This window comes from Psammomys obesus, unplaced genomic scaffold (genome assembly GCF_907164565.1).
Source record: "Psammomys obesus unplaced genomic scaffold, mPsaObe1.curated_primary_1811, whole genome shotgun sequence".
NCBI lineage: Eukaryota > Metazoa > Chordata > Mammalia > Rodentia > Muridae > Psammomys > Psammomys obesus.
In genome coordinates this window covers 11,466,382-11,520,244 of record NW_026596085.1, presented here as the reverse complement: position 1 = coordinate 11,520,244, position 53,863 = coordinate 11,466,382, and the positions used below count along the sequence as shown (strand labels likewise).

At 44.1% G+C, this 53,863-nt stretch overlaps 1 protein-coding gene, 1 long non-coding RNA gene and 1 pseudogene across 5 annotated transcripts; 1 reads left to right on the top strand and 2 right to left on the bottom strand.

Moving 5' to 3' along the window:
- Nucleotides 1-13,855: 13,855 nt before the first annotated feature.
- LOC129691137 (uncharacterized) lies at nt 13,856-19,917 on the bottom strand. 3 transcript variants are annotated; one of them, XR_008722412.1, is made up of 3 exons: nt 18,822-19,917; nt 18,148-18,272; nt 13,856-14,058 (listed from the first exon to the last, which is right to left on the bottom strand). It is a non-coding gene; the product is annotated as an uncharacterized LOC129691137 (long non-coding RNA). The 3 variants fall into 3 exon arrangements; XR_008722413.1 differs by having other exon boundaries at nt 18,148-19,144; nt 19,274-19,917; XR_008722411.1 differs by having other exon boundaries at nt 18,148-19,917.
- Nucleotides 19,918-20,148: 231 nt separating this feature from the next.
- Zbed4 (zinc finger BED-type containing 4) lies at nt 20,149-47,590 on the top strand. 2 transcript variants are annotated; one of them, XM_055627130.1, is made up of 2 exons: nt 20,149-20,230; nt 42,436-47,590. In XM_055627130.1, exon 2 carries the CDS (start codon nt 42,774-42,776, stop codon nt 46,284-46,286), a length of 3,513 nt encoding a protein of 1,170 aa, XP_055483105.1. In that variant the 5' UTR covers nt 20,149-20,230; nt 42,436-42,773; the 3' UTR covers nt 46,287-47,590. The 2 variants fall into 2 exon arrangements, with proteins under 2 accessions (XP_055483105.1, XP_055483107.1); XM_055627132.1 differs by lacking the exon at nt 20,149-20,230 and adding an exon at nt 23,246-23,487.
- On the bottom strand, nt 35,766-36,632 carry LOC129691136 (glyceraldehyde-3-phosphate dehydrogenase-like; annotated as a pseudogene).
- Nucleotides 47,591-53,863: the final 6,273 nt, after the last annotated feature.

Here is a 53,863-nt window from a genome sequence, read left to right as displayed (position 1 = left end):
CTCGGCCGCCGGCTCCGGGCCCGCAGGGCGCCGCGGCTCAGGCGGGGTCGGCGGCGCCGGCACGGCCGGCTAAGGCCGGCTCGGGGCCCGGCCGGGCGGAGGACGCGATCGCGGAGCTGCTCGGACGCCTGCCGAGGCGCTGCTCGCTCCTCAGCGAAGCAAACAATGCGGCGAGCGCTCCGCCCGGCGCGCTGCGTGCGAGACGCGCCCCGCCCGCCGCCGCCATGACGCGCGCCGCGCCAAGCCGGGGTGAGGGGGCGGGGCGGGACGCGAAGGCGACAGTGGGGTGACCAGGAAGGGTGGCTCTCGGGGAGGTAGGGTGGGGATCTCGAGTTAGGGTGAGGAAGGGGAAGAGTGCTGCAAGAGTGGGGTGATTGGGAAGGGTGGTTCTCAGGGGGACAGGGTGGGGCTCCTGAAAGGTGAAGCGTGAAGGACTGCCGCAGGAGTGGGGTAACCAGATGTTTACTTTGGGGTGCACTGAGTAAAGCAAGCATGCTGACCCTGATGGGCCAGGTGGCGTTTCCTGAGAGTGTTTTCCAAGGGGGTGGTTCATGAAGGAATCAAGAGTAGGCATCCTAAGGGAGATAAGTTGGGTTCTAATGATGTCAAGTGACCAGCGTGGTTCATGAAGGGTGAGTTAGGAGGAGATGGAAATAAGGGCCCTGAGGGAGGGTCACCTGACAAGGGTAGAGCCTTCTCCGGGATAAGGATTGGGGGACCCTAAGGTGGCACTAGAAAGGCACTAAAAACGGCAGGAGGGGAGGTCACTGGTTGGGTAGGGCAGGGTATGGAAAGGGATTGATGATGACTTGTGACCTTAATAAGCAATGGAGGTCTCAACAACTATGGGACAGCCAGGTCTAGGGGGCATGCCCCCAACTCATGCCTTTTTTTGGTTAGTTGGTTTTGGGTTTTGGTTTTGGTTGGTGTTTTGATACAGGTTCTCACTCTAATTCTGGCTGTCCTAGAACTCTATGTAGACAGATCTGCTTCCTAAAGGCATGTGGGCCACCACACCTGGCTCAGGCCTTCCTCTTTTAAGCATTGTACTGCTTGAGGTAGTTAAGCATTGATGTCTCTGCCTAGGCCCTGGTAACACTGTAGAGCAGTGGTTCTCAACCTTCCAATGCTGTGACCCTTTAATACAGTTGTGATGACCTCCAGCTGTAAAATTACTCCATTGCTGTTTTGTAACTATAATTTTGCTACTGTTAAGAATGTAAGTGTCTGATATGCAGGATACTGGCATGCAACCCCTATACTGGTTGCTGACCCACAGGTTTAGAAGCACTGCTGAAGAGCCTTGAAGGTTGCAGGATCAGGGCCCTATGGGTAGGTGGTCGGAGACCCCAGTGTTACCCTCCAGCTGGTTACTTCTACTTTAGCCTTTAGTTTGAAACCCTAAAGGTTAGTGGTTTCCTGAGACTTTTCATTGTGAGATTAATTTCTAAATGTTTTGAAATGAGGGCGAAGACCAGGTGGTTCTTCAGCTTCCTTTGAAGGCTTATGATGGGTATGGTGGTAATGAAAGGAGCCACCAGCAGTGTGCCTGTGACATTGGGTAGGTCCCTCAGGTAAACAAACAGGTCTTTCACTCAAGAGAAAATCCCCCATAACTCCTGAGCTGCTGAGACTTTCTTCCATATAGTAGGCAGAGCAGGACCACTGCTCAGGCTATGGCACCAGTTATTGGAATAATGCAGCCTTGCTTGCTGAAGCATCCCAGAGGGGGGCTGGGGCTGGCCAATGCTCAGGCCTCATTGCAGCCAAACTATGGGTTGTCATTGTTTTGTTTTTCAATGTAGAGTCTCTCAGTATAGCCCTGAACTTCCTCGGTAGATCAGGCTCAGAGATTTGCCTGTCTCTGCCTCCAGAGTCCTGGAATTAAAGTCCACTGCCTAACTGGAAAATAAAGTCAAGGATGAGTAAATTCTGGAGCCAAAGTCATCCTGTGGCCACTCCCAAGCAAGGTCCCATGTTTAGCTAGTACTCCATTGCCATGGTTGGAGCAGCCCTGGGAGGCCTGAGCACATTTGCCACAAAGCCTGCAAATTTTGCCTCTACAGATGTCCCATTATCTGAGTCCAAGCATGCCAGGACAGCCAGCAATAAAGAATAAGCAAGATGAGCCCTCAACCTTCTCTCTAGCTTAGGAAAGCTATATGCAGACCAACAACACAGATCTCCCACAACACAGAGCAAGAGTAAGATAGAATCTCATAAAACAAAAGATGAAAAGACATGAAACCTTCACAGAGCAGGAAGGACTGAGGGAGAATGTGACTTCTCAGAGAATGAAAGCAATGCTTAGTAGGCTGGGGGAGTCCCACATTCAAGCATGAAACCAAGACATCCTGCAACTTCAAGGATTAACTGGAAGGACCTTCTTCTTTTTTTTTCTTTCCAAGATAGGGCTTCATCGTAGCTCTGGCTGTCCTGGACCTCACTCTGTTTACTAAGCTAGCCTCAAACTCACAGAGATCCACCTGTCTCTGCCTCCTGAGTTCTGGGATTAAAGTCATGTGCCACCATTGCCCAGCAGAAGAACCTTCTTTTTTTTTTTTTTTAAAGATTTATTTATTATTTATACAACATCCTGCCTGTACACCAACCAGATCTTACTATAGATGGTTATGAGCCACCATGTGTTTGCTGGGAATTGAACTCAGGACCTTTGGAAGAACATTGAGTGCCCTTAACCTCTGAGCCATCTCTCCGGCCCCCAGAAGAACCTTCTTTATGGTGACTCAGATAATGTATATAGGAGGAATTACCAAAATTCTAAATGAATTGAACCTAGAATTCATATACAATAGAAACTGGTGTTCAAATGAGACAGCAAAATAAAAATGAACTCATTGCCCCTATACAGTCAAGTTTACTGAAACAAATCTCTTTGAAAACCACTAAAAGATAGACGTTAGCAAAATTAAAAATGAATTCAGTAACAAAGAGAAGGACACAGGTAAAAAAAACTAAAGCGCCAGGCAGCGTTGGCTCACACTTTCTAGGCCAGCCTGGTCTACAGAGCATGTTCCAGGATAGCCAGGTATAAGAGTAACTTTTATTCACCTGGAGTATTCATCTTGGAGGCTACTGCCTCCATATGTTAACCTAGGCATAGTCCTTGAAGCTTCTAGCCTCCATACAATCTAGAATGCTTTCAGCCTCTGAGACTTACTGCTGAATAAGCTCACCCTTACTAGTTCTTTCTGAACTCTCACTGGCTGGTTCAACTCAGCTGTTCTGGCTCAAACTCCTCTCCAAGCTGACTGATTTAAGGTGGCTTCTCTCTCAGCCTCTGAATTGCTTTGCTTGGCCTGATACTAACCTTGACAATCTGTTCTAATCTTCTGGCTCCTCATTCTCTGGCTCATTCTGTCTTCACCTGTGTCTAGCTTGTTCTCTCTTCAACTACTCCTTGTAAAACTCTCCCAGTAAAAACTGCCTCTGAATTCTACAAACTCAACTCCATTGCACTGTCTCCACTCACTGACCCAAACGATCTGGCTAAACAGCGCTCATAGATCTGCATGCCTCTGTCTCCTAAATTCTGGGATTAAAGGCTTGTACCACCATGTCTGAACCTAAGCTTTTGTGTATCTGGAACTTGCTCTGTACCAGGATAGCCTTGAACTCAGAGATCTGCCTCCATCTGTCTCCTGGGATTAAAGTTATATTTGTATTCTAGCTGGATCACACAGACCTAGAAGGTTTATGGATGTGATCTCTTGCCAGAGCAGCCATGTTCCAAATTAAAGTTCCTCTACAGCTAGGGCTACACAGAGAAACCTTGTCTCAAAGCAAAACAAAACAGCAGCAACAAAAAATCATGGTCAGTAAGGATCATAAAATGAGCTAGGCATTCTGTAATGTGCACATAATCCTAGCACTATGGTGGCTAAAGGAGAAATATTGTGAATTTAGGACCAAACTAGGCTACAAAGTGAATTCCAGGCCAACCTGAGCTACAAAGGTAGCTGGGGGGGAGGGGGGGAGAAGAAGGGAATGACAAGAGATGGCATAAATATTTAAAGAATTATTATTGAATTAGATTCATCTATCAAAAAGAGCTTTTAATCTGGTTGGTTGGTTATTGTCTACTTTTTGGTTTTGAGATAAGGTCTCAATATCTAGCTCAGGCTAGACGAACTGACTGTATAGCACAGGCTGGCCTTGAACTCAAAATCCTGCTGCTTCAGCCTTCAAAGTGTGCAGAGAGATCACAAGCATATGTGATCATGTTCAACTCTTTTGTGCTATCTCCTTTTTAAATTTTTTAATGTTATTTCTTACAACAACTAGTAACTTTTTAATATATTAAATTATATATATATATATATATATATATATATATATATATATATGTATATGGGTTTGTTTTTACATATGAACCCAGTGCCCACAGAGGGCTTTGGATGCCCTAGAGCTGAGATAACAGGTAGTTGTGAGTTATGGGATGTGTGTGCTGGGAACTGTGTTAACCTCCCATCCTAGTCTAGCAGATAGTTTGTTCCATTCCCTCCTCCTTTCTATAACTTACCTGTGAGAAACTTCTATGCATCACTTATCTCAGACCCCTTGTGTGGGCATTCTGGCCTCTCTCAGGCAGAACACATCACTTACATCCGTGTATGCACCATTCAAAAGCTTGGCTTTGGAGGTATCCCTGCTCCCCAGAATGTTATCCCCTGCTAGATGCAGACATAACAAAAAACAAGGAATGGGGCATTCAGTGGATTTTCCCAAGCTCTGTTTTCTGGCACAAATAAAAAAGTCTTTTTTTCTTTCTTTATTCTCTTCCTGCCCCCATCTAGCTAGTCTTTAGTTAGCTGTGTTCCCCCAAAATGAAAGAAATGCCTTAAGTAGTAGTATAGTATTTTTCATTAGAATCTGGGGGAATATTTGTTAGAGTATCGCATTAGTTTCTTTTCTTGTTGCTGTGACAAAAGCAACTTAAGGATGACAGCATTTACTCAGGCTCACTTGCTGCTTAAAGGTACAGAGCATCATGTTAGGAAAGCAGGAGCTGCGGAAGGCTGCTCATCTTACATCCACAGTCAAGAAGTATAGATGAACGGCATGGTTATCTGAATTCTCCATGTTGTTCAGTCCCTCAGCCAATGGAGGGTGCCACCTACAGGTGGGGGTCGGTCTGCCCACCTTAATTACCCTGGTCTAGACTCACTGACATTCCCAGAGGTTTGTCTCCTAGGTGATTATAGATCCTATAAAGTTGATAATAGTGACCACAACAGATGCTTACCCTTTGTTTTTTGGCAGACTCTGGCTTCCAGGATATTTTAGAACTCCCTATGTAGCTCAGAGTAGCCTTTACCTCAGCCCTCCTGCCTCAACCTCCAAAGTGCCAAGATCACAGGTATTTGCTTCCATGTCTGGCTTATATAAACCTTTCCTCTCCTAACAAAACCCGAATTTATATAATTATAATAAAAATTAGTTGTCCTTTTCCCTGGGAAATAATTTATATAAGGTCTTATATTAAGGCCTTTAAGGTGTTAGATTTCTAATGAGCCACATGGCATGACCACCATAAAGGAACAAGGTTTGGAATACATATGTTGCTCCACACCACCCTCAGACCCATGCTGGCCATCCACCCATGCTCTGACATATAAAGGCCCAGCCCTATACAAAAAAAGACAGTAGAAATCCAGGAACTATGGTAGCCACTGAGGCTAGTGAGAAGACAAGAACTCACCTACATGCACAGGGCTGTAAACAAACCTGAAGATTAGTTTGGCTCAGTTTCCTAACCAAGGGATAGAAAGGCAAATCAGAATATAACTTAGGCAAAATTAAGGCTCACTCCTACATTCCTCATGATGACATCTTCAGACAGAGCTGATTTTCCAGCCTTGGTCTTGTGTAATGCATGGCTTAGGTATACCACCTAACAAGGAGGTTCATCATGTTAATTACCCCTTCTTACAGGGCCTGAGTGCATGAATCAGGTCAACACACAAGCGACTGTCCTGGGACAACAACAACCTTTGAAGATTATCATCACAAGTGGGAACTAAGAAAGCTTTTCCAAAATTTAGGATTAAACAAAAGGATAGCATGTATCTTTTCAGCAGCAGGCTGAGTGTAGTCCACCAGACTCACTGAGAGAATTTTCTGATTCCTAAGATCTACATCTTGCTGGAACATCAATTATGATCTTTCATTAGTCAGTAAAGGTAGAAAAGAGATGGCTAAGTTAAATGTTTCTTGTCTGAAGACAGTGCAAATAAATTCAATAGTGAACAATGAACAATTACTTCTGTCTGGGAAAAAGATAGAAAAAGTGGCCTTTTGATGGCCCTGAAAAGCATTACAGTTTTATTTTGTAATCTAGGCTAGCAAGCCTACTCAGACAAGCTCTGTGCCAGTCATTGCAACTGTCTCTCTTCAGTCTCATGAAATGCTCTCACTAACATGCTGGCTTTGCTCATTTATGATTAAATAAATCTCTGACACATCTTTGCTTTAGAGTTGTATGAGTCAGGTTTGTTAATTTTGAAAACCATTCTTCAGCAGCCTCCTTGGCATCTTCTCTAAGAAGCCTAATGGGCCTCTCAGACATAACCCTTCTGAGGCTTGGCTTCAGCCTTCATCCCCAAATTGCAGTTGTCTTCCTCCACTATGGGAAGAGGTATGTCTTCTGGAAAGCTGTTTTGAAGTCCTCAGTCACAGTACTGAACCATGACCTGGTTTGGAAAGACAGTCCTCATGTGTTATTAAGGTCATGTCACTGAGCCAGGCCCCACTCCTGTGCCTCACATCCTGTGGAAGGGGTAAATTTAGATACAGGCGCAGTGGGACAAAGACTGCAGTGATGTTACCATGAAGCCAAGGACGCTGAAGGGCTGACAGCCATCGGGAGCTAGAAGAGACTGTAGGTCTCTTCCACTGTAGGTTTGAGAGGTAGGTGATCCTGCAGACACTCATTTCAGACTTTTGGCCTCCAGACTACGGGACAACAAATTTCCTTTAATGAAGCTGCCCACTCTGTGTTCCAGAAGCTATATGACACGAAGGCATTCCCAATTACTGGGACCTTTGTGCTTCTGAATGATAGGCAGCCTTAACTGCTCACATAAGATCCATCCGCATCTGGACATGGTGGTGTACACCTTTAATTCCAGCACTCAAAAGGTAGAGGCAAGCAGACCTCTCTCTGAGTTCAGCCTGGTCTACACAGCAAGATCAAAGGCAGCCAGAGCTACAAAGTGAAACCATGTCTTTAAAAAAAAAAAATCCGTCAGCAAATTCTGAGAGTTCCCCTTCACAGTGCACCCAGGAACAGACCTGCATCCCTCGCCTGGATGACCCCTGTGTCTGGCTCATCACTTAGATACACCTTGTACCTCTATGCAGCACTCCAAGTGATTCCATCGCTCCTAAACTGAGAACACTGTGGATGCCATCTCCCCCAGAATGGAAGCCAAGGTCCTCAACTCAAAACAATCAAACAAAATTTTCAAATATGGGCCAAGGACTTGAACAAACTTCTGCAAAGAAGATATACCAATGAGCACAGGGAAACACTCCACCATCAGCCACCAAGGAACTGTAAATGCACTATACAGCAAGATGCTACTGTACATCCACTGGGCTAGAACCCAAACGTTGTAGGGTGTGTTGACAAGAACACAGAAACGCTGATGCTCAAGTATCACTATTTTGGAAAACCTCTCAAAATGCTGAGCATAAGTTAACCTGTCACTACAATTCCACTCTAAGTTCACGCCCCAAAGAAATGAAAAAACATGCCTTGCATGGAACACTAAAACCAGGGTTATTCACAATAGGCAAAAAGGGGGAACGTTACTGGTGAATAGATAAATAAAATGTATATCCACAAATAGAATATTATTTGAAATTTAAAAAAAAAGATGAAATACTGACATTTATAATGTAGATAAACCTGGAAAACAAATTCAGCAAAGGAAGCCAGGCACAAAAGGACAGGTGTTATCAGGCAGTGGTGGCCCACACCTTTAATCCCGGCCCTTGGGAGACAGAGGCAGGTGGAGCTCTGAGTCTGAGACTTGCTGCTCTTCCAGAGGTCCTGAGTTCAATTCCCAGCACCATCTATAATGGGATTTCATGCCCTCTTCTGTCTAATGCCTCTTCTGTCATGTAGGCATATGTGTAAATAGAGCACTCATGTACATGAATAAAATCTTTAAAAAAAAAAAGAAAAGAAAGATTTCGTTTCCAAGGACTTTGGGAGAAGGAAATTGAGAGTGACTGATGATGGATATGAAACTGCTCTAGAAGTAACTGTGGAGCCTAGGATGGGGTACCCACCTGCACTACTAGCACCCAAGAGACTGAAATGTTTCAAACAATAAAAAAACCAGAGGCTTCTAGTCAGGCCTAATGGTATAAAGTACTTTCTTCCTGCTCCTTCCAGCCAAACACAACTTTTAAGGGACACAGCAGGTGATTATGAAAGTCTCAATGACAAGCGGAGGAAAGCAGCTGGCCAAGGCCCTAGAAAACATACAGCTGCAGTCTCCCATTCCCCACTGAAGTGGGAGCCCATTTCTGAACCTCCAGTCAAGTGGCAAAGGTGTCCAAGTACATCTGTGTCTTCCTAGACCCCTGCCCCATAGAGAGGGAAGCCGGAGCGCCTTCCATAAAGTCATCAGAGACAGGAGCCTGTAAGTAGCAAGTCCACCTCAGTTGGTTTCTCCCCCTCCCACCCAGCAACTCTGGGCAGCATGAGAAGCACTTCTATCCCTACAGGCAACACCAGAGAGTTAACCAGATGCCCCCGTGGCACCAGGTGACTAAAACAGACCAGAATAGGATGGCAAGGGCTCTGAAACTTGCGCTGCCCTAAAAACCACAACCCAGAGAAACAGCCCAGGAAGCCCTCACCTACCCAAAACAACTAACTCCCTGACTACGTGACAGGGGAGGCTTAAGGAGGATTCAGTCTCATAACCCTAACCCAAACTGTCCAATCGTGTTTAAAAGATGACTTAAATCAAAACTCACAACTTGAATGGGAAGAGATCATCAATCAGTGCCAACACAAAGGAATCAGATGTGGAATTGTCTGACAGAGACGGTCAAGCAGCCATCACAAAAACACTTCAACAGTCATTACAAATTATCTTAAATAAGTGAACAAATAGAAAAGCTCAGGAAAAAATGTTATCTAAAGAATCAAAGGGAAGCTACAGAACTAAAAAAATACAATGAACCAAATTTTTGAAAAATGTACTGGATAGATTCAATAGCAAATTAAAAATGACATAGGAGTGGTACCTGAACTGGAAGATAACATCATAAAAGTTGCCCAACTGCACAATAGACAGAAAATAAACTGAAAGAAATTGAACATAACCTCAGGGATCTATGGGACTGTTAAAAAAATAAATCTAGGTTTTTTTTTTTTCTAGGTTTTGTGTCACTGGAGTACAAGAAGATGCATGCAGCTGACAAAATATTTGAAGATCCAATAATAGATACTTCCCAAATATGGCAAAAGACATGAACTGGCACATTCAAGGTTAGTGAGGTCCAACTTCGATAAACTCCAAGAAGCCTGATATATGCATCATGGGTAAACTTCTGAACTGAGGACAAAACATCTGCAAAGTGGACTCAGGGAGATGACACCCTGCCTACAATCTCAGTCCTTCTCAGCAGAAGCCATTGAGGGCAGGAAGACCTGCTTCTCAAGAAAAGAACTGTCCACCACAAATAGTCTGCTTGATGAAACTCTTTCAGATTGAAAGCAAACATCTAAAAGGACTCTCTATTGACAGAGGAACAATGATAAGAATAGAACAATGCCCTATGAGCAGAACTATACTAGACACAAACCAGAGCAATGACTCAGAAGTTAGGGTGCTTGCTGCATAATCAGGAGACCTACCTGAGCTCCACATATAACAAACAGGCATTCCATGAATGCCTGGAAAACCCCAGCTCTGAGGCCAGAAAAAAAGACTGCTGAGGCTTTCTGGCGTCCAGCCTAGCCCAGAGATTGAACAAACAAACAAAAACAAGAGCTCCAGGGTCTCAGAAAAACCCTGTCTCTAAGAAATAGAGATTACCAAGGAGAGCAACAGAACCAGAAAATTTGAATACAGGGGTCTTCCCAGAGATTCATACTCCAACCAAGTACCATGCATGGAGATAACCTAGAACCCCTGCACAGATGTAACCCATGGCAGTTTAGTATCCAAGTGGGTTCCATAGTAATGGGAACAGGGACTGTCTCTGACATGAACTCAGTGGCCTCCTCTTTGATCACCTCCCCCCTGACGGGGGAGCAGCCTTACCAGGCCACAGAAAATGACAATGTAGCCATTCCTGATGAGATCTGAAAGACTAAGATCAGAAGGAAGGACAGGAGGACCTCCCCTATCAGTGGACTTGGGAAGGGGGATTCATGAAGAAGGGGAAGGGAGGGTGGGATCAGGAGGGGAGGAGGGAGAGGCTTATGGGGGGGATACAAAGTGAATAAAGTGTAATTAATAAAAATAAATAAAAAGAAATAGAGATTGGTAGAGGACACTAAGACCCTCTTCTGGTCTCTGTGCATGTGTACAGATACATTTGTACATGTGTGCATGCACACATGAATGTGTGTGTGTGTGTGTGTGTGTGTGTGTGTGTGTGTGTGTGTGTGTGCGCGCGCGCAGGCCAATGCATGTACCTGTATGTATCACACACAGAAAAACCAGCTGAAGGAAGCTCTCGAGGAGGAAGTAATGATAACAGAAGACAACTTCAGCCAGGACAAAAAATAATGCAGTAATGACAAGACAGGTAAGTGAGACAGACACCTCCCTGAAGCCTTCCCTGTCATTTAGTCAGGGAGTTAGTTGTTCTGTGTAGGTGAGAACTTCCTGGGCTGCTCCTCTTGGTTGTGGTTTCCATGGCAGTGCAGTTGTCAGGCAGAGGCAGGCAGATCTCTGTGAGTTCGAAGCCAACCTGGTCTTCAGAGTGAGTCCCAGGACAGCCAGGGCTACACAGAGAAAAACCTGTCTTGGAAAAGAAAAAAACAAAACAAAACTGAGTATGGGTGGGTGGTGCACACCCTTAATCCCAGCACTTGGGAGGTTTAGGCAGGTAGATCTCTGCGAGTTTGAGTCCAGCCTGTTCTACACAGCAAGTTCCAGGCCAACTAAGGCCATATAGACACTGTTTCAAATAATCAACAATAACAATAAAACAGATGACACAGAAACATGACCAAAGCCTGGTATGGTGGTATATGCCTGTAATCCCAGAATTTGGGATGCAGAAATCAGGAGGCCTAAGAGCTCAAGGCTAGTTTGGTTTGTTTAGTGAGATCCTGTTTGACAGTAGGGGCTCAGTTGTTAAGAGTGTCCTTTCTTGCAGAGGACTCTGGCAGAGTTTCCTAGCACCTATGTCAGATGGTTCACAACTGCCTAGACCTCCATTTCCAGGAAATCCTCTTCTGATCTCCCTGGACAGCTGAACCCAACATGCAGTTACCCCCACATAAACATTGACATTAAAACTAAAATGTTAAAATATTATATTTATTTTATTTAATTTGTATTTTATGTATATGAGTGATCTGTCTGAATGTATTTTTGTGTACCATGTGTGGCACCTGTGGTAGTCAGAAGAGGGAGAATCAGATTCCTTGAAACTGGAGTTACATTTGTGAGACACCATGTGGGTGCTGGGAACTGTACTCAGGCCCTCTGTAAGAGCAACAAGTGCTCTTATATGAGCTATCTCTCTACCACGTAAAATTAAAAACCAAAATAAAACAAAAAAGAGGCATTAGGAAATTGAAATATATTGAATTGAGTGAAAAAGATACAATATATCAAAAACTCTGAACATAGGGAAATCTACATGTTAAACTCATATCTTAGAAGAAAAGAAACATGGCCAGGTTTAGTTGTGTATACTTATAATCCCAGAACCAAGGAGATAGATGCAAGAGGGTTATTCCAAGTTCATACCAGCCTGGTCTACATCGTAAGTTCCAGGTTAGCTAGGGTTACATAGCAAGAACTTGTCTCAAAAAGAAACAGTACCTTAAAGTAATCATGCAAGATCACAGCTCCCATCTTGAGAACCTAGACCAAGATGAGCAAAATAAACCCAAAAGAATGGAAGGAAATAATATAAAGTAGAAACCAATGGAATTGAAAAATGAGAAAAATCAATGAAACAAAAAGTTGGTTCTTAAAAATGATCAATAAAATTGATAAAATTCAGTCAAGAAAAGACCAAATATAGTACTGATATGGGGGAGACACAGGTCAAATTCTGGAACACCCAGATGTTGTGACTCAGAAGAAAATTATGATGGCTAATAGGTATCAGTGTCCCTGGGTGTGGTGGCTTGAGAATCCTCTCAGAGGTTCATATATTTGCAGGCTTAGTCCCCAGTTGATAAAATGTTTGGAAAGGATTAGGAGGTCTGGCCTTGGAGGAGGTGTGTCACTGGGAATGGGATGTGAGGTTTCAAAAGCCTCTCTCTCCCTCTTTTCTCACCCCCACTCCTTGACTCCTATGGATCAAGATTAAAGCTCTCTGCTACTTCTCTGGCACCATGCCTGTCTTCATGCCAACATGCTCCCCAAGCCTGATGATGGACTAAACCTCTGAGGCTTGTAAGGATGCCCCCAATTCAATACCGAGACTTGCTTTGGTCATGATGTCTTCTCACGGCAACAGAATGGTAACTAAGACACTGGGTCACCATACCCAGTCAGACATCATTTCGTGTGTTTCTGAATGAGATTTACACTTTTTACTGAGCTTTGAATAAAGGAGATTGTCCTCCATAATGTGGGCAGGCCTCTGCCAATCCACTGTAGGCCTGAACACAACTGAAGACAAGAACAAGAGGGAACTCTCAAATAGGCTTTCTTTGAATTTATTCTGCAATATCAGCTCCTTCTGGTTGTACAGCAGATGGCTTTTGGACTAGAACTTTATTCAACTCCTTCCTCAGACTCCAGTCTGCTGGCCTCTCTCACTGGATTTTTTACTTACCACGTCTCCATAATTGCATAGGTCAATTCCTTAAATTCTCCCTCTGGCTGGCAGTATAACTCAGTGGTGTAATATATGCTGCTGAGTGTACAAGGCTCTGACCCATGACCCAGCTCCCAGCATTAAATCAAATTATTTTCTCTATATAGGGAGCTGAAATAGAGATATCTGAGCTGGGGGTTGGTGCCTTTTGTGCCAGCACTCAGGACAAAATACCACCACTAAACAAAACCCTCCTGGAACGAAGAGCTGGAGAGATGGCTCAGTATTGGGTCTCTAGAAATTTCATTTCCCAAAGTCTGCATTTAGACAAAAGCCAGGATTCCTTGAGGGCCTTAAGATAGTTCCAACTAGCTAAAAGGAGTCATTTTGCTTACCTCTGGCAAAAAGAGGAGCCATAGTTCCATTAACTTATGCTTGCAGTGCCTATTAGCTAATCTTTTAGTTTCCTCAGTCCCTACTCACAAGTACCTGTTAAGAGTTCTCCTGGCTGCTGACATACCCTGTCCCCCACTGTAAACTTCCCCAGCCCCCAAGCTTCCCTTCCCTCACCTTCTCGTTTCTTTTATGTCACCCAGCCATTTTGGATACCTGGGAGCAGTCATGTCCTTATTTTCATTCACTAAGCAGTTAAGAGCATTTGCTGTTGAGACAGATTCCAGCACACATTGGGCAGCTTACAATGCTTGTAACCAGCAGTTAGGAACCTGCCACCCTTTTCCAGCGAAGCCACACACGTGCAAAACACACAGACATATTAAAAAAAAAAAAAAAAAAAAAAAAAACTTTAAAAACCTTCATGAAATAAGTGAGCTCAGCAAGTTCTCAAGACACAAGCGACTTTCAAATTTGTTCTTTATTTTATGTATATGTAAGTGCTAGCATATGTGTGGCGGTCAAAGGGCAACTTTTTATAGTTGGTTCTTGCCTTACAACTTGAGGCAAGGTCTCTCTTATAGGTTGCTGGTGCTCCACTGTATGCTCCAGGTTAGCTTGCCCAGGAGTTTCTGGGTGGTTCTCCACGCTCCATGGCCCATCTTGCTGTAGAAATACAAACAACCACTTTAAGCATTTACCAAGTTCTAGGGTCTTTTATTTATTATTCTGAGAAAGGATTTCTCTGTGTAGTCCTGACTGTCCTGGAACTTGCTCTGTAGATCAGGCTGGCTCCAAAAGAAGGAATAAGGAAGAGGAAGAGCTCTTTCCTTCTGGGACATAAACTGAGTAAAAAGGCCTTCCCACTGGGCGCACTGGCACATGCCTGTAATCCCAGCATGCAGAGAGGCAAAGGCAGGCAGATCTCTGGGAGGTCAAGGCTAGCCTGGTCTACAAAGGAGGTCTAGGACAGCCAAGGCTACACAGAGAAATCCTGTCTAGATTTAAAAAAAAAGTTTTGTTTTGTTTTGTTTTTCTGGGATATCAGCTGAGTAGGAACATCAGATGCGTGCTTTCTCTGAGCTAGTATATGGTTAATTTTATTTAATCCTGTTTACAGAAAGCTCTTGGATTAAAAGTGTGTGCTTAGGTTGAGCCACACCACAAGTACCTGTTTACAGTAAACAGAAAACTCTAGGATCAAAGACTGAGCCATTCCACAATTAGAAACAGGTTTTTACAGTTCACAGTTTCAGGGTTCACAACAGCATCAAATATCCTGCAACATTTCAAACTCTGAGATCCATCTACCTGCCCCTCTGCCTCCCAAATGCTAGGGTTAAAGGCATCTACCACTACCTCCTCAGACCAAGGATTTAAAGTCTATATTCTTTCCAAAAAGCACTAGTAGAGAGTCTCTGGGATCTAAAATTAAGCAACAATTTATTAAACTGAATGTGAAAATTATGATTTCAAAGGAAACATTGATAAATGCAACCTTTACCAAAGTTGAACGCTTTTGCTCCACACAAGACCCTACAAGGGTCTAAAAAGGTAAGCTACAGCTAGGAAAAGTATTTGCATTCCACCCATTTGTCAAATGGTGCTACTCACTGTTATAACCTATGTATGTCCCTAACTCCTACAGGAAGCTCTCATTCCACAAGTTCCCTCTCACCTGAGCTTAGCAGCCTCTCTAGGCACTGATCTCCAACTTTCTCCCAAGGTAGTTCTTCAAGTGGTGCCCATTTTTATCATTTAGGGTATCTCAGTGGTCTCTGTGGATGGTTTCTCACTGCCTCCATAACATCCCAGTGGTTGTCTAAACATATCCCCATCACCTGCATACATACTTTGCCACCGGTCCCCAGAAAGGGGCTCCAAACCCAGCCAGCATCCCACTGAGACAGGCAACCATAGGGAATAGATTAGGAACCTGGGACTCTACTTGGTTTAGACTCTCTACACAACCCTTCCATAATGCATTTGCCAGCTTAGGACTCTCACCTGTATGTACTAGAATCGCATGTGCACACGTGTGTGCGCGCACACACACACACACACACACACACACACACACGCACACGCACACACACACACTCTCCTTTCTGAGCACTGTACCCAACAACTTGTTAGCAACCTAGGACTCTCATTTGTATTCAGCTACAAACATACTCCACTCTGAACAATGGAATGTTTCTCTTCCCCTTGAGGACTATCATTGACAAACATATTCTCAATATGTGGATACAGATAGTGTCTCCTCTAAATGAACTTTTAAGGAGAATCTACTTACTATCTAAAGTCTATGCATAATTGGGTGTGCATATGATTAAAATCAGGTGCACTATGAGAAAGAACATGCACAGCATTAAAATTTATGACTCGGTCTGTCAAAATAAAGAACAATGCTACAGATCCCTAGTAACCAAACTCCTTAAGCTCCATAAAAGGAAGCCCTGTGGCTGGACAGATGGCTTCGAAGCAAAGAGCACTTCGCTGCTCTTGCAAAGGACCCCATTTTGATTCCCTGTATCCGCATGGAAGCTCACAGTCATCTGTAATCCAGTTGTAAGGGATTTCAGGTCTTCTTCTGGCCTCTATGAGGTGGTGCATAGACATACATGCAGGCAAAACACTCATACATTTTTAATGAGTATCTTCACTCATGTGGTCCACTATTCTCTTGCAATGTGTTGTGAACTGTTCTATTTTTTGAATATTTTCTTTGCTACTTTATAATCTATGTGGACTTTTATTTCACTCTTTTTAAAATTTATTGTTTTATTAGTTTATTCACTACATATCCAAGCAGTAGCCTCCTCCTTAGTCCCCTCCCTCCCACCCTCATCTCCTCTCATGCCCCTCCCCAAGTCCACTTTATAGGGGAGGTCCACCTCCCTTTCCCTCTGATCCTAGTCTATCAGTTCTCATCAGGACTGGCTTCATTGTCTTCTTCTGTGGCCTGGTAAGGCTGCACTCCCCTCACAGGGAGGTAATCAAAAGAGGAGGCCACTGAGTTCATGTCAGAGACAGTCCCTGTCCCCATTACTAGGGAACCCACTTGGATACTGAGCTGCCATGGGCTACATCTGTGCAGGGGTTCTAGGTTGTCTCCATGAATGATCCTTGGTTGGAGTATCAGTCTCAGAAAGAACCCCTGTGCCCAGATCTTTTTCTTTTTTTTTTTTTTTCCTCTCCTTCTGGTGTTCCTGTCCTCTACAGATCTTTTTATCTCTCCCTTCTTTCATAAGATTCCCTGCACTCTGCCCAAAGTTTGGTTATGAGTCTCAGCCTCTGCTTTAATACCCTGCAGGCCTGTAGGGTAGAGTCTTTCAGTCTTACCTCTGTGGTAGGGTCCTGTCCTGTTCCCTGTTCTCTTCCTCCTCTGATGTCCATCCCATTTACCTTTCTGAATAAGGATTGAACATCTTATCCAGGGTCCTCCTTCCTGCTTAGCTTCTTTAGGTGTACAGATTTTAGTTATGTTTATCCTATATTATACATGTATGTTATATATGTATATTATATGTCTAATATCCACTTATAAGTGAGTATATACCATGTGTCTGCTTCTAGGATATCTCACTCAGGATGTTCTTTTATTTCACTCTTTAGGATTTGTTTATGCATTTTATGTATATGAGTGCTCTATTTGCATGCACACCAACATGTCAGAAAAGGGCATCAGGGTCTATTATAGATGGTTGTGAGCCACCATGTGGTTGCTGGGAATTGAACTCATGACTTCTGGAAGAGGTCTCTAGCCTCTTTATTTCACTCTTGAACAAGGGGCCAAGAACCTGAAACATCTAGCCCAAGAACCTCTCCAGTGAGAAGACCTGCACCCCTTCCTGTTATCTGGACTCTCAACCCCTTCAATTAGAAAGGTGGTTTGACCACTGTGGTGCCCCCGGACAGGGTTGGTGTACAGTCAGGGCAGGGAGCTGTAATGGATACAGCTCTTCCCAGCCTGCTCCATTTCTCAGATGGGAAATAAAGGCCTCACTGACTCTCAGCAGGAGGACTGGGACAGGGAGCAAGTAAACTAGAACTCCCTGCCCAGCATAGGTCAGTATCCCAGCCAGAGTTCAATGCTCACGTTTTGGTTGGTGCCTGCAAAACCTGTTAAAATCTGTAATGGTCAGTGTTGTCAACTTAGATAGGACCTACACCTGCCCATGAAGAAAGCCTCCAGGAACACTGAAGAATAATTTAGGATAGCCTCTGGGCATGCCTGTGACAGATTATCTTGATTAGGTTAATTGAGTAGGGAGACCTACCCTAAAAAAGGGTGGCAACATTCCCAGGATTTGGGTCTCAGACTAAGTAAAAAGAAAGAAGCTAGCTAAACACTCAAATTCATTGGTCTTTATTTCCTGACTGCAGATGCAAAGTGACAAGACCCTTCCCCCAGGACCCGAGGGGGGTCCTATGCTGAGGTTCCAATCTTCTTGGAAATTGGGCATAAACACAAGCATAAGTCACAACAAAGCCGGTTTCTGCCTCAAGATCCTGCCAAGATGGACTGCACCCTGGTACTGTAAGCCAGAATAAATTCTTCCTGCCTTATTTTTGTCAGAGTACTTGATTACAGCAATGAGAAGTGCAACCGATACAGCACCTATATAACTCCTATTAAGTCATCAATATGTTCACAGACTACTTAGTGACCACTGGTGTAGCTCCAAGATCCTAGGGATCAAGACAGCCATTCTGGAGCAGACTGTGAACACCCTTGGGGCTCCTTCATACCTGGAAACAAGGGCCTCGACTTCTGCTCTTGATCATATAGAAGCAAACACTTCTTCATACAGGAAGCCTAGCAGGCACTTCCTTTCTGAACCCTGGAGCAACAGACTCTTCTCTGTTGGGTGGTTCTGTGAGAGCAGAGATGTAAGAGGTCATGACTAGACCCTTCCCCCAGGACCCAAGGGGGTTCCTATGCTAAGGTTCCAATCTTCTTGGAAATCGGGTATGCATACAGGCACATGTCGAAACAAAACTAGTTTCTGGCTAACCAAACAGTGCTCTGCTTGCTCTTCCCCTTCTCAGGGACAGTCACTCTCAAAGGGCTGATGCTCTGCCCGTAGCATCCTCCTTCCCGTTACTGGACCCACTGCCTCACTCTAACATAACAAATAAGAACCAAGAAGGATTTCAAATGTCATCAACTCTTGTCTGGTCTTTGCCTCTTAGGGTCCCTATGGACATGCAAATATGTCCTAGCCCTCCAAAACCCTGGACATCTTGACACTACACAAGACACAGAAGGGGAAGCTTGTTCCTTGCACACCAGGCAAGTAGCCTCATTTCTCTTCCACTTCCCTTTTCTTTGTTCCCCTGCACAGCTTGGGCAGGGCTAGGAGGACTGAAAGAGTTTAGTTAGGTGGTTTAGTATGAAGCTGTACAAACAAGCCAATTGAGACCTCCTGCTGGGCTGAGTCCTCGTGGGCAAATGTTCATACTCTCTCCTAATTATTTCATTTGTTATTCTGGAACTGTTTTCCTGGGGCTTCTGAAATCCTTCCTGAAGCTAGTTCTGTCCCATCTGTCCCTCCGGCTATAAGAGAAGAGGTGGATCCCTGTTACCTTTTGCATGAGGTGTGGAGTGATGTGCAAGCGGGGGACAACATTGAGAGGTAGATTAGTAGGGAACCTGCTAGCTAAAACCTCCACCCAAGCATGTCTGGGGTGTTCCCCATCTAGACTGATATGCAGCCACCACCTTCAACCACAGGCATCAGATACCCTGAATAAAAGGCAGAGAGAGAAGACATAAATAAGGTAGGCTCAGGGTTCCAGACCAACGATGGCCAAAAGTTCCATCTGAGGAGCACTGGCAGCCCAACCACCTTCCCTTCAGGCCTTGTCTTTGAACCTTAGACACGGAATTCCAAACCATCTTCATTGACCAGTGGCCGTGAATCAGTTGCTTCAACCTGTGACCCTCATCTGGGTTTATAATCCTAAATCACAGAAGAAACTAGTCCAAAACAGCATGACAGAAGACAGCAGAGTGTGGGACAGAACTTCCGCATAAAATGACAAGCTGTGGTCCACAGTGTCTGCATAGAAAGCCCTCTGGGCCAAATCCCACTTGCAGAGATAACTTGGTCCGCACAGGAATTTGAAACTCCTTATTTCTTTTACCCAAACAGGGCCCAGGCTCTGCGCAGCTACCACCTGCTGCGTCTAGCCTCCACCCACAGTCTACCGAAAGAAGCTGCGCGCACGCCCCGACCACAGCCCGGAAACCCCGCGGCCAGCCGTTGGGAGAGCGCAGGACCACCAGTAACGGCCAAGCCCTGAGAAGAAACCGCGATGGACGCGCGCTCCCGACCGTGCAGCTAGTCTAAGCAACCGCCGCGGCGACTGCGCCTGCGTAGTCTTCGGACGAAAGCCTGACGGGTCAGGTGCGCCGGACCGCGCTTGCGTGGTTTGACGCAGAGGCCGGCGACATTGCCCAGAATGTGAGCCTGCGCCGGCGTAACCTGACCTCCGGAGGGGGGGGCGAGAGGAAACTGCGCCTGCGTCGTCTTCGCGGCCTCCGCCCCATTTGCCTTGCCCCGGCCCATCCAGCGGTCCTCTGGGCCCAGCCCCAGGAGGGGCAGGTGCGCACGGACTGCGCTTGCGCGCCCCAGCCCCGCCCCGGGCCCCGCCCCCGACCCGCGCGGGGCCCTGGGAGGGGCGCAGCGTCCGGCGGCGTCGCGGGCGGCGGGGCTGGGGCGGCGGGAGGGGCGGCGGGGGCAGACAAAGCGGCTAATGAATGGGCGCGCCCGTCGCGCTGTCCGCAGCCCGCGGGCCCGCGCTGCGCCGCGCGGAGCCGGCGCCTCAGGTGAGTGCGCGCGGGACGCTTGAGCGGCGTCCTCGACGGCCGGCGCCGCGCAGGGGTCGGGGACCGCGCCATTGTCCGTGCGCGGTGGGCCGGGCGGGGGCTGAGTCCCGAGGGTGCGCCCGGCCCGGCCTCTGACAGCTGCGCCTCGCGCCGCCCGCGGGCCCAGGCCGCGGAGAGGAGCGGCGGCGGGATGCCCCGCGGGGTATTTCGCCAGGTGCCCGGCTCCCGCCACGTCGTGGCGCCCCCAAGCCGGTGCCGGTCGGCGCGCGTGTCCGGGAAGGGGCGCCGGCAGGCTGCGCGGCGGTGACATGGGGTCGGTGTCGCGCTTCTGGGTGCCTGGCTGCAGCGCGAGCTCCTGGGTCTGTCCGCCGAGGCTTAACGAACGCAAACTTAACTCACGCCTTGGCTCCGCAGTCGCAGTACCTGCCGTCATTTTTGTTCCTTTTGTCCTTTTTGGTGCGACCCGCTCGCCTCGGCTTGGATGGCTGCGGGTCCTCGCTCTGTGTGTGGGGAGGTTCTCACGAGGCTCGTGCGCGTCTTTTCTAGTCCCCGCAGTTCGGAGCCTCCGGAGGAGCTGCCGTCGCTGTTCTGGCGTTTGTGAAAAAAGGAAGTCATTTGTTTTGAAGTTAATTAGGATAAGATTAAGTGCAGTTTAAAAAAAAAAAAAGAGACTTCTGGCTTTTGGCTTCGTAACACCAGTCCGCTCAGGCAAGTGCATTCTTGTGACTTTGTAGGAAGAAAAAAAAAATTCCCTTATATCGTGGTGATAAAATTAAGACTAGGGAAATTTTAGTGTTGAGGGTTTTTTTTTTTTTTTTTGAAAGTTTTATGACTAGCATAGTTTCAGGCATGAATTAATTCCACGCTAACCAGACTTGAGAGGAAGCTACAAGTTTGACTCTACACTTTGAGGCCACTTTTAGCGGCCTGTTTATGAAGGCCGTGATGTTCACTTTCTCGTGTTTTTGTTTTTTTTTTTTTTTTTTTCAGGGAAAGATCTAGAATAAATTAAAATATTTTGTGAATCGTTAGCAAGTTCCAAAGTCTCAATGTGCTGGTTGGTTTTGTCAGTTTACACAAACCTAGATAGATCTTGGAAGAGGAAATTTTTTTAACGTTTTATTTATTTCTTTATTTAATTTTTTTTTATGTCCATTGCTGTTTTGCCTATATGTATGTCTCTGTGGGAGTGTTGGGTCCCCTGAAAATGGAGTTTCAGACAGTTGTAAGCTGTTTTGTGGATGCTGGGAATTGAACCCAGGTCCTTAAAGAGTAGACAGTGCTCTTAATCACTGAGTCATCTCTCCAGCCCCCAGAAGAGGGGGAATTCTTAATTGAGAAAATGCCTCCATAACATTGGCTAGTAGGCAAGTCTGTTTGGCATTTTCTTGATTAATGGTCTATGTAGGCAAATCCAGCCCAAGGGGACAGGGAGTGGTATGGTATGCCATCCCTAGGCAGGTGGTTCTGGGTTGAGCAAGCCCTGAGAAGCAAGCCCTTAGGCAGTGTTCCTCCAGGGCTTCTGCTTCAGTCCTGGCCTCCAGGTTCCTGCCCTCTCTCAGGGGTAGACTGTTACTTGGAAGTATAAGATAGAATAAACCCTTTCTCCTTCCCAAGTTGCTTTTGGCCATGGTGTTTATCAGAGCAATAGAAAGCTTAAGACACTCAGTCTTTTAGGCAGGTATACAGTCTCTTATTTGGAAGAAAGCACAGGCTGTAGAGATGGCTCAGCCGGTAAGACTGGGCTGTTCAATTCCTAGCACCCACATGTCAGCTCACACTTGTCTGTAACTCCAGCTCCAGGGCTTCTCACACCTTCATAAACAGACATACATGCAGGCAAAACACCAATGAACATAAGTAAAAATAAGATTAAAAAAAAAAAAGAAAGCTCTTAGTTTATTTGACATTGATTACTTAAGTGTGTCCCCAACCAGACTTTGGTGGTTGATGTGTTTATAAGTAAAAACTCTTTGATGGTGATACAATACATACACAGAGTCCCTAACACCTTTGAAAAGGTTTTTAGGAAATTATGAGGAGAATTGGTTGAATTATGTGTATGTGTACATGAGCTGATGTGTAGTATTTGTTCAGTGAAAGAAGTGTGTGTGTGTGTGTGTGGTGTGTGTGTGTTTCAGATCTCTGATAGGCCTGTAGCTTGGCAAGAGAGAACTGGGAAGAGGAGTTCTAGAGGCCTGGAGACAATAAGTGGCCATGGTCACTGCCTCTGTCTCTTCACTTCATATCTGTGTTTTCTATGTGCCTGGCTTTAAATACTTTAGTTTCTTTTCAGGTTGACCTGACCTGATGAGAGGAGGGAGCAGTAAGTGACTCTTTACTCGCCACTGACTTGGTTAGCCCTGTGGTGGAGCCACAGGGGTTAGAGACCCAGCCACTAACCAGAGGCTCTTCCAACCAGAGTGGTTTCTTTCTGAACATCTGCAGAAGGATTAGACCAGTTCCGAGTCAGCTCTGTCATTCTTTTCATTACCCTTTGAGGCTACTGTTGCAGGTGTTTTGTATGTCACTGAAAGGCTGCAAGACTCTCAGCATGCCCTTACCCTTCCTGAGTCTCTCAGTCTGGCCTTCACTTAGATCTGGGAAGTGTTGCAGCTCGCCAGGCTCTGCACCCCAATCTTTCTGTTATTTATAGCCCCACTCTTTAGTGTCTAGGCTTTTCTTTATTTTGGAATATGCCTGTAATCAAGAGTCCTAGGCCAGAGGACCAACTGTAGGTTTCAGCATACCAGGTACAGCCGCTTGGCCCTTGAGAAAGCAAACAAGCCAGGCATGGAAGTGTATGCCTTTGATCCTTTAATCCCAGCACTCAGGAGGCAGAGGCAAGCAGGTGTCTGAATTCAAAGCCAGCCTGGTCTACAGAGCCAGTTTCAGGATTTCTCAGAAGTATGGGAGGGCATGAAAGGAGTATAATCAAAATGGCCCTAATTAGGGGAGATAAAAAGTAAGCATTTAAGCCCGACTTTGGGGCACTGACATGAGCTTTAGGTTTAAACAGAATTAGCTAGGGGCAAGAGGTATGCATAGTTAAGTAGTCGTGGTCACAGTGTGGTCTGGTTGATCATTATCTCAGTTCTGGTTCTGCCAGGTGGTGAGATGACAGTCCAGTTACCCTGAGATGAGCATTCTGCCGGGAGGGCGATCTCATCAGGGGGTCATCTGTCTGTGGGATTAGAGCAAGTGGAGACTTATGGCGCCTTCTGTGGGTTTGGAGCAGGCCATTGGCAAAGCTGACAGTAAGATGCCTCAGTTACTCTTTGTGCCTTTGGCCTTGAATGAACATGAAATGGGTTAGCTATCATCAGCTTGTAGACAGACTCCTTGAAGATTTGACCTATTTTCACCCAGAATTAAGCAGCTGAGGGACCCAGAGTCTTAAAGACAAAGGGGATATGCAGAAAGAACCCAGGAAATACCAGGCTTTTGTCTGCTTTTGGTTACTGTGTGGTCCCTGGTTTAGGAGTTGGTGCTTTTTAGCAAAAGTGTTTCAAAGTACCTGTTAATTGCAAATTATTTTCTTAATAATCATATTTTAAAATTTTATTTATTACTGTGTATGCCACAGTTCTCTGATGATAGTTCTCTGTAGAGTCAGTTTTCTCCTTCCACCTTTATGTACATTCCAGAGCTCAAACTTTGATTGTCAGGTTTTTGTGGTGAACACCTTTGCCCACTGAGTCATTTCAGCATCCCATCTTGCTAGTTATTTCTAATATTTTTTTTTGTTTTATTTTATTTCTGTATTTTCTTGTAGTACTAGGAATCAATCCCTGGGCCTTAGACATGCTAGGCACATACTCTACCACTGAGCTACATGCAGAACTCAGTCTTTTTGCTAATTATTTGATGCATGGTTTTAGTACTTCAAATTTTGGAAGGTATCATTAGGGGAAACCTATAGGTTTTGTTTTGGTTTTTCGAGACAGGGTTTCTTTGTGTGTAGCTCTGGCTGTTCTGGACTCACTTGGTAGACCAGGCTGGCCTCGAACTCATAGCAATCTGCTTGCCTCTACCTCCCGAGTGCTGAGATTAAAGGCATGGGCTACCACACCTGGCTCAAAACCTATAATTTTTAAAATAGTGAAACCTTTCATATTTCTAAGAAAGGATGCTGGATAAACAGAAGACCTTCACTGCCTGGTAGGCCATTCTTCCCTCTCTTCCTGCACCTGGAATTGCACTATCTGCTGTAATAGTGGTGTTTTCATAAATTCCTGTTCTCAGAGAGTTTTATAGTGGTGGTAGGGACCTATATAACTAGAGAAAGGGGCCCTCCTTATACCTGCATACATCTTTTGTTCCTGGCTATAGAAGGAGTAGGCTAAGGCAAGAGGATTGCTTGAACACAGAAGCTCAAATCCAGCATGTACAAGATACTGAGATGATGTCTCTAAAATAAAATAGAAATCCAGTTCCCAAGTAGTATTCTTAGGGAAATTACAAGCAGTTAAGGGAAGACTTGTGTATTATCCGAGAGTGTGCTCTGAAATGCTTCTGACACACTTGAGGGTTTCTCTGAGGGTCTTGGTGTTACAGAGTATATGATGTGCCTTCAAGGGTCTGGAGCCAGTCTGCTGCACCTTCCTCATCAGATCTTTGGGGTGATGTTTTGGGAAGTTAGTGACTACACAGTTTAAATGATTTGGTGTGAAAATGCTGGGACAAGAGTCTAACACGGTGTGAGGTCTGCTTCCCTCATCCACCATGTGAGGGACTCTCAGCATTGGGGCCCAAGTTTCTCTTTTTTTTTTTGTACAGAGTCTACACTGCCAGTATCAGTGAGGCTGGGATGGGACTGTCCTGCACTGTGCCCTACAAGGATGCTGTCATGTGGTTGCTGTAGCCACCTGCTCCCTGATCTGGGGTCCCTTGGCCTGATGAACTAGCAACCCCAAATTTTGCTTGGTTCAACTGCCTTACCTCTGCAGACAGCTATTGTGAGCAGCTGAATTTCACTGAAGCAGCCATCATGGCTGTTTACTGAGGCTCACCTTGTCTCTGCTCCATCTGCCAGCCACAGGCATGGGACTGTTTGGCCACTGTATCATGAAAGCCACATCTCACATCCTGTAAAGGACATTTAAAGACTTCCAGCGACTTTCAGCCGAAACTGTGGCTTAGGACTGTCACTGGTGACTGCTTAGACCACAGAGGAAAGGGTAGCTGGTGAAGATGTTGATGTTAAGTTCAGGGGAAACACAGAAAGAGCAACCAGAAAAATCCAGGCTTGTGGTATGTGACCCAGAACATATCAGGGACTGAACAGGGACCAAGTGACCTTAATGTGGGCTGTTTGCTTACTGTGGAATGCGCTTTGTTTCCAAGGTAGCCTTATCGGGGTTTCTGACCACAGCTGGTGGAAATAACTCTGGTTCTAGATTTCTGTATTTTAACTCTTTGTGGCTGTCTTTGGTGTTTAGCCTTGGGCTTTCCATCTTGGAATAGCCCTAGCAGTTATCATCTACATAGGCTCAGTGACTCTGTGGCATATCTCGGTGGCATTAAGGCCCTTGGTGTTGTTGCTTCCCCTGAAACATGTTAGTTATGCAAAACACTTAGTAGGTTAAAGTTGCCCTCAGGTGTAGGCCAGGTCTTAATTAAGGTCTTTGGAAACAAAGACCCCCTAGGTGTCGACAGGTCTGTAAGGGCTTGCACAGTCCCTGTTGAGGACAGAGAAGGTTGCTTTCTTAATTTATGTTGTGAAGTTTCTGAACTGCGGAGTTGGTTGCCTTGTCTCTAGATGAGACCCTCAGGGCTGCCAGCTGTTTTTCTCCATGGGCTTATAAACTTTTTGGAGGAAATTGTAGAAGTTAGGACTCCTCACCCCTAGGAATCCGTTTCTCTCTACTCCATTTCCATCACTGAGAGTCTAAGAACTGAAACAAAAAGCCCTGGTGTCACCCAGGGGCCAGTCTGTAGTTAAATTTTTCATTTGTCTTGAGTAGCTGTTCTTTCAAACCAGAATCTTTTATCATAGTGTCTGGCCTTCTGCCTCTGTGTAGACCTGTGACCTGGCATTGGATACTTGAGTGACTGTAGGTGGCATGTTTGGAACGCAGTGGGTGATGGAATATATTTTGGTAGCCAGCCCACAGGAAGGAGTCCAACTTTGATCACAGCGTGCTCCCTATCCTTTATCACTCCTAGTCAGTGCAACACATTTGTGTAGTTATCAACACATCCTTGGGTGTAGCAGGCCTTCCTTGTGGTTTCAGTCTTGCTGTGGAATGTTCCTGTGGCTGTAGATTTTCTATGTGTTCCTTATTTGAGGAACATGATCTTCTAGGTCTAATTAATCCTATTATGGGGTTGTTAGGTGGAGGAGTAAAAATCATTCTGGTAAGAGCTTCTACATTTCCTGCTATAGGCTTGTTTGATCTGTATGAGACCCTTATCCATAAAGGGCACTCTGTGTGTATGGAGTTTTGCCAGGGTGCTACTGTTAAGAAGTGGTATTTTACTTAATGTGTTAACATTTGGATGTGAAAAAGGAAAAGTTAATGCTTCTCAATATTGGTTATGTCAACAAAGCATTTGAGTTGACTGAATGCAAGTGGGTGATTGTGTAGGGAAATCACTTAGTGGTCCCCATTCTCACTGGTACTTGTGTATAGCAGAGCTTTAAATGGAAAGGAACATTTTTTTTTTTCCCACAACAGAACATATGGCTTAAATTGAGACAATTCTATACCAGGCTGTCTAAACTATGGAAAGGATCCTTTGAACTAACTACTATAAATTTAGGAGGTTCTTGTTGTTGTTGTTGGCTGGTTTTTCAAGACAGGGCTTCTTTGTGTGGCCTTGACTGTCCTGGAACTGTGTAGACCAGGCTTGCCCCGAATACACAGCAATCTGCCTGTCTCTACCTCCCATGTGCTGGGATTAAATGTGCGCCACCACAGCCTGGCTTCAAAGTTGCTTTTTGTTTTTGTTTGTTTGTTTGTTTTGTTTTTAACTTTATTTACTTTACATCCTCTCCTTCCAGTACCCCCTTCAAGGTTGTTTTTTGTTTTTAATTGTAATGCGGCCTGTTGTATCTATCTCCTTACGGTAGCTATATATGTTTTGCTTTAACTCCAGTGTGTAAGGATATTCCTGTATTGCATCCTTTACTGTTTTGTTTTGCCTCTGCTGTTCACATGGATTTAAGTTCTAGAGTGGTATGAACTATGGGTCATGTTTTCTAGAACAATCTAATTGACTAACTTTGTTCACATACCTTCCCCCCCCCCCACCCCCTGTGGTAAAGTCTTACTGGATTTCACAAGCTGTTCCTAAAATCTGGGACTGAAGTAATCCTCCTGCTTCATTTTCCCCAGTAGCTGGGATATAAGTGTGTGTCACCACGCTGACAAGAGGTTTGTTTTGGTTCCAAGCACTGCTTCAAAGTCTGGTGATGGCCTTCTGCTGGCAGAGCCCCTTAGAGCATGGTACCATGGAGTCATAGCCAGACTTGTCTCTTATAGCAGACAGCTGCAGACAACCCATTAATCCATTAGTCACATGAATGTTATTAAGCCATTCATGAGTGCAGGGTTCTCATCACCTCTCAGGCACCACCTGGTCTCACTTCTTAAACATAATGAGGATTAGATTTCAACATGAATGTCTGTGTATTCAAGATAGAGCAGTCATGTTCTGAACAAGGACACCACCAGTAGACATGCTAGTACTAATATCGAAGGGGGAAGCTCACAAGGCCTTAATTGTACAAAGAACTACAGAAAATTAAGAACCGCTGAGAGCTGGATAAATAATCTTTCCCAGGGAAGAGCACACTGATTAGTTATCTAATACTAAATGGTCAGCTCTCAGAACATATATACAAGTGACATTGTATATACTGAGCATTTGTATTGATACATTTAGGAACCTACACACACAGACATACATTGTATGTATGTAACAACAAAGACAAGGGCCAAGAGGCTGGAGAGATGGCTAGGAGGCTAAGAGCACTGATTGCTTTTGCAGAGGGCCCAGATTTAACTCCCAGGAATCACACAGAAATCTGTCCCAGTATATCTGATACCCTCTTCTGGCCTCCATGGACAGCAGGCATATGGTGCACAGACGTACATGCAGGCAAGGCACGGATACACATAAAATCAATCTATTAATGACAACTTTTAAGAAATAAAAAGGTCATGAATTTAAACAAGATCATGTAGAGCATGGGGTGTGCGTGGGAGGGGTTCGAAAGAAAGAAAGAGGGGAAATAATATCCTTATAATCCTCTTTTTTTTCCTTGAGACAGGGTCTTTCTTCGTGTAGCCCTGTCTGTCCTGGAACTCACTGTGCTGACTAGCCTGGCCTCAAATTCACAGAGACCCACCTGCTTCTACCTCCTGAGTGCTGGGATTAAATGTATGTGCCACCATGCCCAACTTAGTCTTAACACACACACATACACACACACACAAGTTAAAATATGTTAAATATATGTTGACATATATGTGTGTGTTAAAAATACAAATTTTTAAAAAGATACCGCAGTGTCCTCCACTACACTTATTTAGAGGAGCCTATGTCGGTGTTCTACATGTTGCTGCTGGTTTCTTGGGTACAGTTGTTTCAATAATTTCATAACCAAAAGGAGGGCAACAAGTGCTTCTTTAGAATATCTTCTTTCCTGCCAAGCACTACATTTCCTTACTCTGTGTGGTCATACCTCAGTCACTTGGTAAAATATGCCTGTTGCTATACAGCCCTGGCTGGTCTGGAATTCACTATGTAGATCAAGCTAGCCTAGAACTCCACCTGCCTCTACTTCCCAGGTGCTGGCTTTAAAGGCATGCACCACTATGCCCAGCTTTTCATAACTTGGCTTTCGTCACTGTTGGAAATGTTTCTTTTTATTGTTGACTTTGAAATATGGGGCCTGGGCTGACTTCAAACTTGAGATTCTGCTTCAGCCTCCTGAGTGCTGAGATTATGGGCAAGCGCCATCATGCTCAGCAGACTTTAGTTTATTCTGACAGCTTCACCGCCTTGTCTCCGAAATCATCACTGCTTAAGCATCTGGTGATTTTATCTCATCTTCCCCTCACTGCCAGGGTGAGGCCTGGCCTGTTTAGTCTGATCTGTTCCCATGTTGTAGGGCAAGGAGTTCAGTGATTGATGTCAAGGAGTTAGTGCCAGTAAAATTCTCCATGTCCAATTTGAAGCAACTGGGAGATTTAGAAGGAGTGGCTCTTAGGTTAGGTTGTCTTGGATTTCATTCTTCTACTTTTAATTCTGGCTGTCCTGTGGTGAGAAAAAAAGAAAAGTAAATAAAATGGTTGGGTGGTGGGGAATGCCTTTAATCCCAGCACTTGGGAGGCAGAGGCAGACCTAGACCTCTGAGTTGAGGTCAGTCTGGACTTCAAAGGGAGTTCCGGGACAGCCAGGGCTACACAGAGAAACCCTTTCTCGAAAAACCAAATAAGTAGACAAATAAATAAGTGAGTGAGTGAATGAATGAATGAATGAATTTCAGTTTCTTTATAGAATCTGTTTTGGAAGAAATTTGTAGTCAAACACTATAGCCAATACTAAATTTTATAACTTAACAAAACTTTTTTCTTGGTGCCAATGAATGTTTTTTAAATAAAATGCTTTCAATAAAGTATTTTAGATGTCTGTTGACTCTCAAATAATTGTTTTAGAAGAGCATTTATTTCTTTTGAATATTGGAGCAAGGTTTTTTTTGTTTGTTTTTGGTTATTTTTTCTCAGCCTCATTTTCCAGAAGTAACATTTGAAAACACCAGACCCAAACCATTCCACCTGGAAGAAAGCTGAAAGTTAACATTTCTGTTAACATTTGTTGGTTGTTTTTTATTTTCTTTTCCAAGACAGGGTTTCTCTGTGTAATAGCCCTGGCTGTCCAGGACTCACTTTGTAGATAAGGCTGGCCTCGAACTCATGAAGATCTGCTTGCCTCTGCTTCCTGAGTGCTGGGATCAAAGTGTGTGCCACCACGTCTAGTTTCTGTTAACATTTTAATTACGCCTGTCTCTGGTAAAGCCCTACATAGCCAGTTTTGTTTTTTTCAGCCCCCAAATCTATAGTTAGCTCTTAATTATTTTCAAAGGAAGAGGAAAACATAGTCCAGAAATCATTCCCAAATGATTTAAATGTAGCACAACATTTAAATCAGGCGTGCCAGGAACAGTAATTTTAGTATGTGATAAGTTCCGAAAATGGGAAAGAAAGTGGGCAAGGGGTTTGCTGCTCACTTATTTTCAGGAACTCTTTGGGCCAATTAAGTTTTTCCCCATAATAAGTTACAAGAGATTAGTTAACTAGATTTTTCCTTAGAGGCATCAACACAGTACAGACACTGTTTTCATGGTTATATAAACCATAATAAAGATTTCTTCTACACTCTGTTCATCTGTCCCAAATGGCTCAGCAGAACCCCAATGGCTCAAAGAGCTTTAAAAGACCAATGCATTTCAACCTCCTTTCGATGTGGCAGATACAAAAATCATTCAGCAGAACTCCAGATTTTCTCACAGGAACTTCCAAATTGACAAGGCCTGACATAGAAATGGTACAACAGCCAAAATAATTCAACAGAACCTCAGTGGCTCCAAGGAACTCCAAAAGATAAGACCAGTCACCAAGTGGCAGTTGCTAAGATGGTTCTGGAAGAACCCAGACAGGTCAAGGGAGCCCAAACTAACAGGAAGGCAAAACCTGAGGTGCACTGATCTGGAAAGAACTTAACTCATTCTCTGCTCCACACAGCACAAGTAGACAGTACTCAGTGCTGGCTGAAGTGGGAAGAGAGATTTCAAGAATAGTGTCCCCACAGCTGTGTGGCACTGCTTGGTCTCCTTTCTGGAGTCCACATGCTGTGAGTGACTGACAGGCAAAAATATGTCTTTTTTTCCTGCCCATGGCTCAGATTGTAACTAGAGTTGTTAGGGTCAGAACCTGGCACCTGTTAGTCTTAACAACCTAAGCTTAGCACCAGCCTACGATAGGCTAACTAAACAGAATAGTGAAAAACAGAGAAATATTCAGTGTGGACACATTGGGGAAAGGAACAAACAGAGGTCCAGTGACTACACCCTCCAAATCCATCCCTGGGTTCCTGACGTGAGGCTAAGGTTTAAGTGGAAGGCAGGATATAAATATAACTAAGCAGTCCTAGTCAAAGTGTAGACCTGCCCATCACTGACCCATCATTATCTACACTCCAGTCTCCTGCAAGGTAGTTCAGCAAGCTGGAACTGAGTCATATCTTCTTGGAGACAGATTTGCTTTTCTTTGTTGGCACCAGGCTTCAGCTTTTTACTTCTTCCAGCATGAGATTTCTGGGGGAAACCCCAATTTCTTGGTAGCTTATTTCAATAATCTGATAGTGAAAGGAATCAGATTTCTTTTAGAATAACTTTATTCCTGGCAGGACAGTTACAGCATTGCCTTTATGGAAATGAAGGCCATGTGTATCCTGTCTATTCTTCTACCTTACCCTTGAGACCATCAGTCTGTTAGCTTTGGTGCCACAGGGTCCTCTTGCTTTGTGTGTATGTGTGTGTGTGTGGTTTCATTATTATACATGTGTACATTATTGTATATGGTTTTATATATGCATTATTTTATTTATTTTGGTTTTTCAAGACAGAGTTTCTCTGTGTAGTCTTTGCTGTCCTAGACTCGCTGGCCTCCAACTCACAGAGATCCACCTGCCTCTGCCTCCCTAAAGGCTGAGGTTAAAGGCGTGTACCATTGCTCCTGGCTTGCATTTTTTTAAAAATATTTGTTATATGTGTGGGTATGGATGTGTCACAGTGCACATGTGGCAGTCAGAGAACACCTGCATGAGTTGGTTCTCTGCTTCCGCCATGTGGATTTCAGGCATCGAATTCAGACCATCAGACTTAGTGGAAAGTTCCTTTACCTGATAAGCTAATTTGCATTCCTGTATATTTTTATTTTATTAAGATAAAGTCTTAATCCTTTAGCCTAGGTTGACCTCAGACTCATGGCAATCCTTGTGCCTCAGTTTTCTAAATACTGGGATTACAGATATAGAGATATTTATGTTCCTAAGCCTCTTGTTTTGGTTTGGTTTTGATTTTGTTTTGTTTTCAAGACAGAGTGTCTCTGTGTAGCCTTGGCTGTTCTGGACTTGCTTTATAGACCAAGCTGGCCTACACAGAGATCTGCCTGCTTCTGCCTCCTTGAGAGGTTCCTAAGCCTTTTTAAAGTGGATGAGTGGATGTTGAAACTGAATGAAATAGGTGTGTCTCAGTGTATGATAAGCACATTTGTACCAATATTTAGTCTGGAAGTACTGTCAAAGGTACCAAATTATCTGGTACCTTTGACATGACAAATAACCCTTGCCCTGTGTATCACCTAGGGCTAATTTGGGTTGGAACCAGGAGCAAGCATCACTAGTGGCTCATGGCAATGATGTGAGTGGCAGGTTGTAAGGCATTTGGACATAGGAAGGATGTTTTATAGGTCAAAATAAAGCCAGCAATTTTGTGTTAGGTTGGATACAGAGTAGTTGAGGAAAGAAAAGGTTGCCATTAGCATAGTCAGAAGAGGCACCTTTGTTGGAAGGGTGGGCAGGGGTGGTTTAAGGGGATTAGAATAGGCAAGGCAGTATTTGGCAGATCTATGGGCCATGGGCACACCAGGGGAACCTAAGGCACTGGGAGAAGGTACATGTGTTACCTGTGGGCTTAGGTATCTCAGACTGAACCTCTTTTCTTTGGAATGTAACCGAAGTACCTGGGTCTTTCATGGAGAGCTATAACCTAATTACCCAGGTCCTTTTTGTGTCCCAGAATTATTTGGCTGGGGAAAACTTCAAGGTTCCAGAGTTTTAAGTGTGAAAGTTATGGGGTTGCAATATCCCTGTTTACAGTTGGGATTAATCTCTGTGGGGTTGAGGAAGAGGGTAAGAATAGCTTAGTGGGACTTTTCCCAAGGGGCAATAGTTCCACCCTGGCATGATTTAGGGCCAGGTGTACCTTGTAAGTTTTTTAGTACCTTTTAAGTTTTTCTCAAGTTTTAAAGTGTCACAGTCTTCCCCCAAAGCACCCAAATGAAGTTTCCAATCCTGGTTCAGCTCCTTCTCCATGAAGGGGGAAAGACTGCAGAGATCTATTTTTAACTGGGGTTGTTCATGAGTTGTAAGGCTAAGACTTTTCCAGTGTCTGTTAGCCTAAGTTCCCATTTCCAAGTCTGGGGTCTATGCAGGTTACCATAGCTCAAGTTAAAAGCATAGATACAATCTAATAGGACAAAGCTAATATTACAACTTTTGTAGTATAAAATGGGATCAAGAGCAGGTTAACAATAAAACATTAAACCTTGGAAAACTTTAAACTTGAGGAGATCCCATTCAGTCACTGTAGCTTTAGTGGCCCATCTCAATTCCACAGAGTCCTCTGTTGCCTTTTTGTGATGTAAATGGTGGATCCAGGCATGGGCAACCAGAGAATCATGATGTAGGATCCCTTCCATCCTACGTGGTTTGAGGCAGTCACTTTTAAAGTAGCAGATCAGCACAGAGTCACCAACAGGTTGAACTGACTGAGGAAAGATCTTCTCTAGAGTTAATTAAAGCAATCCCTTCAGGGATTCTGAAATAAGGGAGGTTTGTTTTTTGTTTTTGTTTTTGTTTTTTACCAGCTCTTGATGTACCTGGAGATCGTGGTGAGGATGGGCAGCATCCATAGACTATTCTATGTGGGGTGAATTTTTCATGGTAAAGCAAAAGGTAGGAGATTAACACCAGTCTCAAGAGTATATTTAGTTTAGACCTTTTTAAAACTGGGCAGTGGTGGCACATGCCTTTAATCCCAGCACTCCAAAAGCAGAGGCAGGTAGATCTCTGTGAGTTCAAGGCCAGCCTGGCTTACAGAGCAATCTCCAGGACAGGCAGGACTATGAAAAGAAACCCTGTCCAGAAAAAACAAAAAAAATCTCCTTTAAAGTCCTATTCATCCTTTCTACCATTCCTGAACTCTGAAGGTGAAACATACAATGTAGTTTCCAATTTATATTGAGAGCTTTTGAAATCAATTGAGAAAGCTTGGCTGTGAAGGCCAGGCCATCATTAGACCCCAGGGTTAAGGCAAGACCAAATTGTGAGATAATTGTATTTTTTTTTTTGTTTTTGTTTTTGTTTTTTTTTTTTAAGTTTTATTTACTTACTATTTATACAGTATTCTGCCTACTTGTGTGCCTGCAGGCCAGAAGAGGGCACCAGTTGCTGGGAATTGAACTCAGAACATTTGGAATATCCAGTGCTCTTAACCTCTGAGCCATTTCTCCAGCCCGGGATTTTTCATTATGAACTTTTTTTCTACTCTTTAGGCCATTTCTGTTTGGGTTAAAAAGGCCTCTATCCAGCCTGAGACAGTGTCAATAAAGACCATGTATTTATATCCTTATGGCCCTTGTTTGATTTCAGTAAAGTTCAGTTCCCAGAATTCACCAGGGACTGGGTCCTAGGGGGAGCATGACCTTTTTGCCATTTATCTGAGATGTTTTGAAGTATCTCCTCATGTCTAGGCAAACCAAACATGGGGGGAAATGAGTTCTGAGATTGGGGGAGGGGTGTGACAAATGCATTGACTTGTGGAGAGCAATAAGCCAATGCCTTCCCAGGAACTTGGTATGTAAATTTTTCTGTCCAGTAGGATTCATCATCCTTGGCGATTTTGATGGGCTCCTATGCTGCAGTATAATCTAATTTGATCTTCTGGAGAGTGTGTGAGGACATTTTCATTGAGGTAGAGTGGGTGCTCACGGGCGGCCAAAAGCTCCAAGATGGTTTGGGGGCAAAGATCCTCAAAAACTGCTTCCTTGGGTACTTGATCTGCAAAATTGTTCCCCTGGGCCTGGAGTCTGTTGTTGTTTTGATGACCCAGCTGTATAATAATAACCAAATGGCCTCCAAGAGTTGGGTGATTTTTTGTTTGTTTGTTTGTTTGTTTTTAATGGTTTTTCTTTCTGAGGTTAGTAGGTAGGTCTCTTTGTATGTTTGTTCGTGAGCTGTGGCAAAAGCATATCAGTTATCTGTGTAAATATTCACTGTCTTTCCTTTGTTCCATTTCATTGCCTGAGTTAGGGCTATTATTTCTGCTCTTTGGTCCAGTGTCCCTCTGGGTAGGGCTTATGCTCTTTTTTGTTTGTTTGTTTGTTTGTTTGTTTGTTTTTAGAGACAGGTTTTTTTTTTTTTTTTTTCTGTATAAAGTGCCCTGGCTGTCTTGGACTTTCTTTGTAGACCAATGTAGACCAGGCTATCTTCAAACTCAGGAAGATCTCTGCCTGCCTCCTGTGTGCTGAATTTTGGGAGAGGGGGAGGTGTAGTGAGCTTTATTAATGGTATTCAAGAGAATAGGGCTCTGTGGGCCCCTCCTACTCTTCTGGTGGTCTGGGATGGAAACTGAGTGAGATGTTCAGTGTTAGGGGCTGAGTTGGAATAGGGACTCCTCAGCAGCCGAGGGCCTCTCTCTTGTTCTCTTGTGTTCTTGCTAGGGTGGGTGGTCCAGGGCTTCTTACTCCTTGGAGGCCATGTAGGCCATGAGGTCCACCACCCTATTGTTGTAGCCGAATTCATTGTCATACCAGGAAATGAGCTTTACAAAGTTGTCATTGAGGACAATGCCAGCCCCAGCATCAAAGGTGGAATAGTAGGGGTCACTATTGAAGTTGCAGGAAACAACCTGGTCCTCAGTGTAGCCCAGGATGCCTGCTTCACCACCTTCTTAATGTCATCATGCTTGGCAGGTTTCTCCAGTTGGCATATCAGATCCACGACAGACACGTTGTGGGTAGGAACATGGAAGGCCATGCCAGTGAGCTTTCCATTCATCTCTGGGATAACCTTGTCCACAGCCTTGGCAGCACCAGTGGATGCAGGGATGATGTTCTGGGCAGTCCCATGGCCACCATGCCACAGCTTTCCAGAGGGGCCATCCACAGTCTTCTGGATAACAGTGATGGCATGGACTGTGGTCATGAGTCTTTCCATGATGCCAAAGTTGTCATGGATGACATTGGCCAGGGGGCTAAGCAATTGATGGTACAGTAAGCATTGCTGACAGTCTTGAGTGAGTTGCCATACTTCTTAGGGTTCAAGCCCCTCACAAACATGGGGTCATCTTCAGAAGGGGCAGAGATAACCCTTTTGGCCCCACCCTTCAGGTGGGCCCCGGCCTTCTCCATGGTAGTAAAGACACCAGTAGACTCCACAACATATGTGGCACCTTGCCCCGTTTGATGTTAGCAGGATCTTGCTCCAGAAAGATGGTGATGGGCTTGCTGTTGATAACAAGCCTCCCATTCTCAGCCTTGACTGTGCCATTGAACTTGCCATGGATAGAGTCATACTAGAACATGTAGACCATGTAGTTGAGGTGATAAAGGGGTCATTGATGGCAACACTTTGCCAGAGTTGCAGGCAACTCTGGTAACTAGGCTTCATATACATGTATATATATGTATATATACATATATATATATGTATGATATAGATCTAGATATATATAGACATGTGTCACAAGGCCCATTTTTTTTAACATATAATTGTTTCCCTATTATTTCTTCTTTTCATCTTACTCCTGGCCCCCACCATTGTGACTCTGATTGAAAGTGATGGGAGCAACCTCCTAGAGATGTTCCCTATCTTAGGAGGAGTGTTGAGGGTTTGTTTAAACATGGGAGATATTAGAGCTCATTTTAGATTCCCTTTAGCAGATGATGGAGGCTCTTTTCTTTTTCATTTGTTGAGACATTTCAAAATGAATGGGTGCTGAATTATTTAAAGTGCTTTTTCTGCCTCTAGAAATTATCATTGTTCTCTCACTAGGCTGAAATAATGGTCATTTTTTTCTGAGACTCCAACCTGACCTAACCACAGTTTCCCTAAGTGGAAATTGCCACAGATGCCTGGCTGATCCTGGCACTTTCTCCTAAATCATTTTTGAGCACACTATAACCAAGACTATTAGGATGCTACATGCAGTTTGGTGAGTGAACCCAGGACTGTGCCTGAAATCAAGTGGTACTAGCTTGAGGTAAAGAACCTTGGATGATGTCTCTTTTGATCTACTTGGAGCCCCAAGTAGATCAACATTTCCAGAAAGTTCTCTATCTGCCTTATGATTGTGGATCAGATGTAGTTTTTTTTAGCACGATGCCTGCCTGCTGCCATGTTCCCCACCACAAGCCCCTAATTAACTGCCTTCTTTTTTTTTTTTTAAGTTGCCTTGGTCATAGTGTCTTTTCACAGCAATAGAAAAGTGACTAAGATAGGTAGTATCTGGCAGTGGATCTGCTGGATGACATCCTGGGTCTGTTTAGCTTTTGAGGAACTGTCAGGCTGCTTTCCGGAGTACTTACCTGTCTTCTCTGTCCAACAGTGTTTGAGAGTTTTGTTGCTCTGCATCCTCATGGAGACTTGAATTTCTTTTTCATCCATCCTACTGTGTTCATTAATACATTAGTTTTGTTCCCATATGCTTTTCTAATCGTTGTGTTTAATTTTCCAAATCTAGCTCTCATTTACTCTCTTCTATTTCTCTTTGTTTTGTTTCCCATATTAAAATGTGTGTGTGACTATGTCTGACTACACATTATTTTATGCATAGCTGCTGTGATTGTGCATGTGCAGCCGCATGTGGTGAGAGCATTTGTGTTATGAATTCTATTTTTTCTTTCTTTTTAATTCTTCTTCATTCTTCTCTCAGAAAATGCCTTGACCACAGCCTCCCCAACCTCCACTCTGCCCCAGATCCACTGCTCCTTCCTTTCCCTTCAGAAAAGAGCAGGCTTCCCAGTGATATCTATGGAACACAGCATAACAAGATGTAGTAAGACTATACAAACCTTCATCTCAAGAGCGGGTGAGGCAACCAGTAGAAGGAAAAGGGTCCCAGCAGCAGGCAAAAGAGTCAGAGAATCCTCTCTCCTATGCTAGGAGTCCCACAAATACCCCAAGCTAAACAACCACAGTGTGTATGCAAAGGACCTAGCCCAGACCCATGCTGGCTCCATGGTTGCCGCTTCAGTCTCTGAGCCCCTGTGAGCCCTGCATAGTTGATTCTGTGGGCTGTGTTCTCCTGGTGTCCTTGACCCCTCTGGCTCTAATAATTCTTTCTCCCCATCTTTGGCAGAGTTCCCCGAGATCTTCCTAATGTTTGGCTGTGGATCCTTGTATCTGCTCCTGTCAGTTTCTGGATGAAGCCTCTCTGATGATGATTGGGTTAGGCAGTGATATATGAGGATAGCAGAACATCTTCAGGAATAACTAACTTTCTTTCTTTCTTTCTCTCTCTCTCTCTCTCTCTCTCTCTCTCTCTTTCCCTTCCTTCCTTCCTTCCTTCCTTCCTTCCTTCCTTCTTTCCTTCCTTTTCTTCCTTTCTCTCTCTCTCTCTCTCTCAATCTCTCTGTCTCTTTCTTCTTTCCTTTCTTTCTCAGTTGTGTTTGGTTCTACCTGACGTCTCTAAGTCATCTAGCTTCAAATTCCTGGCCATCCAGGCAGTGTCAGGCATGGGCTCTCTCCCTCTTGAGGCTTTGTCTCATTAGGCCAGTCATGGGTGGCCATTACACAAGCTCTGAGCCACCATTACCCCAGCACATCTTGTAGGCAGGACAGGTGTGGTTCCAAAGTTTGGGTTGGTGTTCTGTTCGCATCACTGGGAGCCTTGGCAGGTTACTCAAGATGATTTTGTTCTGTACCCTCCATTACTCAGAGTCCTCTATAGGGTCATTTTCATGTAAATTCAGAAGTTTCCACGGTACTGTTTGTAAATCCCTCCCTATTCCAGCCATTCCTCTCTTTACCTGATCCCTCCTGTTCCCATCCTCACTCGCCCCTAGTATGCCTACAAAACCTATTTCCCCTTCCCAGGGAGGTTTTACCTCCCACCCCCACACCCCACATGGAGGACAAAAGTGTCATTTCTCAGAATCCTGTGTGTTTTATTTTGTTATTGAACTTGGAGCTTACTGAGTTGACCAGACTGTTTGGCCGACAAACCCAGGGATCTGCCCATCTTGCCCCCTCAGCACTAAAATTACAGGCATACACCATCATGCCCACCCTTTTCTTATCATCACATGCATGTGCATAGTGCACAAGCACACACTCAATACACACACACAAACTTATAAGCAACCTGCTAAGTTCATTTAGTGTTGCCCATATGTATGTGGGTTTAGAACTGGCCCCTTGGGAGTGGATCATCTATTTGAGGCTTGTCCCTGGAGTAGACTGATTTTTCCCTCTTTCAGCAGTCAATAATTGCCTATAATTCTTTACCCAGAAGCTGGGGTCTTGTGAGATTTTTTTTTCTCTCCAGCCATGTTGGTATGTGAGGTTCTGTTACTGTTGAGGTCTTGCTTATGCAACCGTATTGAAATGTAGTACAGCAGGAAGACACTGTCTCACAGCAGAAGCCCTGGTCCTCTGGCTCTTAAAATCGTTCTGCCTCCTCTTTCATAATGTTTCTTGAGCCTTCAATGCAAGGGTTGCATTATAGATGTATCAGTTGTTGTTGGGCACCCCATGGTCAGTTATTCTTTGCATCTTAACCAATTTTCTCTTTCTGTTGTGGTCGCTGTTGCAGAAACAAGCTTCTTTGTGAGGGGTGAGAGCTACACTTACCCTGTGGGTGTAAGCGTTAAGATGCAGTTAGAAAGTATACTACTAGTTTAGGGAAGCGGTGGTCGTCGATTTTCCTGTTAAGCTCTTGGCCTTACAACCCTGGGTAGTAAGCACAGCTCTTTATGGTTCTGGATATTAAACCTGAGTTCTCATGTTTGCACATGCATCTCTTTAGCCCCTTGTGTGTCTCCTGGTAGTTAATCTGTATGCGGATTTTTTTTTTTTAATGCGATGCTGAGGATGTCAATCAACTTTGTCTGTGGCATCTGTTTTTGAGAATGTCTTCTTTCAGAAACATTGATACTTGTGTAGCTAGTATTGATATTTATGTAGCTAGTAGTTTTTCCTAACTTTGCCCCAGACAAGTTTGGCTTAAGTTTATTGTCAGTATAAGTCTTACTCTTAATACTGCCCTGATTTGAAAAAGAAGTGATAAGTCAGGGAACGTTAACAGCTGTTAGTGCTGCAAATTCAGAGCCATCCGCTTAGACCCCTCACAGACACGCTCAGGACCAGTCTTAGTAGCTATTCAGACACTCTGCTCAAGAGCCTTTCACTAGGGTTTCCCATCTGCAGCTGTACCCAGCAGTGCCTCATGAAGCAAGTTTGTTAAAATAATAATGTTTGTTCTGGCATTTGTGCTGTTGTGGGGTACCTACCAGAGAAAACTGGACGTGGGTTTAAGCCAATAGAAAGTCTTTATTAACCAGCCAGTGATTACATTGGATTTTTAGGATCCCAGACTTTCTCAGAGTGAGCTTTTAAACGCGCGCGCGCACACACACACACACACACACACACACACACACACACACACACACACAAAAGTCCTATGTTGACATATTTCAGTCAACAAGAACAGTAGAATAGTTAGCCAGGAGCAGAGCTACAGAAGCCAAAAAACAAAGTTAGTACATTTAGAGACTTTCCCAGGCTAGGCCTTTGTTTTCGTTTTGGCAGGTGGTATTGTCTACATGCTGAAGTTTGCAACCTGAATAGTACTTCCATCATGGAGTCTGTTGTGCTAAGGTCTGGGGTCCTGTGCCAATGTTAGCTTTTGCTGCTTTGCTTTACATTTATTTTGTTTGAGGCAGTGTGTGTGCCAAAAGGTGTGTGTAGATCAGAGGACAACTTGAAAGAGTTGGTTCTTTCTACCATGTGGATCTAACTTAAGTCATTAGGCTTGGCAGCAGCAAGTGCCTTTGCCTACTGAACCATCTTGACAGCCCTTTTGGTTTTTAAACTGTTCCACACACCTACGTTCTTTTTTGGATTTCAGTCTGATTTATTCTATGAATTGATTATTTCATAGATTATTTGGAATTTTTGTTTGGTTTGGGGTTTTTTTGTTGTTGTTTTTTTTTTTTGTTTTGTTTTGTTTTGTTTTTTTGAGGCAGAGTTTCTCTGTGTAGCCTTGACTGTCCTGGATTTGCATTGTAGACCAAGCTGGCCTTGAACTCCCAGAGATCCACCTGCCTCTGCCTTCCCAAGTGCTAGAATTACAGGTGTCAATACCTCACCTGGCTCTATTTGGGATTCTTTTTTTAACTCTGTACATATTCTACTAGGAAGATAGAACGAATTGATTTCAAGGAATTTAGGTTTTAAGTAACACTGTGTGATGCCTTTGGTAAACTGAAAGGTGAGACTTGGATCTGGAGAGCTGGATCAGCAATGAAGAGCACTTGCTGCTCTTGAAGAAAACCCGAGTTCAGTTCCTAGAATCCACATGGTAGTTCACATATTGCAATTCCAAGGGCTCTTATGGTCTTTGTAGGGTCTCCATGTGTGTGGTATACAGACATACATGTATGCAGAATACTCATACATGTAATGTAAAAATAATCTTTTGTTTTTCAACAGAGTCTTACTAATGTATTATGACTAGCCCTAAACTTACTCTGTAGATCAGGCAGGCCTCAAAACTCAAGAGTTTCTCTTGTCCCTGCCTCCTTAATGATGGGATTAGGGGCTTCTGCCACCATACCCAGCAAAAATAAATAATTCTTTATCTTGGCCATGGTGGCATCTTAGCACTCAGGAGGCAGAGGTGAGTGAATGTCTTGGAGTTCAAGGCAAGCCTCGTCTACATATTGAGTTTCAGACCAGCCAGAGCTACATGATGCCTATAAATAAATAAGTCAAGTCTTAAAAGAAACAAGGCTATAAATTCCTTGTGAAATTCTTTTAGTGTTATCAGTGCTTTTCATTCATATTTGCTACTTCTTTAGTGATAGGACATTTTAATTTGAATATTTTTGCTAAATTTACAATGTTGGGGTTTTTGGGTTTTTTTTTTTCTTTTCCATTTTTTTATTCATTAATTCAATTTACATCTCTGTCATAGGCCGCTTCCATTTCTCCCCCCAGGCCCACCCAACTTCCCCTTTGTTTTGTTTTTTAAAGTGCATGTACTGTAAAATGTCACTAGCAAGATTTTTGACTTTAGCTTTCTGTCATGGAAATTGTCTCCTATATAGTTAGGCTGAACCCTGTGACAATATGGATTTTGAATGTACATTTCAGTTCTCTGCTTAATTTGATGTCATCTCTTACAGGAAATGCAAAAGGGCTGTGTGTGCCCTCAGGATGGTGGGGCTCCTGTCCTGGAGAAGAGAGACAAGTCTGTACTGCATGCATTGGTGTACACAGCAAGAAGTGTTTGCTTGTAGCTCCTGCAGAACAGCACTCCATGCCCTGTGACATTGTGCTTGTGTGAGCCTCATATTCTGCTTTCCAGTGACATCCGTGGTCAGCCATATTAAATATCCTCGAAGATGAGATTATGAACAAGTGAATGAAATCTACTTTTAGGATTACAAGTGGGCATTATAATCAGTTTTTATTAACCTAAGATGTCAGAATGATGAAGCAGCCAGGATAATTATGGTTGGTCATGGAAGATAAGCAGGAAACTTGTCCCAAGGGGGACAGTGATTTTGTTTCTGACAAAGTACGTTTCAAACTAGAGGAGGAAGATGATGATCAAATTCCTTGTCACAGTTTGGAAAGAGTGGACTTTAAAAGTGAGCCAGAGAATATGAGACAGACAGACAGTAGTGATGAGCAGGCAGAAATCAGGGCAGCAAGCTGTGCCTGTCAGCCCTCTGGGAAATACTTACCTGCTGAGAATGAGGATGACTATGGATCACTCTTCTCCCAGTATAGTAGCACACTGTACAACGTAGCCATGGAAGCTGTGACTCAGAGCCTTCTTTCTAGCCGACACTTAAGCTCCAGGAAGAAGTCTCCAGCCTGGAAGCATTTCTTTATCTCTCCTCGAGATAGTACTAAAGCAATATGCACATACTGTATGAAAGAGTTCAGTAGGGGCAAAAATGAAAAAGACTTGAGTACAAGTTGTCTCATGAGACATGTGAGGCGGGCACACCCTGCCAAGCTCATTCAAGAAAATGGAAGTCTATCAGCAGGGTCCTCCTTTCCCTCTCCCTCTCTTCTGCTTCCACCACAGCCTGCAGATATGGGAGACCTCAGCACTGTGCTCTCACCTGTCAGACTTGTCCAGAAAATGGCTCCCAAGATACCATCCCCTGACCAAATAATGGAAGAGTCTGTGACTGTGGTCTCCTCTGAAGAGGTGTCCTCTGATGTGTCTGTCACTGAGAAGTATAGCAGAGAAGAGGCCTTGGCAGGCTCATCCCCCAACCTCTCCATGCTCCATTTTGATGACACTGCAGAAACCATGGCAGAAAGAAACCTTTCCCTTCCCAAAAGCACATCTGGGTCCAGGAGGAGGTCAGCCGTCTGGAAGCACTTTTATCTGTCACCCCTTGATAGCTCTAAGGCTGTGTGTGTCCACTGTATGAATGAGTTCAGCAGAGGGAAGAACGGGAAGGACCTGGGCACAAGCTGCCTCATCAGGCACATGTGGAGAGCACATCGATCCATCGTCCTACAGGAGAATGGGGGCAGCACAGGTATCCCACCACTGTACCCTATGCCCCCAACTCTGCTGCCTGCCCTGCTGCCCCCAGAAGGAGATCTCAATTCTGCATCATTGTCTCCAAGCAAACAAGTCAAAGAGTGTCCTTCTGCCTCCTCATCCCCAGACAGGCTTCCTGAGGACCTGTCATCACACACAAATCATGGGGATGTGTCCCGGGAAGATGTGTCTATGTTGTCATCCTCTGATGACTTAGGGGAGGCCTCTGTAGTGTCCTCTCCAGAGAAGCAGCCAGCAGACACAGTAAGTCCAAGGTTTGAATCAGGCACTGTCTTCCAGCAAAATAAGAAGGTCATGAGGAGACTGAAGTCAGAAGTCTGGCATCACTTTTCCCTGGCACCCATGGACAGTCTCAAAGCAGTGTGCCGGTACTGTAGCTGTGTTATTAGTCGGGGGAAGAAAGGAGATGTAGGCACCAGTTGTTTGATGCGACATCTATACAGACGCCACCCTGAGGTTGTTGGGAACCAGAAGGATTTTCTGGGAGCAGGTTTGGCAAACTCTCCATATGCCACTTTGGCTTCTGCAGAAAGCTCCTCCAAATTAACTGACTTGCCAACAGTGGTCAGAAAAAACCATCAAGGTGTGTTTCCTGCTAATAGCAAGAAGACCTCAAAGCTATGGAATCACTTTTCCATTTGCTCTGCAGACTCCACAAAGGTGGTGTGCCTGCACTGTGGCCGGACCATCAGCAGGGGCAAGAAGCCCACCAACCTGGGCACCAGCTGCCTCTTGAGACATCTGCAGCGGTTCCATGGTCATGTACTTAAGAATGATGTCTCAGAGGCCACTCTGCCCCGTTCTTCAGGCATCCAGAGGCCTCTGGGCACGGAGCTTTCAGGGGCTTCCTCTTTCTGTGACTCCACAGAGAAGTTCTATGACTCTCACCCAGTTGCCAAAAAAATCACAAGTCTCATAGCTGAAATGATTGCACTTGACCTTCAGCCATACTCCCTTGTAGACAGCGTTGGCTTTAACAGGCTGCTCGAATACTTGAAACCTCAGTACTCATTACCCTCCCCTTCCTATTTCTCTAGAACAGCTATTCCAGGTATGTATGACAATGTGAAACAGATAATTATGTCACATCTGAAGGAAGCTGAGAGTGGTGTGGTCCACTTCACCTCCGGAATATGGATGAGTAGCCAGACTCGTGAGTACTTGACCCTTACAGCTCACTGGGTCACCTTCGCATCTGCTGTCCGACCACATTGTGAGGACCACCATTGCTCAGCACTTTTAGATGTGTCACAGATCGACTGTGACTATAGTGGAAACAGCATTCAGAAGCAGCTGGAGTGTTGGTGGGAAGCCTGGGTGACCTCCATCGGCCTTCAGATTGGCATAACTGTCACTGACAATCCAAGCATAGGGAAGATGCTGAGTGAAGGTGAGCATTCAAGCGTGCAGTGCTTCAGCCACACGGTGAATCTGATTGTCAGTGAGGCTATCAAGAGCCAGAGGATGGTGCAGAACTTACTGAGCATTGCCCGGAAGCTGTGTGAGCGGGTCCATCGGTCACCCAGGGCAAGAGAGAAGTTAGCAGAACTGCAGAAGGAATATGAACTGCCACAGCATCAGCTGATCCAGGATGTACCATCCAAGTGGAGCACATCATTCCACATGCTTGAACGGCTAATTGAGCAGAAGAGGGCAGTTAATGAAGTGTCCATTGAGTGTAACTTCAGAGAATTGATCAGCTGTGACCAATGGGAGGTCATGCAGTCTGTGTGCCATGTGCTGAGACCCTTTGATGCTGCAAGCCGAGAGATGAGTGCCCACATGTCTACTCTGAGCCAGGTCATCCCGATGATCCACATCCTCAGCAGGAAAGTTGAGATGCTCTTCGGGGAGACAATGGGCATTGACACCATGCTTAAATCCCTGAAGGAAGCCATGGCTAGCCGCCTGTCTGCCACCCTCCATGACCCCAGGTACATCTTTGCCACACTGCTGGACCCTCGCTACAAAGCTTCCTTGTTCACAGAGGAGGAGGCAGAGCAGTATAGGCAAGACTTAATCAGGGAGCTAGAAATTTTGAATTCTACCTCAGAGGACACGGCCACCTCCAATGGCTGTGACTCAGGGTCCCCACTTAAAGACACTGGCACAGGGGAGAGCCTGTGGTCACTCGTTGCACCAATGAAGAGAGATCAGAGAGAGAAGCTACCTGAAGACATGGTGCTTGCATATTTGGAGGAAGAGGTGCTGGAACACAGCTGTGACCCACTTACCTACTGGAACCTGAAGCGGTCATCCTGGCCTGGGCTGTCTACTTTAGCAGTCCGATTTCTGGGTTGTCCCCCAAGTACAGTCCCCTCAGAAAAGCTGTTCAGCACACCCATGGAGGCTGGCAGCTTTAGCCAGCCTAGGCTCATGATGGAGCATTTTGAAAAGCTCATCTTTTTAAAAGTGAATCTCCCCTTGATATGCTTTCAGTATTGAACTCAAGATGGAGCCACCAGACTGGAAATGCGCTTCAGAGTGCTAGCTATTGTACCAGGGCTGACTCGCCTGGCAGGGCCATGTCGGACACCAGACCAGGCATCTGGGGCCACCTGCCAGCTTTCACCATAATATCCACATGTGCCTTACTCCTCCTTTAGGCCAGGTGTCAAGGTGCGTTTTCAGAAGCCCACTAGAAACAAAATCTTGGCAATTATGAAATAGGATGATCAGGTTTAAAACTAAAGGGTTTTTTTTTTTTTTTTTTTTTTTTAAGAGGATAGTAATTTTGTTTTACTAGAATGGAGGGAAGATGTAAACAATTTTATTGTGTAGGGTTTTTATTCAGTTGTGTGTAAAAACCACAAATCAGGTGCTGTATTTTAATTAATATTATTTTAATTGCAACAACACAGCTTTTGTGGCTGTCAGATGAAACCTGTAAATAGGAGGTGGAGGTTAAGCCATCCTGACTGAACAGTTCTTAACCACAAACTCCAAAGTATGTCAAGGAAAGAATATTCTGGAAGCTGTTTACTGTAACAGAAAGCAAACATTTCAACAAAGCTGAATTTAGCCATATCATGGAGTATCAGTCGCGTGGTTGGTTGGTCATGAGAACTTTCCTGTGTCAGGTGTTTTCATTCAGGTTTTACATGGTCAGTTGACTCAGAGATTTCCCACTTATCATGAGCTCCTTGAAATTGGATCCAGGTTTTAAAGTCATGCTTAGGACTTCACCAGTGCATGATATGACACGTTTACAGCAGATGGCCTGTTGATCAAATCTCCATGCCTCTGATTTAGTTTTTGTCTCTATACAATAAAGCTATCTCATAAGAAGTGTGCACTGACCATGCCCCCTCAGTTTGATCAGATTATGGCTCAGATTCTTCTTTGAGGAGGTAGCTTATTAACAGGGAAAGCGCTTGTTTATTGCAGTCAGGAGAAAAAAGCCTTAGGCGTTTAGTTTTTTTTCCTATGATAGGGAAGATTCAACCATCACTGGGTATTACAGAATCCCAAGGATATCAAAATGAAGTATCAGTTGTCAGATTTTTTTATCAGATTCTAAAGTTTTTGCTTTAATGTCTAAATGGAAACATTTTTTTCATTTTCTCATTTCACATCAATTAAATATTATGAGTGAAACAAATCACTCATTTGCCTCTGACCTTTTAGAAAACTGTTTTGTTAAAATACTGTATGTAGGCTCAGTCTAAATTTGCGTGCACTATGCTTTAGTGTATTTATACGTGATGAACTTGGATTCTGAAATTAAACTTTTTATTTGCGATTTTTTATTACTGATTGCTGATGGCTTTTTATTTTTAGGATACTAAAACAGGGATGCTTTTATATGTTAAAACATACAAACTGCATTTGAACAATGTTCGAAATGTCAATGTAGTCACAGGTAGGGCACTGGGAATATAGGGGCGGTATTCCTAACAGTTGCTTTTTTGATGATGGGAATAATGGTTAGACTTGCTCGCACCTCTGCACATACCATTACCTGATGTCTGTGCTTTTACCCCCTGAACACCAGCCTATTTCCCGAGGCCCTGGAGCTCTTGATCTGGGACATGGCTTCTACAGTCCACCCACTACACTGTCTCGGGCCAGCACTCCCTAGCATACGAAGGGTTAGCTGTAGGTAGAAGCAAGGAAGTGATAATTCAGCAGATCTTGCCAAGCCCTGTCCTATAGCAATTACCATCCTGTTTCTTCCCTTTGCTTTCATTTTTTCTTTTTTGAGGCAGGATCTTATGTAGCCCAGGCTGGCCTCTAATTCACTGTGTAGTCAAAGATGAGAATGAGCTTAAACTTCTGGTTCTTCTGCCTCTACCTCCCAGTTGCTGAGATGGCAGAGTATGTTACCATGCTTGGTTTTATGCAGTGCTAAGAACAGAGCCAAGAGTTTTGTACATGTTAGGCAACTGAGCTACATCCCCAGCCCCTCACCTGCCATTCTATTACTGTAAATTTCCAGCATCACAGTACCATATTCTAGTTTAAATGCTCAAGTCACAGGATAAAAAAGAGATTGCAGGAAAATATGCTTGTCTGTCTCAGCAGAAATATGGCTTACATGACACTGAAAGCACCTCTATCCTGAATATTACATTGACAGGTGATGTGGATGTGTTTTGACACCTGGCACTCTTAGCACTAAGGACCTAACTGAGCTATCTCTGTCCCCAGTTGCTAATAGCCCAGTAAAAGCCCCAGTGTTGGTAACCAGTTCTCATGGCATAGGCTTGCATAGACAGGCATTTGTGTGGTAGATTGTAGGTATATTGGCTTGTTCTTCATGGCTTGCTCTGCCTGCTTTTTTTTTTTTTTTATAAAACCCAGGACTACCAGCCCAAAGATCGCATCACCCACAATGGGTTGGGGCCTCCCCTTTCAATCGCTAAGAAAAGGCCTTGCAGCCTGAACCTTTTTGAGACAGGGTTTCTCTGGGTAGCCCTGGCTGACCTAGGACTCACTCTGTAGACCAGGCTGGCTTTGAACTGCCTGTGCCTCCCAAGTTCTGGGATTAAAGGTGTGTGCCAACATTGCTAGCTTTTACAGACTGATCTTATAGAGGCATTTTCTCCATTGAGTTTCCCTCCTTCCAGATAACTCCAGCTTTTGTCAAGTTGACATAAAACTAGCCAGCCCAGTAAGTAATAAGCCTTTTGTAAAAGCCTCAACAAAACTTTGAGTCAACATAATTGACAAACACTGGACTTCAGTTGAAGCTGAAAGTGTTTTCTCTTTTTCTTCTTATCACAAGACAGCAGCTGGTATCAGAGTAGCTCTCACCACAAAGCTATCAGTTACATATTATTAGAACAAGCTTTCATGGCTGCTGAAATGGTTTAGTGGGTAAAGAAAGGTACTTTGTACTAAACCATACAACCTGAGTTTGTTCCAAGAACATATAATGGAAGATGGGGAGAACTTCCAAAGTTGTCCTCAGGTCCCTGATCTCCACATAATGTGCCATGGTGCAAACACTCAGAGCGGGGCATCTTCTGTACACCTGCCCACCTGGGTAGCAGAAGCCACAGGGTTGCTGTAAGTTCAAGCCAGCCTGGTCCTGTACATTGAGTCATCTAGCTAGCCAGTCTCCATAAGGTGGCTGAGAAAAACAAAAGTAACAGCGAAGTTTTCTAAAGACATCAAAGAATGATCAAGGCTGCTGGAATGTAAAGCAGCTGGGAAGAAAAGCAAATCCTGTAATTTCTAACTTTTCTTCCTTTTGGAACATTTGCTGGTGGCCTGGATGTGAGACCCAACAGAAGAGATGCCAGAACTGGCAGAGGGACCTGGACTATAAAAACCACTGGTACTTGAGAGCTGTGGAATCATCTAGCCAACCAGAGAGGAAGGTCTTGAAGAAGAGAGAACCACATGGGTCACATGTTCTGTGTGCACCTTCCCCTGAGGAGACAGGTGCTACTTTCTCTCCGGCCTCTGCTATTCAGGGCCAGTGTTTTAGTTAGGGTTTGTTGTTGTGAAGAGACTATGACCATGGCAACTCTTACAAAGAGGAGCCAAGAGTTCTGCATCTTGATTTGAAGGCAGGAGAAAGGGACTGGATATGTTTCATACTGGGCCTACCTTGAGCATTTAAGACCTCAATTCTACAGTGACACACTTCCTCTAACGAGGCCATACCTCCTAATAGTGCTACTCCTTATGGGCTAGGCATTCAAACGCATATGTGTATGGGGGCCAAACCTAATTCAGACCACCACAGCAAGCCAGAATCCAAAGCAAAGGTCCAGAAAAGCTGAAGAGACAAGCTGATGTACAGGGACAAACCCATACCCAAGTGCCTGCCACAGAAGCCCCAGAAACTCCAGTTGAGTCAGACCCTCAGGGCGGTGAAGGTGAGCAGACTACACAAGCCTTGAGTGCTTTGAGCCCAACCCTCTTTTTTATTTTCCTTTTGTGTTTTTTTGTTTGTTTGTTTGTTTGTTTGTTTTGAGATACGGTTTGGCTATCCTGAAACTCACTCTGTGGGCCAGCCTGGCCTCAAACTCACAAAGATAGCCTGCCTCTGCCTCTTCAGTGATTAAAAGTGTGTGCAGTGATTAAAGAGTTTCCAACCCTCTTTTAAATGGAAAAATCAGCATCTATAGGTTCACATCTGTATAGTTGGACTCATTAAAAAACACCACTGAAATAAAAGTAACAACCAAATTCTAAAAGGTAATAATAATAATAGACTATAGAGAAACACTTATCCAAGCACTGTTGTTTTCCATGTGGGTCTCAAAATTAGTTCAGTAATACAGACACCTTAATTTAGATGACTAATTCCTAAACTAGGTGGTAATGGCGCACACGTTTAGTCCCAGCACTCGGGAGGCAGAGGATTTCTGTGCTTTCAAAGCCAGCCTGGTCTACAAAGGTAGTGCCAGGACAGCCAGGGCTGACAAACTGTCTCAAAAAAAAAAGGCGGGGGAGGTTATGCCCTGACCTGTCATAAATGGGTTTTCTTTGTAATTGCTGGGCTAACTAGAAGTTGTGGCTCAGTGTCATTAACTACCTCCAGAGATGGTCATACTACATATCATAAGTTTTAAGAAAAGAGAAATTCAAAGTCTGAAGTACAATTTCTCTTGACTTGAATTTCACTCCATCATGAATTGTGCCATTGTAAATTAGGGACTATTTATATAGGTGAAATGGTAAAGATTGTCTCCTATAAGAATCTTAACTGACATTCTAGCCAAGCTGTGATGGGTGCAGTGGTCGGTGAGGAGCAAATCCTATCACCTGAGGGTATCAAAAACAACCCTGAGCCCCAGCCCTGTAGCTAACAGCTGAGCCTCTAGAGCTGCCTTCTTGCCACATGTAGTTTGCTGTAGACAGTCTAAGGTAGGTGACTTGATTTCTACAGCCTGTCATTTATCCCCTTCTCATGCATATCTCATGCAGGGGTGGGGTGGGGGTCTCTGCAGCCTCTACCAGCAGATTAACAATTCATGGAAGGTAGTTCAGTTCAACATGATTAAATAGCTGTTGTTGGTTCAAACTTTGGGAGTCTAAGCACAAGTAATCTATTTTAGGGATAATCAGTTTGGTGAAAAAAACTGTGGTGATAAGTAATACAATCCCATGTGCACAACAAAGCTCAAGACGTTACTATACTGAAATTTATAAAGTACGTGTGACATCGTCCATAAAGATGGTTCTATAGATTGACCACATGGACAACGTCCATATACAAAAGTTCTGTAGATTGCCAGGCTCACAGTAAGGGTCAGGAAGGGTTTGGTGTTAAAGGGAGTTTCTGTAACCCATATTTTTCACCCATGCCCTGATTCCCAGAAATAAAGCACCTGAAACTTAAATATATTTACAAGAGCCTAGGCCAATATAGCTAGGCATGTTCTCTGACTTGCTCATAAGTAATATCCCTTTTTTTCTATTTGAAGTTTTGTCACATGGATTGTTACCTCTGCTCAGATTTCATGTGTCTGTCCTCTACATCCCCAGGATGAATTCATTGCACATTTCACTCTGTCCCAGCATTCACTGTCTACTGGAACTCCTCCCTCCTATTTTCTGCCTCAGCTGTAGGCCAATCAGCTGTTTATTGACAGGTGAAGAATCCATACAGTATACAAGCGATTATATATATATATATATATATATATATATATATATATATATATATATCTTCCCATTTTAGTCCAATAAAAGCTGTTTTCTCTTACAATAATAAGCTATATGCAATAATAACAATTATATTGAAACAATATTTATTCCTTCTCAAGTCTCTGATGGGGTTGAAGACTAAGTTATAGTCTCTTATTAAGGTTAAGTTGTTTACAATTCAAGATGATGTTTTTAGATTGGTAATACAAGTTAGGATAAAAAAATGTTTAGGTACAGAACTCTAAACTCAACAAGATAGGATACATAATAGAATACTTTCTTCCAAAGTTGCAAAATACATACGGACTGGACATTGTGAATGTAAATCTTACCTGACTGCTTCATAGTTATTATTGTATAGTTTATTATTGTAAGAAAAAGAACCTTTTATTAGACTAGAAGGGGGAGATGTGGCCACACAGGTAATGTAAAAATCACCTGGCTATTAGTAGCCTTCTGGGTGGATAACAGGTTATGCATCCCTTCCTTTGAAAGAACAACCCTGTGTGGTTAGCATTCTTGGTTCACCCAGGAGACTCAAATAAATGAGATCCTGTCCACTCCACAGACCACAAAGCTGAATGTGGCCACCATTGGCTCATGGTTCACAAAGGGAAACTTGTAACTTGAACAGACTTGATGAACAACTGTCCTTCCATCTGGCTTGACCCATGGCCAATTCACAGCACCAGGCTGAATGACACTCAGTTACAACTCAACCTTCCTTTCCACCCTGCATATTCCAATATTAGAGAACTCAGAAGCCTTGTTCTTTTCAGGTTTTTAATATTTTTATTTTTATTCTATTATAATACTATTTTTTTCTTTCTTTTTCTTTCTGTCTATCTGTCTTTCTGTTTTGTTTTTTTCAATACAAGTTTTCTCTGTGTCGCTCTGGCTGTCCTGTACTCACTTTAGACCAGGCTGGCCTCAAACTCACAAAAATCTCCCTGCCTATGCCTCCCAAGTGATGGGATTAAAAGCATGTGCCGCCACACCAGGAGTTTGTTTTTCAAGACAGGGTTTCTCTCTGTAACAAGCCCTGGTTGTCCTGGACTCACTTTGTAGACCAGGCTGGCTTCTAACTCACAGAAATCTGCCTGCTTCTGCCTCCTAAGTGCTGGGATTACAGGTATGCATCTGCTTTTTTTGTCTTTGTTTTTTGGTTTTGGTTTGCAATACTATTTCTATTCTTTTGTTTTTATAAAGCCTCTGTTTTATTATTTTTGCTTTTATTCAATTCTTGCTTTTATCTAATACATTTTCCTTCATTCTATAATAAGTTTTTAAAAAACATTTTTTTTTAAATGTGCATTGGTTTTTTGGTGTTTTGCCTGAATGTATGTCTGTGTGAGGGTGTTGGACAGTTGTGAGTAGCCATGTGAGTACTGGACCTCTGGAAGAACAGCCAGTGCTCTTAACTGCTGAGCCATCATCTCTCCAGCCCTGTATAATCAGTTTTTATCTTGATCTTTTCTTTATACTTTTCCTTTACATTACTTTTAACATTTTCATTCCTGTGGTTATTGGTATAATTTGCCTTTGTTTTGCTTTTTGGTTTTGTTTTGCGTTGCTTTTTCTTTTTCTTTTTTCAAGACAAGTTTCTCTGTATAACTTTGGCTGTCCTAGACTTGCTTTGTAGACCAGGCTGGCCTCAAACTCACAGCTATCCACTTGCCTCTGCCTCCCTGAGTTCTGGGATTAAAGGCGTGCATTGCACACCTGGCTCTTTGATTGATTTTTGTATCCGGTTTGGTTTGGTAGTGTTGCTGTTACAGTTTTGCTACTGACAACTGAGCCTCAAGAGAAAGCTGCTAATGAGGAGGACTCCCAAGCGAAACTGGAAGAGAGAGAGCTATCTACCCTAAGGGATATGAACTGTAGCTTATAAACATGAGAAGTATGAAAAACCAAGG

Excerpts from the sequence above, each read along its gene's own strand:
- Zbed4 (XM_055627130.1), top strand. The coding sequence starts at position 42,774 with ATGGAAGATAAGCAGGAAACTTGTCCCAAGGGGGACAGTGATTTTGTT.